Below are 72,089 nucleotides of genomic sequence, written 5' to 3'. Positions count from 1 at the left end.
AATTTCTCAAAAAATAGTAGAAATTGTCAATTTAAAAATTTTGCAGTGACGCGTTGTGCCAAAAACAGAAAAATATGTAAAACTCTCCCCCTTTTCCAAATCTAGGTAAAAAGCGTCAATTTGCACAAACTGCAGGGGCCTGAAATGCACAATCTTCAATTTTCAGAAAAACAGTCATTTTTCGAATTTGGGTGCAAACTGCAAAAAATTTGAAGTCTAAGAGACTATTTTCAAAAATTCTGCCATTGTGCTCAAATCATACGAAGATTCCCCAAAATATACGAAGTTCCAAAATTTTTTCGAATTTAGGTGAAAAGTGTCAAACATTCGAAACTTGTGTTAATGTTCAAAGTGTCAAAAATTCGAAGGTTCAGGGACCAAATTCGAAACTTTCCATTTTCTTTTAATTCATACGAAATGTTGAACATTTGAAGCATACGAAGCCTCAGTTATGAACAGTAACTTTCTTCGGATGAAATTACTTTTTCTTTCGAACATAATTAATCAACCCTTCGTATGATTTGTTGGGTCAAAATATGGTTTATACTTTACTTTTCTGGGCAATTATATTTTTGTGTAATATTTTATGAATTTATGGTCTAGTTTACGGCTGAGTTTACGGCTGTAAACACCTTACGACCGTAAACTCATTTACGGCCCATGTGTGTCCGGCCCATATCCAACATGTTCCCTAGTATAAATAGAGGTGTTAGGGTGAGGAGTAGATATTGATGAACAGTAAGGAGTTTACGGCCAGAGAGGAGAGAAACATGAGCTTTATGTGTGTGTGAATCTCTTGTATCCGGATTTTAATTCATATCATTAATACAATCGAGATTCATCTTTTTCTTCTTCTCATTCTCTTTTATTTTACCTGATATCATCCGTTTGATTGGGATTCCGCACCATCAAACGGATCTGACTGATACACAGGTAAATTAGGGACTTACATGATTCTTGTTAACCCTTCTATCATTCAATTCCAGTAGATGTTCATTTTCAAGAAAATCAACTTATCAAAACCAAAACCCATCTATTGCCCTTCGTATACATTCCGAAAAAAAATTCCCTTCAACTAATTTATTCCAAATCTTCATCTGTAAAGCAAATCCAGTCCTAATCGATTTCATAAATTTTTAAGTGACACATATCAAAATTGCCTTCTCACGATGAAATAGCAGTCGACAAATCAAAATCAATCGACTCTAATATGCGAACCCACCAAGTTCATTATCTACTATCAATCGACGACCATCGTTCCAGTCGAAACCAAAAACACTTTTCATCACCCATCGCCTTCAATAAATCCATTCCAGTTAAACCAAACCTTTGAAATTGATTACTATTGCAAACAATCGAAAACAATCAACATCAAATCTTCGATTTTACTTCTCCTCGCAAAACTGCATTCTGATTCCCCAAACAAAAATCAATTTTGACTTTTCTTTGACCATTAAAATCGAACTACCCACATCCATCAATCAGTGAACTTGACTCAACAATCATACTCATTTGATTCCAAACAGTCTAACATCAAAATCAATTTCACCGTTAGTTTGACTGTGTATTCATCAGTTCACGTTCGATTTCATGATGTCGACTCCAAAACACTATTCGAATCAATGACCATCAATAATTTGACCAATTGTAAAACCGAACTCAATCTAACATAGTCATTGTAAATGATTTGGTTTTGACTTCCAATATCAATCAATGTCAAGTAAAATCGATTATGAATCAAACTAAAATCGAACATGAAAATATTGATTTCAATACAAATCAATACCAAGTAGATACTAATGGAGAGAACAATATTATTGAATCAACATAATCAATGTGAATACTAAAGTAAAATACAACGTGAAGGAACGGATCTGTGAATGAAAAAAAAAACGAATCAAGATGCAAGATGCAAGAATGAATGATAGTATCCAGTTAATGAAAAGGAATAAAAGTTTGGACTCTAGTAAATGGATATGTAAACAGTAGATGATCATATAATTTGGGCTTAAAATTGTTATTATTCGTTTGGATCATTTTGTGGATTCAAGCAATACCATCAATGGGCTAAGATATGGGCTTGAACAGTAATCGATAACTTGATACAATATCAATATGAATTTTGGGCTTTTAATGGATCGAATATGATTTTGTTTAAAACCTTTTTGATCTAAAGAGCAAAAATGGATGAAGTAATGGGGTGAAAACGAATTTTGATCCATTGATACAAAATGATCAAACAATCAAGAACGTAACGCACGATTCAACATGATTAATAGAGATCATAGAGAGAGACTCACCAAAATTGTTCAAATTGCGACAAAAGTTGTCAAACCGAGCATCTTTCTTCAACAATCACCTTGATCTTGAAGACCCGCTCTGATACCAACTGAAGTGACAAAGAACATGGTTTGGCATGCGGGATTAAAGCTTGCACAACTGAACATGGTGACTTGGGTGATCAAGAGATGTACTGATTGTATATGGTGTTACAAAAAGGATCTAGATCTAGACTACATAAATAACACACACTTACACAATCAACTTTTACATCTCTCAAGCACACCTCTACAAGTGGACAAACCCACCTTATATAAAGGTGTTACACGTCTCTCTCACTCTCACTAACACATGTGTCAAAAGGCAAATACTCCACATGCAAGTGGGTTTTACAAAAGTCAAACATTTAAAAAGTCAATCATGAATCACTTTTCACCCCAATAGGCTCCCAGGTCAACTCAGATCCCTTACGGTATTGCCACCGTACCTTTACCAAAGGTATTTCATTGTTACGCAAAAACTTTATCTTCCTTTCCAGGATGGCCACCGGCTTCTCAATATAGTTCAGACGCTCATCAAACTGAATGTCATCCAAGGAAACCACTACATCCTCATCCAATATGCACTTTCATAACTGCGAAACATGGAAAGTGTTGTGAGTCTGACAAAGCTCCTCAAGAAGGTCCAATCCGTACGCAACCATGCCAACCCTAGAAATCACCAGAAAAGGCCCAATATACCGGGGACCTAATTTCCCCTTCTTCCTGAAGCGTATCACACCTTTCCAAGGTGAGACCTTCATTAATACCATGTCGCCGACCTGAAACTCCAACTTAGATTGGCACCAGTCAGCATATCTCTTCTGCCGATTTTGAGTAGTCTGCAATCTCTGCTTGATCTGCTGAATGAGCTCTGTCTTCTGAAGGGCCACTTCATTCTATCCCATAAACCTGTGACCAACCTCGCCCCAACAAGTCAGGGTACGACATATCCTCCTATATAAGAGCTTGAAACGCAGAGCACCAATGTTGGAGTGATAACTGTTGTTGTAGGAAAACTCAACAAGAGGAAGGTAGGAGTCCTCGCTCCCACCAAAATTGATAACACATTCCCGTAACATATCGTCAAAGGTCTATATCATTCGCTCACTTTGGCCGTTAGTCTGCGGATGATAAGCAGTGCTGAAGTGCAACCTCATGCCCAGTTCCTCATGGAAATTTTGCCAAAAACGGGAGGTGAACTGAACATCACGGTTTGAAACAATGTAGATCGGAACCCCATGGAAAGCAATGATCTCGCAAACATATACATCGGCCAACTTATCAGCTAAATAACTCTCTAGAATCATCATTATTTATACGAGTGTTCCTCCAATTCCTGGGGTCACTCAAACCAAGGCTAGATTCACATGAGTGTTCCTCCAATTCACTCAGACCAAGGCTCTGATACCAACTTGTAACACCCATAAAAATTATGTAAAAATTAAACTTTTAAAACTAATCCACAAATCATCATTGTTTACAATATAGTTTTCAAAAAATGTTTAATATCAGAGTTTTTCCAAAAATCATAAATTAAAACATGAAGAGGTGTACGATTACGCCTTTGCCTTCCCACGGTCATCTGAGGTACTTGAAACATAACCCAAATTTGTAAGACCAAAGCTTAGTGAGTTACCCTAAAGTACCAATACATAAATAAATAACATAGAAAACAACATGTTGGTTCCAATCAACCATCGGGTTAGAATACCCCAGGCCAAATCAACCTCCGGGTCAAATCATCCTTGGGATGGAATATGCCAGGTTGGAATGCTAATATATAATGGGTCCACTTAATCATCAAATGGGAATACCCCCAGGTAGTGCCTTAGTACGCTCATCGTACATACATGTATGCATGGTGTACTCTTCCTGCCTTAACTACAGTATTGCCACTTGGGCTTCAAAACACAATTTCATGGACTTAAGGACCAAAATGACTTGAAATAAAATTATAGGGATGATTTTAGAAGTACCTGAACATCAGGATATTACATCTATATTTATGTTTTTAATTATATGTGACTGATGAATACACAATAAGTATGCTTATGTAAATATTTTTAAATCACATGTGATTTATCAATTGTCAACAAGTATACTGATGTGATTATGATTGTAATCATATACAATTGATGAATGATCAACATGTATTGTAATGTGATTGTTATTATAATCATATGTGATTGATTATTTATCAACAAGCATGTTGATGTTATTATGTGTTATAATCACATGTGATCGATGATTGATTAATTCTCAACAACTATGCTGATGTAATTATTTTTCTAATCATATGTGATTTATTAATTGTTAACAAGCATCCTGATTTGATTTTTGTTTAATAATATGTGATTATATCATTATTTTAATTTATTTCTAAGTTCTAAATATGGTTAATTTTATTTTGGTTATGTCGTTATATATGGAACATGTATGCATTGGTTTTTGTTCCATTCACTATTATTGATCATCATAAATTATCTATTACTGTTGGAGTTGGGTTGTTAAGCACCGAGGATGTGGATTTGTACAAGTGGCTACTTGAACAATTTTTGAAGGCTCATTTAAATACACAACCATTACTTGTTTTAACGGATCAAGACCCAACATTAAAGCATGCTATTGATTTGGTTTTTAATCAGTCAAAGCATAAATTGTGCATGTGACATATCATGAAGAAACTACCAAAATAGGTACTTTTTTTTGTATATTTTTGCATAAATTATGCATGTGGCATATATGATTGAGTAAATTTGGATATATAAAATATTTATGATCACATATGATTTTAGTCATATATTCATTAAAGGTTAATACATTTAAGATTGTTATTAAATGTTATTTTTTATGGTAATAGATTCTAATAGCATATGATTAAAACACATTTTTTGTTGTTTTATGTTTGTAATAACATGTGATTGAATCATTTTAAGTTATGAGATGTTATTATTACCTTTATATTTGAATATTAATATGTGAATCACATGTGATTATTACAGCTATCTGTGGAATTTCTTTAAAGCACCGATTTCAAGAAAAGATTCAATAAGCTTTTTTGGAACATGTATATTGAGGGTGATGTTTTTGAGTGGAATTGGGAACTGTTGATGAAATAATTTAATCGTGAAGATGAGAGGTGGTTTAAAGATATTTTTGAAAATAAGGAAACAGGAGTACCTATATATTTAAGTGATTTTCCAATGTGTGGGTTGATGAGGACAACATCAAGGTTTGAGATTCTCAATTTCTTTTTCAATACATACTCACAAATGGAAAAATGAAAATTTCCTTCTAAATTTTATGAAGAATTATGACAATGCCATTAAAAAACAACGATATAAACAACGTGAACTGGATCATAAAACTAAGGGGCACATTATTCTTTGATGTCTCCATATATGATAGAAGAACATGCAGCAAACGTCTACACGAGTAAGTTGTTTTTTGAAGTTCAAAAAGAGATTTCTAAAGGATAATGGTATTGTGATGTTAAAGATTTAGGCGAGGGAGATGGATGAGAACCTTTTTTAAGTTAAGCACATGAACCATAAACATGAAGTAAAAGCAACGTATAAGGTATTTTATTTTTTAATCATAACTTATTTTTTATATTATCATAATGTTATAATCAGATGTGTTTTTAGGTACATATGATGAAAATCACATGTGATTATAAAGATAACGAGTTTTAGATATGATTATATAAAAATTTAATTTTTTAAATCACATGTGATTATAATCAAATTTGATTATAGGTACATGTGATTAAAATCACATGTGATCATAAGTGCCACTCCAGATGTGATTATACGTACATGTGATTAAAATCACATGTGATCATAAGTGCCACTCCGGATGTGATTATAGGTATATGTGATTAAAATCACATGTGATTATAAATACATGTATAATCAGATCGTTAATGTATAATCATATGTGATTTTGTATTGTTACAAGTGGAATTTAAATATGCTGAAAAGAAGTGAACTATAATTGTGTAAATTTTAATTGTTTCAGTATAGTGTGTAGACATGCTTTCAGAATAATTGATGAACAAATTTTTTGATGAAATTCCAGATAAATATATTAGTCGATGGAGAATGGATGTAATATCTTCAAATTATCAACTACTAAGAGATCGTTTTAATGAAGAGGATGCAGATGTTACTAAACTAGTTAATGAAGTATTTTTCAATATTGAGTCTCCTTTAGATATTGTGAGAGATAATAAGCATAAGATAACATCTTTAGGTGGAAAAACACAACTTTTGTTGAATGATGTGAAGAATAGTTCTTCAAATGAAGTGCCTATTACAAGTTCTAATGTCCTTAAGAGACTTTATAATGTTACTGTACCAGAAGAGGTTGAGATTTTTGTTCCAGATGTTCAGCATAATAAAGGATGTAGAAAGAAAAGGCTTATTGGTGAAGTTGAAAAATCAATTATGAAAGTTCAAAAGAATGCCAGAAACTGCTCAGTGTGTGGTAAAAAAGAACCGCACAATAGTTGTACTTGTCCAAGCAAATTTTTTGCTCAGAAATGATGTATAAACTACAATGTTCATAAGAAGTGATAGTCACATATCATTTTTACATCATCATCATATTTGATTTTTATGAGACTTATTTTTTGATTATTAGTTTTCTATTTTTTAAGCATTATATGTTCATAACAATTGATAATAATCATATTTGAGTTTGTTTTCAATTTTCATTACAAGTGATAATCATATGTGAGTGTCTTTGATTTAATCTGTTTGTCTATATTACATACGGTAATCATATGTGATTGCATATACAAACTATGTTTATGTTTATAATCATATGTGATTGATGTATAAATCATACATTGTTCATAATAGATGCAAATTAATTATATGTGATTCCTTCTGATTTAATATTCCCTATAAAGAATCTTTTAATTACACGTGTTTGTCGAATCATATGTTAATTATTTCTTAAATGATTATGAATATAATCACACATAATTTTGCTAATAATATATGATTACATTCATAATTACATGCCATTGTGTAAATAAATGATTATACAAGAGTTTGTATGTCTTCGTATAATTTTTCTAATCATATGTGTTTATATTCATGTTTATATGTTTAATCACATATTCAATTGATATATAAATTATCTTTAATTTATTGAATATAAATACATTATAAAAATGTTTGTAATCATATGGGATTTAATCTTTATTGTGCTAATGACATGTGATTGTCTAAATTATATGTGATTATATAAACAAGCACATGTGATTATCGATATCACATTGTATTGTACAAAGAACAAGACATTTTATAACTGTTAGAAATATCAAAATCATATATGATTTAAAATGAAACATTGTCTAAACATTAATTTATAGTTAAACAAAAAAATAGAGATTGTTTTGTAAAGTAATAAACTATTTATCCATATTAAGATTAACATATCCATGATATCATATATGTGTTCAAACATTTATCTAATTAAAACCTAAACATTATCTTAGTAAAGTAACAAGAATTCATCTAATTAAAAAGTAAACATTGTCTAAATAAACCAATAATCAAATTATCTATTGACAGACAGTCCTTCAAAGTTTATCATTTCAATCTTCACCTTAAGCATTCTCCATTTCCATCTTTACCTTCACATGCACCCCTTCAACTTCATCACCTCCATCTTTGTCTTCCCCTTTACCACCTTGTCTTTAATCATCCTTATTGGCAGTCCTTCAACCTTTTATGGATTTCTGGATAAGCTTTTCTTTGATCACTTTGTCTCTTCTTTTTATCTTGTTTATTGAACTCACGAGCAAGCTCTCCATGATATCATCCTTCAAGAAATTAATTTCAAAATTTATCAATGTGTGAGCATATCTGCGTCTCATCCAATCAAGCAATGCTGCTTGAACTCCTTCTTATGGGAATTCAGTTTTGTATTATGTTTAGCCCATATATGTTTCCATATATCTCATCACAAATACTCCACAATCTCTTTTGTTATTTTTAGTTTTACATATCATATGTGGTATTTGTGGTTTGATATTTGGGTCTTGAAGGGCATGACATCTTGGATGATTGATCTCATGCCGATATCTCAAGAATTATTTTTCTAAAAACTTATATATATATATATATATATATATATATATATATATATATATATATATATAAAGTTATTTGTATACAATTAAAAATATAAAAATGTTATTCATATTTATATAATCAGATTTGATTAAAAATATTTTACATAATCACATGTGATTACAAGCATGAAATAATGCTTTATGCTTGAATTCATATGTATAATCACGTGTAATTTACAAATGTTTATTCATATTTTTTTTATTAAATCACATGTGATTGTTTAATATAATCAAATTTGATTTTTTGTGTAATCACATTTTATCATAAATATTTTATTCAATTATATGTGATTGTTTTACATAATCACATGTAATTACTTACCGGGTGTTTGAGTACAGGCATGTACTTATCTTTGATTGGTGCTCCTGAGATGCTGTTGTCCAGTATCACAATGTTTGCATTTTTGATGATAGAAACAAATACAAACATGTGTTCTTCACGGCAAACAGGGAAAAATATCTTCCTTTAAATATGCATTGTCATATTTAGAAAGGATATACACTATAATAAGAATAATAAGATTTAAAAAAAATACTTACAAGACCAATATTTTTCATTTGTGTTTTTTCTTCGTCTCCATCTAACCAATCTATAAGGTATTTTCTGAATAGATTGTAGTTGTTATCGTTTTTTCTTCCTTTGCTTCCCGTTCCATTTTTTCCTTCATTTGTTTATCTATCTTTTTCTTCTTCTCATCTTTTGTTGGTTTTGGAATTGGATCATCCTCAATGTACTTTGTCTAAATGGTGAATCATGTGTGATTCAGTGTATAATGATATATGTATTTAAACAACTTTTATTAATTTAGCGTTAGAATCACATATGTTTAACTTACTGTGAGTTGGATGGAGAAGAATACTCTACATGGAGAAGTTTTTAAGTCTCTATCCTTCTTGTTGTAATTTAGTAATTCAGCCCATGAGTCTATAACATTGGAAAACAGATATTCTCTTTGATACAAGCTTTCAAACACATATCAGAAAACTTATCGTTTGTTTTCTGTAAACAATACTTGATTACTGTAAATATAAAAAATCACTTTGGTAGTTTATATTGTTATATTCATAAGTGTAATCACACGTGATCGATCCATGCTGAAAAAGTGTACTCAACAAAACTTTTTATTCATATGTGATTATGTTTGGTAGTCACATTCTATGAATCAATATGTTTAACAAGTATGTTTGATGTGATTATTATATTCATAATTTAATCACATGTGATTGATTAATGTTGAAAAATTATACGTAACATAAATTTGAATCATATGTGATTATGTTTAGTAATCACATGTGATTAATCCATGTTTAACAAGTATGTTTTAATGTGATTATTATATTCATAATTGTAATCACATGTGACTGATCACTATTGAAAAAGCATACTTAACTGAACTTTAATCATATGTGATTATGTTTGATAATCACATTTGAATAATAAATTTTGAACATGTGATTAATTAATGTGATTTTTTATAAGTGTTAATCATATATGAATAGCTTACTATTTTCTTCCATGTAAGTTGAAGATCCATTCACCGAGAATTTCTTCATCAGTTGGTAACTTTGTCTTCAAGGAAATGGCCTGTTCTTTATATGGGCACCTCCTTTTTTCAGCAGGGCTTGTTTTTCTCTTTTTGCGAGGCTTCTCCATGATATTTTCGTTCTTTCGAACTTCAGGGACAGATTGTTTTTTTGAAACAATTTTAATGTGGTTGGTTTTTTAGGTTAAATTTCTTCCACTATAGCTTCCTTACGATTAAGTTTTTCTAGTTGAGTATTTTTTTTGTTATTTATATGTGATTATTATCGTTAGAAATGTTATAATGATATGTGATTATATACAAAACATGAGACGGAATTAAATTAAAAAAATAGATAATTACTTGTAATCACATTTGATTTAACATTTAAGAAATACTGAAACCATGTGTTTACAGTTATAAACATATGACAATGTACAAAACAAAAAAAGCAAGCAATATTACCTCTGGTGGTGTCAGTTGGTTTATGTTCAGATCATATGATGGAATGAAACTTCTCTCTTTATTTTCTTTGCATTGCATCATTTTCTTTTCATAAATAGAATTGATCTCATCATCATTTAGCATCTGTGAGTCTTAGATTTGCTGTGTGTTGCCAAGAATACTTGTTACAACATTTTTCATTGTTTTGTCAACAATTTATGTATTTATATTTTCTATAAAAATCACACAAATGAAAAAAATTAGTATTCATAGGTTGTTACAATTATATGTGTTATAATATAGGTTGTTACAAATATATATGATTATAATCACATGTGATTATAACATAAGTTATTACAATTTTGTGTGATTATAATCATATGTGAGTGATTATAATGATATGTGATTATAACATATGTTGTTACAATTATATATGATTATAATCACATTTGAGTGATTATAATGACATGTGATTATAACATAGTTTGTTACAATTATATGTGATTATAATCACATGTGATTTATAACAAATATAATTACATATGATATAATATATGTAATCATATATAATCATATGTGAATATAACTACATGTGATTATAATAACATGTGATTTATAACAAATATAATCATATGTGATTATAACATATGTAATTATATATAATCATATGTGATTGAAGCTCTTTCGTGTATTTTTATGAATTATAATCACATATAATTAAAACAGGTTAAGGGTTGTTTATTTTTATAATCATAGGATATCATAATCATTTGATCATTTAAATAATTATATGTGATTATACAAAAACATATAATTATAATTATCAAATTACAGCAAAAAGACTTTTAAATTGTACAAATTACATATAACAACATACTTTGAAATATCTAATACATAAATTACGAATGTATTCATTAATTTATGAAGAGAATGGTTGACTTTAAGCTAATACCACCAAAACAAAAATTGTAGTACTCCTTAAAATAGGAATTTTGAGAAAAAGAATTTCAAAAACGGAGTCTATATGAGAGAATTATGATTTTAGCAAAATCATTTAATTTTATAAAAATATGGACAGAAAATAAAGTCAAAATCAGCCGATGGAGCCAAAATGAAAGTTATAGAGCTCGTCGATAGCTATGCGTAGATATAAGGAACGTTAAAAATGGAGTTTGTATGAATGAGTTATAAATTATAATAAAATATTTACGTATTAAAATAAAGTATAAATCTTATATCCGTATATATATATATATATATATATATATATATATATATATATATACACACACACACACACATACATATGTATATATCATTAGAAAGGTATCGACGATGCGGTCGTTATAAGACTAGTGTTGAGCACTTTCGGCATTAGTTTAGTACAAATATCGTTAAATCTATTTAAAATAGTATTATAAAGGGGAGTTTAGTCGTTTATATAACTATAAGGTCATTAAGTAACTCTAGATGGTAATTTTTGAAAATTCAATTGCTATAAATAAGAGCCTCTAGGCTCTCTTATTTCTTGCACCATTCTCCTGATTCAAGAGTGATTCTCTTCTTATCCCCCGAGCATTTTGGTCCCTCGTGATTCGACTTCTGGTTTTGTAGTTTTTATTATATTAAGGTGAACACTAAAGCGCTACAAAAATCATTCTTAGAAAGATTCAGCAACGAAGTTCTGTTCCTGCAGAGCCCGATTCTTTGCTAACCCCCTCTAAGTAAGTTATGCTTACCCTACTTTAAGTAAAGCTTGTGTTTAAGTTTATTATCATTATTATGAACTTATATATATATATATATATATATATATATATATATATATATATATACATACATACATATATATATACATATATATATATATACATATATATATATATGTGTGTGTGTGTGTGTGTGTGTGTATTGTTGGGATTTAAGCATTCTAACACTCCTATGGTGTACATGCAACCCTATGTGCTCTTTGGATCTACGTTTTCTCTTTTGTACATGCATACATTCAAAATTCCAAAGCATCATCCTAACTAGCATACAATGGAGTATCTATACTACAAAAGTCTAGTTAGATGACATACCTTTTGGTGAAACTTGAAGTCTTGAACCTTTAAAAGCTTAATGCCCTAAGTGTTGCACCTCAAATAGTTCACACAACACCACCAACAATTGGAATAACTTGAGAAGAAGAATACTTGCACCAAAAATCAACTAGCTCGCTTTGTGTATCCACTATTGCCAATTTCATGAACTAGAGGGGTCCTTATATAGTGTGGCTTAATTAGGGTTACATCATGTAAACCCTATTGTGCATGACCTTCCATATTCTTCATGCTCCATGGGTTAAAACCTCCATGGTGTCACAACTAGAAATTTTGTGTCTTGTAATCACTAAACTCAAGTAAAATGTTGAATCAAAAACTTAAAAGCATGTGTGATGCTTATTAAATGACATCAAAAACTTCAATCAAATACATCATGCAAGTGCTACAAATAGTCAACAACCAATTGGAAACCCTAGAAGTCCTCGTTTAAGTCCATTTTGGACTAGGACTTCCTTATTGGACCCAAATGGACCAATAAGCTTCCAATTTGACTATCATGGGCTTAGAACCCTTAAATGGGCTCTAATTGGACCCACATTTATTTATTTCAATATTTTGGGCTATGTTGGGCCTAGAATGAAATGAATTAAAAGCTTTGATCCATGATTAACCTAAACTAGCCCAACAAAGTATAAAAATCATATTATATCTCCTTTTAGGTTAAAACTCATCCAACTTAATTTACACATGGGCTTGTGGGCATTAAAGCCCAAATTTCTCTTCTTCCTTCCATATTTTCGGCCCAAAACAAGCCCAAGAGGAAGGGTTGACCTTGTGAGTGACACCTCACAATTAACAAAAGGATTTCCATGCAAAATGTTCCATGTTTCCATGCATATCACCTCAAGGGTCTATTTCTCTCTTCTCTCACTCACTCTCGGCCGAAACACACACACATACACACACAAATCTCTCACAAACTCTCTCTAGAATTCTCAAGGAACAATCCTCCCTCCTCCTTCAAAAATTTCGTGAATCAAGAGCTTCACAAGGAGAATCCATCACCAAAATCATTATCTAGGTAAGTTAATGCTTGGATCCATGCTTTGGACTCTTTCTTATCTTCAAAAATCTCTTTTTAACTTTCATGAAATCATAAACTTGTGTCTTAGAACTCCATAAACTCGAAATCTTCATCAAAGGGTGCTAGGGTCAAAAATCACCAAGCTTTCTTCCATCCTTTCTTCAAAAACCAAATCAACATCCAAAGGTGAGCTTCATACCCCCTTATTTTCGGTTTTTATAAGTTTTTGTGGGGGAGAATACAAGCAAAGGTGTAGATCTATCATTATGTGTATGCCTTGTATGATTTCTATGTTTATATGTGTGTTTTGTATGATTATTGTTGGATTAGTGTCTAAGTCCATAACTATTTTGGTATGTACTTGACCCGATGGTGCATGGTCCTTTTGGGTTGCCTTCACCAAAGCAACTTGATTGGAGAAATGAATAAAGAGAGAGAGGATAATATGATTTATTAATATGTTATAAGAATAATATATTAAAGGAGAAATCATATTTGTTTAATTAATATTGGTCAATAATTAATTAAGAATTAGTTTTGTGATCAAATGTAATTAATTAAACTAGAGGGGCTGATTTGTAATTATGTGATAGTTACAAAATAAGGTAAGGATTATCTTATTTATATGGTGGACGAATTTAAGGTTGGAAAGCCTTAGAATTCGAGTATGATAAGGATTCAAGGATTATCTTATTGGTTGCTTAATGGATAATCAACTAGATAAGGATAATGACTGAAACCCTATCTCTACACCTATATAAACACCCCTAGGGTCATGAATTCGTGTATCCCTTCCCAAGAGGTCCTAGATACGAGTTCTAACCTCTCACCTCTCTCTTTATACCTTCTCCATTTGCTTATGGTGTTTGTAAGCCATTAGAGGAGTGACACTTGTGACTCTAAGCATTCCAAAGTCAATCCAAGGTGGAGTTGTGATTGTTATTGCTATATAACAATCAAGGTATGTTCTTAAACCTAATTATATGTTAATGTTGATTTCCATATGTTAGAATTAGGGTTTATAGTCTTGGATTCAAAGCATGTACAATAGAGAAACCTAGATCCAAGCATTAGGGTTTGTATGAGCACATAGGATGTCTTATGACCAAGCAAAGGTGTAGATCTATCATTATGTGTATGCCTTGTATGATTTCTATGTTTATATGTGTGTTTTGTATGATTATGATGTTAGATCTAGTCATAAATCACTAAAAACCGAGATATACTTTATGTTAAATGATACTAACATAAAACATACTACTACATACAAGTATACCAAGAAAAATAGCTAAGTGGCTTAATAATACATACTTTGGGCTAAAAACTCATTTTTTTTAGACATAAATGTTAAAAATACAAAGTTGAAGGGCCCAAAATGAAATATTTCGAAATCTGATGGGTGAGATGAGTCAAAACAGTTTCCATAATGTATTTTCTGAAAATATACTCTTTTGGAGGATTAAAAACATAAATTTCAAGCTTTATGGGCTAAAAATGACAATTTCGGCCCAATAGGGCCCATTATGCGAAATTTTCTGTTTTGGAGGGCCAAAACTGTGTTTTTCTGTAAAACAGTGGACTAATAGTGTTACAAGTACTTTTCAAAGGTTTAAAATGCTTTTCAAATTTAAAAAGGACCAAAGTTGCAAAAATTTTCCAATTGGGGCCAAAATTGTAAAAACTGTGAAAAAGAAGGGTTATAACCGAGAAAACTGCAATTTCAGGGACTTAAACTGTTTTCAATGAAAAATATGCTGAAAAATATTAATTTCAATAATTTTTGGTGTTAAAATGTCAAGAAAAATGATTTAAGGACCAAACCGGAAAGTTATTTAATTAGAGGGTGCAAAAAGTAAATTTTACAAACAATGAGGGGCTGAAAACAGACAACGTTCAAGGCTAATTCAATACACACAACTTGATCAAATATTGGCACCGCGACTACCGACACAATACACAACAATACCAAAAATCGTTGTTAAACGAATTGATTCGGTCTCGAATCAATAACAAATCCAAAACTACTAACACTACAACGCTCAATACACATATGGAACTCTCGGAACTCTATACTCTCGTGGAATTACTCAATACGTCGACGTACATTCCTTAGGCCCAAAAGTTGCAAATCATGTTTGTTGAGCCTAGCTAGCCCGATGACATGATCTTTAGGCCCAAAGGATACTTGCTTACATGTAGTTGGGTCTAATAGGACTTAACCGCGTGTAAAAGGACTTTCAATGGCAAACGTGCTGCTGGTCCCCAAGGGTCCTTCGGTGCTGCTAGTAAAGTCGGGAACTCACGATTGCGGGTTGGGCTTCGGGCCCTTCGCAATTGCAATGGTCTTGAACGACGAAGGGAAATATCGAGGGTTTCGCACCTTCTCTTTTTCTCTTTGGTCGTGGGACTACACAAGTCCGGGACGGTTGAGTTATGTGAATAAGTGCGAGCGACGCCTAAGGGATCGCTAGTACGGTTGTCAACTGGACGTTTTCATTAACGTACGTTACAACAATTCACAACCCACTGTATACTCAATGCCTCCGGAGCTCAACGAACACCTCTAATGTAACGAAACAACAACACATAAACTAATTAAAGCAAAGTGATAGGAAAACGTCAGGTTTTCCTAGGGTTTTCAACCAGTACACTTACGAACTACATGCCGAATTTTACAACTCGTACGCTTACATCTATAGAAAACAAACAAGCATACTCACGGATCTTCACACTTTTTTTTACGCTATACTATTTTAAGAAAATATCGGATTTTCTGGTGGTTTTCCAAACAATACAAACATTGGATTTCAAACATTACTTATGAACTCACCAACATTTCATATGTTGACGTTTTTCAAAATACTTGTATTCTCAGGTAACAGATAAATCGAAGGGATAAGTGTACTTAGTGACGTTTTGCTGCTTGTTTAATTAGCACCGAACAATCTACTTTTTGGGCAAGTAATGTTAGGGAACAATGTACTAAATGTAAACGCTACCAGTTGTATTATTCCAATGCTTGGTGATGTATGATGTTATGTTTCATGTATATTCATTGTGATGGTATTCAATTGAGTCACAACAGCCCCCGGACGTTTCCGCCGTCTGGTTCGGGGGTGTGACACATGGAGCATCCATGGGCTACCACATGGGTTTAGCCCAACATAAAGAACTATGGATCATAATCCCACATATATAAGAATGAATTATTTACATAATCAATCTCTATATATTTAATAAGTCTCCTTTAATCACGAAATTAATTCCAAATTAATTCTTGATCAATACTAATTAAATAATATGATTTCATATTAATATATTAGAACTTATAATATATTAACAAATCATAAGTATCCTTTTTTCTCATTCACTACTAGAAAAATAGCCTTTTACGACGCGCAAATTACGACACTCATTAATATATGTTACGCAAACGAGAGTGACATTAAAAAAGTGTCATCTCTTCAGAAAATTTAAGGATTTAGGCCACGCATTATTGCGTGCCTTTAAATTAGTGTCAAAAGAAAAAAAATTAAAAACACGGAGGGCGCTGTACCTTAAATGCGCGCCCTCTATATGTGTCGCTTTATAATTTTAATGAACGCGCGTTCCTTAGTTACAAGCAGGAAAAGAAAAGCCAAAAAATTAGAAAACCCCGCTACCCTTCCTGCCCTAAGGATTTTCACGCATCTTTCATTCTCCTCACACTGTTGTGCAACTTCTCAATCAAAGATCGAAGGTTACGATTTCATCTCCATCTCTCGACTTCATCATCTCAATCAAGAAAAAGGGCTTCCGATTTCCATTCATCTACATCATCGTTGCTGTAATTTCACCTTCTTCATCTCTCTGCTGTTATTGAGAATACTCGCCAATAGTTTTCTTATTCCCCACTCGATGTTGAAATTTTCAGAAAAAGCCCTAATTAAGTATTATACTCTCAAGTCTCAATATTAGAATCCAAATATTGATTCTCGTTTGTTTCTTATTCCCCACAGATAAATCGAAAAAGGGGAATTAGAATGACGAAGGTAGCGGGAGTTTTGGTCCGGTGGTCGTGGTTCATCTATCGAGAAAGGAAGATGGGAACGCAAGCAGCCATGGTGGCTCGATGATGGAAATCAATCGAGAAAGGGGAAGCACCTCTGGTGCGGGATCGATTTAAAAAAAAGGAGAAGGGAGAAGCAGCGACGCTTCTCTTGTCTGCCACAGCTTGGGGGGGGGGGGGAGGTGCTCCGGCGGTCTCCTTGGCTGTTCTTCCTTGTCGCCAGCAGATTACATGTAGGGAGGGGACTCAACTAGTCCGATGGAGTAGGGCAAGTAACGAATGGTAGAGCAGGATGATCGATCTATTCATGAGGAGGAGGAGGAAATTATTGGTTCCCGGTGAGCCTTCCTTGGCTTCTTAGACTCCGTCATCGGTAGAAATCGGAGGACCTTTGGGGTTTGGACAGATCGAAGGAAGAAGAATGAAGAAGTGGTGGTCTTTGGTGATTGAAGGTAAACGGATGGGGTTTTCTTGAACCTCACAGGTCGTATTCTTTCTTAGATTTAATGCTTTCCATGAATCTTTTTGGGTGATTCCAACACACACATAAATCAACATTCTCTCAATTTTCTTTGAAAATCCAATTGTTTACTTGAACTTCCTTCTAATTAAAGCCATTGGTAGAAGCCTTTCATCAGCTCGAATCTTAGTATCTTTCCATCCATAGTCTGTAATACTAATACAAACGCGAACAAAACACTCCTTTCTGTTTTCCAATTTCCACAATGGTTTCTTCTCAATTAACTGCTTTAATTGAAAACAAGCCATTCAAATCCTCCAAGAACTATTTCCAATTCCCAAAAAACCCTCCCAATGAAACATCAGATACTCTTGAATTGGACTTTTCTGATACATTTGGTCCTCTCCCACTGCCAGCTTGCAATTCTGAAATTCCAAGCGATGGCCTTGTGGTCATTTACAGCCGTTCACATTCTTTAGTGGGTCCCACGCCATGTGTAAGCCACTTGCTGAATCTAAGGAAGTTAACCATATGCGAAACGGATGAATCATTGGAGGATTTCAGTGATGTGATAGATAAAGAGATTGAAGAAGAAGATTCTGAAAATGGTTGTAAGGTGAAAACCATAGGGCTTGAAGATTTTGAAATCATGAAAGTTGTGGGGCAAGGGGATTTTGGTAAAGTGTATCAAGTGAGAAAGAGAGATAGTTTGGAAATATATGCAATGAAAGTTGTGAGAAAAGATAAGATTGTGGAGAAAAATCATGCTGAGTATATGAAAGCAGAGAGAGATATCTTGACAAAGATTGATCATCCCTTTATTGTCCAGCTTCGTTACTCTTTCCAGGTACTTTTTTTTTCTAAATTCCAAAACTACCCTTTTTGTATCCGTCTATGCTCACTCTTTTAATCTTCAGACAAAATATCGACTTTACCTCGTTTTGGACTTTGTGAATGGTGGACATCTTTTTTTCCAACTATATCATCATGGACTGTTTCGGTGAGTTTTATTTATTTATTTATTTATTTGTTTTTGTTACTTTAAAAATAAAATAAACTGATTAAGAATTTATGATTATGATTGTTTCAGAGAGGATTTGGCACGTATTTATGCCACAGAGATTGTTTCAGCTGTTTCTCACCTTCATGCAAATAGGATAATGCATAGGGATCTTAAGCCTGAAAATATACTACTTGATGTGGAAGGACATGTACTTTTTTTTTGTTTTCTCTCTCACAAACACACACAGTTCTTTTATTAAACATGTGAGTTTATTTATTTAGTCATTGCTTACGGATTTTGGGCTAGCAAAAGAGTTTGATGAAAATGCAAGATCAAATTCTTTATGTGGAACAATAGAATACATGTCACCTGAAATTATTCTTGGTAAAGGCCATGACAAGGCTGATGATTGGTGGAGTGTTGGAATCTTGTTGTTTTGATCATGAATTGATAAACTAATAAAAGGATTCAAAGATGGCTGAGAATTTGGCAGGGGGCGATTTTCGTCAGGTCTGCATAAAACAAATTGAATCAGATTCTTTATCAATTATAATATAAAATCATTAAACTGAGTTTGAGCTTGTGTTTATATATATATACTTGCTCTTTTTGTAGAATCTACCAAGGTTCCTACCTGAGAATCTTGAGAATAATAAAATGTTGTACGAACGAGTTAGTGCGATTGCAGTAAAGAAAGGGTGCACTCCATCACAACTAGCATTGGCGTGGGTTCACCACCAGGGGAAAGATGTTGTGCCCATACCAGGAACCACTAAAATTGAAAACCTTCAGCAAAACATTGGAGCTTTATCTGTGAAACTAACACCAAAAGACATGGCTGAACTTGAATCTCCACTGGGTAATTTCTTGTCCTTCCCAACTCCCAAGTATTAGTTATGAACATGCTTATGGATGTTTGTTTGGACAAACATAACTTGGTCATTGATCCAATGTTCAAGGTCTTGAAACAACTGCAACATTTGATCCCCAAACGGACGAGTTTGTCCTTCACAGTCCTACTTTAACTTCAAGCAAAGCAAGTAACATGAAATGGATTGTTCTTATATAAAGATCCCCCCTTTTCTCTTTGTTTTTCCACTTTTTGATATTTTTTCGTATTTTCTAATTCAACTTTGTTTCCACTCTCTTAATCTTTTCTTTCGTGGTAGCCTGATGGATTGGGGAAAGTGTCAAGATCTCATCTACAACACCACTAATAATATTCAAAGGCTGACTATCCAATAATATTTTGGCCCTGGTGATAAGTTGCTTGTTCCATCTTTAGCTGCAGCAAGGGTAGGGAAATCAAAGGTAATCTGAAATTTGATTATATAAGTTTTTAATGAGTCTCTATTTAATTGAAACTGATTTTAATTTTTACATTCTTTGGTTGATTTTTGGATTACCAGTTTATTATAAGGGATGGAACAAACATGTATGATTTCACATATGTTGAGAATGTTGCACATGCTCATGTATGTGCTGAAAGAGCTCTAGCTTCAGATGGATCTGCCTCAAAGAGAGCTGCAGGAGAGGTAATTTAAATAAACATTTTCAATTTTACTTGAGACAATATAATATATGGAGTTTTTATTATTTTTTAAATTTCCAGGCTTATTTTATAACAAATATGGAACCAATAAAATTTTGGGAGTTCATGTCACTTATTCTTATTGGGCTTGGGTTTGAATGGTATATTCTTGATTTTTGGTTTGTTTTCAAGGTAAGATTAAAGCTCCACTTTGTCTTTATTTCTGATTTTATGTAGTTTGCAGGCCAAGAATCAAGATTCCTGCATCTATTACAATAATCTTTATTTATTTTTATTTTTTAATGTGTTTGGAATTGGATTAATTATGATGCTTTGACCTAACTCTAACTTATATATTGTTTTGTTAAGCTCTAGATTCCAAAAATGAAAGTTGTCAGTGACACTAAAGACCTTAAAGAAGACCTTAATTATCAATAAATGTAGGATGATATGACAATCAATTTATGTGTTATAATTCATATGGATAGCGATTTTACTTTTCATGTCATTGTTATTTATTTCTTTTTTTGTTTGCAGTTTCTTGCAAAAACTTTGGATGTTGTTCAAGACATTGATTGGGTCATTTCTCTTGGAAATGCTTTTGCAAAGCAGTATGAGCTTTATACATATGATGATGAGCATTCTGCACTACTTCACAGGTATGAACTCATTATCATTATCATTACATTTTTTTAATTAAATTAGCTTATTGAGAGTATTCTTCTCCTACAGATGTCTTGGTATACTTCTTCAGAAAGTTGATAACATGACTTATGTTCGTGATAAAATCGTCTGGATGTACAAACAAGCAAATAATCTAGATTTCAAGTATTCCAGCACCTTGATAATTATTACATTGGTATGTTTCACATTTAACCCTGTTTTCTAATATTGTTTTGGTTGAACATGTTATTCCTCAAATTTTAACAGATTCTTGAATTGTGACGCACCCCTGCAGCTTTCTGAATGCAAGCTTATTTTGGTGCTGGATTAAGTGGAGTTCTGGCTTGGTGTCTGCGAGTGGGAAGGAACCAACCCAATGCCCCCGGAGTTCTGGCACCTTCCATCTTTACTTCCTATGTATCCAGGTTAATCTAATCGTATTAATTCATGTCTCAAAGTGTGTATTCCAATATCAGGTATCATGATTTGTGTATTTATAAAATTTTGAAATAGGGTCTTGTTCAATGCTTTAGCTGTGTTTGCTCTAAGGGAGATCAACTTATCAAAAGTAAGTTACTTTTTCACCCTTTTATTTAATATTTTTGTGATTGAATGAAAGTCTTAATGAAAGTAATTGACAACCCTTTCTTTGTAAATGATGTTGTGATTGTGGGAGAGGTGTTGTGTTTTTCTCTGTTGCTAGGTAACCTTCTCAACAACAACATTCTACTTAAGCAGGTGAGTAATCAAGATTAAGGGAGACTTGTAATCATGTTTGACATTCCTTTCCAGTAACAAAAACAGAGTTGTATGATTATTTGTTATTTTTATAGGAATGTATAACCCATGTTAGCAATGTATTATTTTTGTTTAACATTTGAATGATTCTTTGTATGACATTATAATTTGTGCAATTTATTTTATTTTTTGAGTATGAAATTTTATTTTATATTATGCAATGGATTGTATTTTTTGTATATGGTATTTTATTTCTATTATGAGAAATTAAATGCAAATTTAATTTAAAAATTAATAAATATATAAATTTATTTTTTTTAAACATTTAAATTTACGATACGCAAAAATGTGTGTCGTCTTCATTTATGACATGGCCTTTCTTGACATGGGCTTTCTTGATACGCATTGCGTGTCATTAACACACGTGTCGTCTTCCTTTATGATAGGGCCTTCCTTGATACGCATTGCGTGTCGTAAACGCGCGTCGTAATTGCACATCGTAAATGAGCGTCGTAAATGTGCATCGTCTCTCTTTATGACAGGGCCTTCCTTGACACGCATTTGCGCGTCTTCTGAGCCTTTTACGACGCACAATGAGCGTCGTAAAAGGCTATTTTTCTAGTAGTGATTTGTCTATCCAATTGTTCTGATGCCATGCAACCCAAATGAACCATGCTACTCTTGGGTCAAATACATACCAATTATAGTTATGGTCTTAAACATCTAATCCAACAGTATCCCACTTGGATAAGTCTAATAACTATTATTGCAAGTATGACTCTGCAACCCGACTAGCAATCGTAACTCTTAAAGCCACTGTCGAAATCTAACCCAGTCGATGACGTGTCCATTAGATAAGGGATCATATATATTCCTCCATTCTAGATATTATATAGACTGAGGCATGGATTATAATTATTCTCTCTGTCTATCTATTCTTTCCCGATTTCCGATTTATGACGACCGACTAATTGAATAAATCAAATTAGTCTAGGCTTGGCCAATCACTTAGGGTTGTCATCATTAAATCATAGAGGGGCCCATAAATATCGCTTTTAACCACATGGGGGTAAAACGAACGCATAATCTTCGACCCAAATGCTCACTTGTACTTACTCATCAAATTACACAGAACGATATGTTTTATAACAACCAAGTTACTGGTGCGTTTTAGAGGTGGCAAAAATTGACACGACACGAAATAAATAAGTTTGGGTAAGATATTTCAACCCGTTTAAATAAACGTGTTGATACGACACGACACGAAAACTAAATGGGTAAGGTTAGGGTTGAGAATTTCAACTCGAATATGACTTGAAAATGATCCGTTTATTTATATGCAAGTTTTTTGAATTATTTAAATAATCTAGAAAGATACAAAACCAAAACCATAAGTAAAAGAAAACCTTCGAATTGACTTGTTTTGTAATCTTGAAATAACTTAGCCGTTTAGATCAAGACTTCATTTTGGTTTTTCCATTCTCTCCGAAACTACCCAGTCTCTTTCACCACTCTCACATCCACATGACTTTATCATCCGCCTCCCCAACTCCCACTCTTTTAGTTTTGTTATCTGAACTTACTATGACTTCATCTATTCTGCCTCCAAACTTTTAGTTTTTCCTTTCCGCCTTCCCAACTCCTACTCTTTCAACATGCTCAATTTTTTAACCTCACATGACACAACATATTTCAAGGTATAGCCCTAACTAGAGGTGGCAAAAATTGACACAACATGAAATCCGACATGAACCCGTCACGAAATAAACAGGTTTGGGTAAGATATTTCAACCCGTTTAAATAAACGTGTTGATACGACACAACACGAAAACTTAATGGGTAAGGTTAGGGTTGAGAATTTCAACTCGAATATGACTTGAAAATGATCCGTTTATTTATATGCAAGTTTTTTGAATTATTTAAATAATCAAGAAAGATACAAAACCAAAACCATAAGTAAAAGAAAACCTTCGAATTAACTTGTTTTGTAATCTTGAAATGACTTAGCCGTCTAGATCAAGACTTCATTTCGGTTTTTCCATTCTCTCCCAAACTACCCAGTCTCGTTCACCACTCTCACATCCTCATGACTTTATCATCCACCTCCCTAACTCCCACTATTTTAATTTTGTCATCTGAACTTGCTATGACTTCATCTATTCTTTCTCTAAACTTTTAGTTTATCCTTTCCGCCTACCCAACTCCTACTCTTTCAACATGCTCAATCTTTTAATCTCACATGACACGACATATTTCAAGGTATAGCCCTAACCCGAAACCCGACACGAAATCGACACGAAAATAAATGGGTTGACATGACACGACACGTTAATTAAATGGGTCGAGTTAGGGTCAAGCACTTTCAACCCGTTTAGTGTTTCGACACGACTCGAACCCGACACGACACGAAATGATTACCACCTCTAGTGCGTTTACATATGCCAATGTGCAACCAACTCGCAACTACAACTCACACGTCTCCGTTTGGAGAATATAAGATATTATCATCTCATGATCACTCATGATAAAATCCATGAAGTGATTCAAATGAGTGTGGGTTGAATCCTATACTCGAATCTTATTCTTGGAGCAGTCATGAACACTGTAGCCACTTTGTCCTATACAAACTATAGACCCGTTCATGACAGTCTTGCTTCAATACCTACCTCCAAAGTATGATTGGCCGAGGATGGTTTGAATAACCTAGTTACTCGAGAAGTCAAAACATACAAAGTGAAACACAAGAATAATACTAATCCTATTTGGAACCAAAACCTTTGAGCCATATTGATTGCTCATCATTCATTGTATAATGTTTCAAATAATCAACTTAATACTTGAATTAAAAGAACAGTTATGCCATTCTCCAAGCATGCACACTATGTTTGTTTAAACAATAGTTATGCCAGGCTCTAAACATGCATATTATGTTTTTCTATGGTCCTTACTTTTTGAAATAGATCAATTGAAAAACATTTGAATGATGCTCATTTCACAATTCCAATGTCTTATTGTAAATGTAAGAATTCCAAATTCTTGTTATTTACTGAAATCTGTTAGATTCTAAACTTATATGAATTGATCCTTGTGTAATGACTTTGCACAAAAGTCACAGAGACTTAGCAACAAACATTACAAAGTATTCCAATGGAGAGAAATTCTATGGAAACGAAGACTCACATTCAAAGTACATTCCTTTGAACATCCTTCTTGCATTAAGTTTTCTAATCTTGACACAGACTTAAAGAATAACTTCCACCTTATGCAAACATTTCCATATTCCCATTTTGACTATCACTTCTGAACAAGAGTTGCCTCTTTTCAGAACATGTCAATATGATCCCGTTCCAATATTTACACCATACTTCCAACTGTTCATGAGCAACCAATCTTTGGTAAATCTCATATTGTCCTCGATAGTTGTTTAATCATTTTAGTCATATCCAGTTCTAGTCCCTTTTCCCTTTAAATGCCCTAGGCATTTGGAAAATTTAGAATGGATAAATATTATAACACATGTAATCGATCTTATACCCGAAGCATATAGGACACGATTCATTATGTCTTACACAAAGACATGATACTTGACTAGCCTTTTGCTACAATAGTTTTTTATTTTCCATGTTCTCACAATTCAAACTATAAAGAGGGATGTTGTAATCATAATTGAATTTTAAGAACGCAATATATATATATATATATATATATATATATATATATATATATATATATATATATATATATATATATATATATATATATATATATATATATATATATATATATATATATAGAATTTCATTATGTTGAACCATTCCAACATAACATTCATGTATATATTTTACTAAAATTGATTAAAATCTCAATTTAAGCTTTTCAAAATTGAAATGAAGTATGAATTCCTCTCCCTTAATCATAACAAGCAAATTTTCAACCCCTGTAACTTTTTGAATTGAAACTTTTGTTTTGTATAGCTAACATTGCTAATTTGCAATACTTAACATAATAATCATGCTCCCACTGACATGATGGTTATATCCTTATAAGCATAACACTTATGCTCCCACTAGCTTTGACATGTACTCAGAAATCAAATGGGCTTCTAGAAATCAATACTTTATTGACTTTCTTACCAAAATTCAGATTTCTGATACGAGATGCTTTGATAAGACTTTATCAAAATCATACACCTTTCCTTACATAGATCACATTTGTGTCTAAACAATTATGAATAGGGGTACCATAATCATTATGTTTAGACCTTTTTCCATTCTCACTAGTCCATGTTAGTGTGCCAGTTAACCACACACGCTCCACTAACGACTTTAAGAATGCAAACATCACAACTACTATCTACTTAAAATCTACTTAGTGAAAGTGTTTCCTCACCATCATTTTCATGAATCAGAGAGAAACCTTATGACACTTAGATTTTTTATGGTGTATGTGTTCCTATCCATTTGAATTTGCCAAACCATAATCATAAGACAAGGTTAGTGACAAATCCGAGCTCATATGGATTGAACTTGTTTAATCTTAATTTCTTGCCACTTGGCGGCACTATGCCTACCATTGCTTTCGAGTTGTTATGCATACAATTTAGAACTCATATGCACAGTCAACTTGACTGGAATGGGCACAAAAATAAGAATATATCAACACGATAGGTTACAAACCTTAAGTTGTGTGTTAGTGATCAACAACAAGTTTTATTCTTGATTATCTTGAAACTTTTCAAGATTTTTAAGACTCCCACTGTCATCTTGACATATAAGATTCTCTTGTCAAGAACTATTCCTTGACAAACAAATATTCAAGAGTTAGTGCGGATTCTTAGCAAGACAAACACTTCACATAATTGGTCTTAGTTGGTATTTGTCTTTTCCATGACATCACTACTTACCAATTTCAAATGTACAAAAGTAGAAAATTATTTTACTCTACATTTGATAAGTATTATAAGCCTTCTTAATATTATGTCACTCAAGGCACAGTCTTGGAGTATGACTCTAAGATTTGATTTTGGAACGAAGTATGACTCATCTTCTTGACTTAACCATTTTACCCATCCATAATTCCTTTTCTTAGCCATACAAATACACTAAAATATCATTAGATGATCAATTGTGACATGGTTTTTCATAATCATTAACATGATCATAAAACACGATACTAAAGTACTCTCTCATCTTTTCAGAATGGAGTAACTTTTATCTTTCTGTCTAATTTGATTCTTCTCATTCGTCCTGCCATACATTGAAACTTTTCCAATGTTTCAGAATTATACGTATACTTGTAAGCATAACCATATTTACTAAACTTTAGTAAATCATGAAAAATGGTCTTATTGTTCTTTGTGGTGGACCTGACCATCGCACATCAAAGTGTACCCAATCCAATTTTCCTTCACTTGAATTACATATACAACAAGGAATTAGTCGTAATTTCCCAAAGATGAAAATTCTCATTCATCACATAATACTAGTTGCATGATTCCAAGATACTATCCAACTCAAACTTGGGTGTTGAGAATCTTTCCTTATTTGGTAAATTTTGAAACTACCACAAACGAAAGAATCAAACTCATATTGCTAACATGGAAACATACAAACATCAATTTCATAAATGAACTTATTAATACTATTTATCAGTAATACCAGTTGTTATACTGATCGATCTATGTATGAGAATAATCTCTAGGCTAGATTTGTGAGAGATTTAAAGTGAGCTTTCCAAACAGTGTATCTCTATATACCAAACGGGTCCTCCTTCTGATATAATCTTACCTTGTTGTTCTTTATTAGATATAAGTCAATATTCTTTTGGGATTATTAATAAATCTAAAAAAAGATTATAATGATTAAACTTTATAAATACAGACGAATATTAAGGCTTAGTGATATTTGTATTTAGGTCACTTAAAAGGAAAAACCAAAGTGCCAGTCAAGGATCTGACTTTTCTGCAAGTGTTCCACCTATATCAGGTGAGTGCACAGTTACTTTTATGAACATGATTTTAATACAAGTATTAACTAAAAGTATTAAATATATGTTTAAAGTTTAGGTGTGAATTAAATGATTACTGTCTGGAATATGTGTTAAATGTATATTTGATGACATACATTATGCGAACCAGATTTGGTTATATATATGTGTTGACGTGTATATTTGATATTATTACATGATAATATTAATAGAAGTATAATTAATTAAAAGATTAATATTAAATACCTGATACTTTGTGTTAATATATATATATATATATATATATATATATATACACACACTAAATTAGGATAATGTTATCTACATAGAGTTGGTATTAAAAGTTGATTACATGGATCGTAATCTAGTATAGTTTCTAAACTGAGACGTATAAAGGATGCTTAGTTCAAATTAAGTTGAATAAATAGGTAGTAAACAGACAAGGGATGTATGTGAGAATGGAATGGAGAGTAGAGCTTTATTTTATGTCATTATCATGTTCTAGGGTATGGGTTACATACTAGAGTTCACATAATAATTTTGATATTAGGTAGTTATGTTTCAGGGTGTGAGTGAGATCGAAACAGAGATGAGATTTTTGTTCCTGTGTCACTATCACGGGCCTGGTGCGGGTTCTGTATAAGTCATCTACCGGAGTAAGGTGACGAGGACCACCGACCATTCTCGCCATTTTGGTGGAATACTAGCAGACTCATTACCTGTAGGTATTAACGAATTATACTATCCGAGAATAAAGATTGTGTGTTCATTCTAGTACTCCATTATCATTTTGGTTTCCTTTTATGACATACATCAGCCAAGGAATCCCTTAGGTGTGTAGTCAAATCATGGTTGTAGAACTCGCTACTCGGCACCTGTTCGACCGACTACCGAGTAGCGAGTACTCGGGAGTACTCGGGGAGTACTCGGATTCGGTAATTCATGTAGAAATATTTTTAAGGAAATTATATATGTCAAAATTATAAGTTAAAAACAATATTTTATTGAAATATATAACAAAATTAGATACATGTGAGTTCACAAAAACTGAGAAACACAAAATGGTCTTACTTCATGAATAATTACTGAAAATTTTAGATATATATGTAGTAATAGTCACAAGAGTGTGTGTTAAATAACAAATCATTAAGTATATTACACATATTAATCACCGAGTTGGACGAGTTTTACAACACTGCTCGCTTGAATAAGCGGTCGATCGGGGAGTACTCGGATTCTGTAACTCGACTCGGTAAGGGGACGAGTACCGAGTACTCGGGCGAGTAATCGGCAAACTCGGTGAGTTTTACAACACTGAGTCAAATAGATGCTTTAAATGATTTTCAAATAAGGTGATTCTTCCACATGATCGTTGATTAGGATTCGTGAGGATTGACTGGGCGAGGTATACATGGGTACATTGTTTTATATATAACCTCATTGGATTATAGTGTTTGGAAATTGTTTCTTTTGCAGGTTTATTGATTATGGATTATTTTCATAATAACGTTGTAAGAATTAAAACCATATGTATCTCACAAAGTTTCCTAACCCAACCCACTCAATTTAATTTATATACATCACAAGTAACGGTGTTAAGACTGTTAGAGACCTGAATAGGATGCTGTGTGATTAAAAAGAAGATCCACAATAGAATTCAGAACCTCCAGGTCTTCATGTTGTAATATATGTATTGTATTGATTATAACATCTTTAGGTTTTGTGTATTTAAACAACATCTTTACTCAAGATATTTTAATAAAACGAGATAGTTTATGTAAAACTTTTTATTATACTGGGCTTTTCAGCAAACAAAGATATTATGGTTTTTAAAGCATAAAGATTTTTTTTGGTTATGAAAAATAGGGGATGTCACATTGGTGGCGGTGGTTACGGTGGTTGGTAACGGAGGTGGTGGTGGTGGTGGCGGAAGTGGAAATGATGGTTGGTGGCGGTGTTTGTGGTGGTTGGTGGTGGATTCATATATGAATATACTTACATTTATATTCATATATGAATACCACCCATCTTTCGTTGTGTAGATACGATCGAGTGTAGATACGATCGAGCCTGTTGCGGTAAAAATAAATGATTGATTGACAATGACTCCTTCATTCTCAATTTTTTTTCTCAACTGAACTTACCTCCCCCTCCTCTCTATCTATCTCTCTCTCTCTCTCTCTCTCTCTCTCTCTATATATATATATATATATATATATATATATATATATATATATATATATATATATATATATAACACTACGTAAAAAAGGAGAATTAGCGATTAGCGGTGACATGTCGCCGATAATACCCTCTATCGCCGCTAATGCTCTTGTCGCTGGTAAAATCATTTTTTTTTAATCAACGATTTTGGGTTCAAAAAACTGATACACAAAGACATTAAATGCAAAAAAAAAATTAAATAATAATATCCGATTAGGTACCAAATAGTGTTATAATTAATTTCATACACAAATAAACAACCAAAGTTTTGTAATTCTAACAAGTAGCAAAGTGTCACGACAAGTCTAAAATACAAAACACAAACGAATTATCCGACGAACCATGACCTCTGTTCCCTTTGTTTCCTCTTGGATCTTTCCCAGTTGAAAAAATTCATAAAGCTAATTCCTACACGTCTAGTCATTGAGCATTGATAGAAGATCTTCCAACTACAAAATAAATAACGACATATATAAACGTATACGTTAAATTATCAAACATAAACAAAAACTAAAAATCAACATACATTTATTGATGCCGAAGTACATTGCTATTTTTAAACTAGGGACGAAAAACTAAAGTATATTGCTATTTCTTGCACTTAAAACATAAACATAATTACCAAATCAAGATGCATTTATTGATCATTATATAGATACATAAGACTTTAAAATCAAATAATCTTCTTTTTTGTGCTAAAGAACCTTAAATACAAGAAATACCAACGTACATTGCTATTTCATGCACTTAGATACAAGAAATACCACAAGTACATTGCTATTTCTCGCACTTAGAATAGAAACATAACTAGTAAATCAGCATGCGTTTATTAATGCCTAAGCACATTGTTATTTTTAATCTAGGGACAAAAAAAGTACATTGCTATTTATTGCACTTATAAACACAATTACAAAATCAACATGCATTTATTAATCATTATATAGATACATCTTTTATTGCACTTAAATACAAGAAATATCAAAAGTACATTGATATTTCTTGCACTTGGGACAAAAACGCAATTACCAAATCAACATGCATTTATTGATGCTAAATTGCTGTTTTTAAACTAGGGATAAAAAAAGTACGTTGCTATTTCTTGCACTTAAAATATAAACACAATTACCAAATCAACATGCATTTATTGATCATTATATGGATACATGAGACTTTAAATGTAAATAATCTACTTTTTTGTGCTAAAGAATCTTATATACAAGAAATATCAAAGTACATTGCTATTTCTTGCATTTAAATACAAGAAATATCAAAAGTACATTGCTATTTCTTGCACTTGGGATAAAAACACAATTACCAAATCAACACGCATTTATTAATTCCAAAGTACATTGCTTTTTTTAAACTAAAACAAAAAAAATAAAGTACATTGGTATTTCTTGCACTTGGGACAAAAACCAATTACCAAAGTTTTTAGAAAATAATCACCACATAACAAAATTACCAAATCGATATGCATTTATTAAAATTAAATAATTTATTGTACCTGTGATGGTTGTGATGTTGTTGTGGTCGTTGCGATGTCTGTGCAATTGGTGGGACATTAGAAGGTTTTTGGCTGACGCCTCTGATATGGACACGTCGTTCACCTAATACTCTCTTGAAAGTAGCTCTTTCTTGAGCAGGTATTAACTCTCTTTCACCTTCTGGCCATTGTGTTTGTTCTAAGAGCTCTTCCACTAACCGATTATTTATTTTCCAAAAGTGATTAACAATTAAGTATAAATAAACACTTAATTATAATATAAAATAATAATTAAATACTTATGTATTGTTGTTCCGCCTCGACACTAACAAATACACCATTCCTATCGCTATGAGCATTGCAAAACATTTTCACTCTTTTTAGGTTCTGTTTAACATTAAAAATTAGATTATATTTTAAATAAATAATTATATATATATATATATATATATATATATATATATATATATATATATATCATACGTTACCTTCTTATAACTAGTACTGCTATACGAGCTCAACCCCACACGATTCACGGTCGTTTGCATTCCACAGACTTGTTTGTTCCTTTATGAGCAACTACTTGTTAATCTGTTTGGAAATACTCAACTTTTTCCTCCAATTATCAACCTCCATATCATATGGGGGGGGGGGGTAGCTAATTCTCTTGGGATATCCTTATACGCTCGACTTTCAAAAAATATTCTTTTACATCAACTTTACGCTCTCGACAATCTTTTAACAAAGCCACTTCAAAACTCTCTAACAACAAGCTGTGTGTGGATCCATGGACATCCGATCCAAATCAAACTTTGTCTACAAAAATAAAAAGTAAAGTTAGCTAAGTAAAAACCAATGATACTTAACCATATAAAATATTCATATATAAATAATTTACCACTAAATGTTGTTTTACTGTATCCTTTATCACAGGGAAGCTTTTTTCCATGTCCATTTATCAAAAGTAACCATCCGCCACATTATTTTCCCAACTTCGCCTGCAAACATGTCATTCGGCTCTCCTACAAGATCATATGTCATATCCGTATCATAGTCCATGTCAATTGGTTTGCCTTTATTTTGAAAGATTTTCCTCAAATTCTGCTATCTGGCGCTACTACAAATATAATTAAAATTTTAAGAAATGGTATTTTTATAATAATTGAATAAAAATAGTATCTAAAAAAATTCATAATAAGACTTACCATCCTGCTCAAGATGACCAACACCTCTACCACCTGGGAAAGGTGTGTCCTCGGCTCCATCACCCCCATGTCCACCCATAGCAACAACCATGGTCTACAAACACAAGAGCCATATCAACACGGTTTCCTGAAAAATTATAAGATATACATATATAATTTTTATTATAAATACATATTACATACGAATAAACATTTCTATTTGAACTAGGAATCCAAATAAAGTTTATGTTACAAATACGCATTACTTAAGAACTATTTTAACCACATCTTCCTTATATCCTTCAGAATCAGATAGAGTATTCACAAGGATAGGATTCTAAATCCATTTTTTGAATATCTTATCTCATATGTAAATATGCATTACATGATTGTATATTTAAGAAAAAATTGTCCACATTTCCTCTTAGCTCCCAAGTATACAAACACACACACACACACCCCCAAAGAGAAACGAGAAAATGAAAACTGAATCCGTCTTAATCAAACAATCATGTAATACATGTTCACATCCTAGATGATATAAAGTATTCAAAAAACAGTCCCAAAACGGGGACAACTTGAAATTAATTTCTAAGTCAATTTCAGGCAGGTATTTATAATCTTATGATGATTAAAATGAGGATAACCTTAAATTAATTTCTAAATCAATTGTAACATATTTCTGTTATTTATAGCATCTTAATTTTCCATATTTTTATTTTCTATAACATATTACTTTTGTTTTAACTTTTATACTATAACATTGTACTTTAAATATTATATAAATTTTCTATTTTTGTTATTTATAGCATCATACTTTTTCTATTATGATATTTTACATTTTCATTTTTTTTCATCTTACTTATGTTGTAATTGAAAAAAAAAGATATTATAACTCATAATGACATTTTAAGTACAATGTTATAATTAAAAAAGACAGGATGCTATATACATCATTCTACTTTTGTTTAATTATAACATTGTACTTTAAATGATATTTTGAATTATAGCATCTTATTTATTTATTTATTTTCAGTTAAACATTATACTTTATATGACGAAATGAATTATAGCATCTTACTTTTTATTTTTTCATTATAACATTAAATGACATTACGATTTATAGTATCCTATTTTTTTGTATTTAATTATAGCATTATAGCTTAGAGGCTTCCTTAATTAATTCATAAAAAAATAAGTCATCCTACATACATAAATTCTTATTGCATACAAATACACATGCATCCATCACACACATATATAATATATACAAATACACATATGCATACATTATACACACATACATTTTTGATTGCATATAAATACACATATACACAATACACATACATCCATCATACATATATACATATATACAATACATACAAATACACATATTCATATATTTATACACACATACATGATTGCATACCAAATACACATAAACATAAAATTAATGCACTGATAAACATAATAACTGTTAGGTGAACCAGCTTCCTTTGGTCGCCTCTCCCATTTAGGGATTAAACAAAATTGCATACCAAGTACCAAATATAATATGTTTTCATACCATTAAAATTTTGCAATAATCGTTAGATTTCTTATCATAACCTTGAATATGATCAAAATAATTCTATAATTTGAATGATAAACTAATATCATAAAAGTTTTAGGTCAAATACCATCTGTTTACATATGAAACACTATCTATTTGCATACCAAAGAGAATCACTAACCTGAAATTGAAAGCGGAAGCAATCATGGTGGTGTTTTTGCCGGAAAAAGTTGCAATGGTGGTGGCCTAGCCGAAGCAACAACAACAATGGTTGTTTGTGGATTTCCTGATCACAAAAGATTATCTTAGAGTGGCACACTTTAGAGAATAAAAATCGACAGGAGGGACGAGAAATTACTTACCGTCGGCAGTTTTGTGGTCGAAGGGTCGCCAAAAACACACCTAATCATCGATAAACGCCTAAAAATCGCCGGTATAAACACCTTGGTGGTGTTCCTATCGGTCGGAGGTGGTAATTGGCCGGTGAATGGCCTTAAGCTTTCCAATGGGTCAGAGTGGAGTGGTAATCATTAGAGAAAAGATGTGGGACTGAAAAGTGTGTTAGAGAGAAAGCAGAATGTTGACATTGATGAAATTGACTTAAGCTATTACCGGTGACGATAATAACGGTGACAAAGAGCAACATCTGCGACAATCGATGGTAAATGGAGAGAACCTTTTTGTGGTCAACCTTTTTAGGGTAGTAGCGGTGACAAAGTCGCTGCTATTGATGTCGTCGGTAATAACCTTGTACGATGCACATCATTTAACCGTTGGATTAGAATTAAGATCGATGGGTGGGATGTAGCCTGGACATTTGACACGGATCAATGTTTTCTATCATTACCGACAAGAGTATTAGCGGCCACAAATACATTACTGACGACATATCAAATATATCGTCGGTAATGTTGTCGCCGCTAATAACGTTGTCGGTGTATATATATATATATATATATATATATATATATATATATATATATATATATATATATATATATATATATATATATATGAGCTCAAGCGACAAACATAAGGCGACGACTGCCGGGTTCTAAAGCGACGACTTTGCACCCTATAGCTACGATCTTCATTGTCTCCATAAGTCTTTAATTTTGTAGTGATTCTGATCACCGAAGCATTTTTCAAAATTTTCTGGCGTAGATGTATGTTTCTCAAAGCAAATAAAATCAAAGTATTTATTTGTTTTAGGTTTGGGTTCTGGTTTAGGTCTTGGTGTACATTCTGGTATTTTTTGTAGGATTTTTCGTTTATACTTTTATTTTTAATTGGTTCTGTTTCATACTGTTCCTCCGAATAGTTCCAACTTCCAACCCTATGCGCATTCCAAGTTCTTTTCTCACCTACTTGCATATAATGATATATGCCACAACACCTTGTATTTGTATCAAATTCAAGTAATTAATCAAATAATTTAATGATATGAAGAAATAATAAAACCAGTCCTTTTATAATAACCAAAGATCTATGCAACTTTTGTGATAAACTACCAACCATTGATGTATGCTTTGTTTCTAAAAGTAGGCCTCCACCACTAGTGAATAAACAAATCATACTCTTTTGTTGGAAGAAAGCCTTGAGGAAGGCAAAAAGCACCAAACACAAAATCAAATGCCTCACTTGTATTCATTAATGACTCATCCCATCATTGCAATCAACTACTACTTAATTGCTTTCTTAAACCAATCTTTGATGATTGTTGACCACAAAAGCATTAGAATTTAATACTTAAAAGAATCCATTACTCTATACTTAATTTTCTGGCACTTCATCATAAAGCAAATGCATCATCGAACCTTTCAAACTTATATGTATCATAGTGGTAGCCTGGTCCCATCAAACATCCATTTCATTCATATAAAATTGCAATCATATATACAAAACCATAATTATATATTCAATCTAGAAAGTTAAAACACATAATGTATACACACGCGTTATTAGATAAAATTCACAAAACTTTTCAATGTCTTTCAAAATTACAAGGAAAGAATATGTAGAACTTTTATTATATATTGTTATCGAATTATTTAAAAAAAAAGAGGCCAACATTGTAAGAAAAGAATTTTAAACCCAAAACATCTAAAACAAACCTCCTAAGTGGAGGAATTTGGGCTATAGTAACTCCTCATGCATTTAAATTACGCCGAAAACATCAGTTCAATGTACTTGAATTAGGACACATGGAATCAAGTGCATCAACTGTCACAAGCACAAAATCAAAGAGGTAGTGGGATTGAAGGTTAGGTGTTCTTTCAGTCTTTCTATTCTAAGATCAACCTCTTTTCCTTTTGATGCAAGTTCTAACCCTACAAATTTCAGAAATTGGTACAGGATTTGATTCATATGAAGGGTGGGTGGGGGTCCAATCATTCAAGTTGGTCATGCTTTTCCTAAAAGTGCTCTCGATCACTCATCACTATGTGCATGCTTGGTTGGTCTTAATTAGTGTTCACCCAACATTTTTTCACTTTTATGCTGCCCAAAAAGTCATAAACATGGCTGTACTTTTATTCCATTGAACAACATATGACTTTCAATGCATATGATTTAATTATAAGTCTCACACGGTTATTCTTGCATCAACTCCTAAGCTAGTGTCTATACTTAAATCAGGTATATAATTAATGGCCCTTTAGAGCTCAGTGCCCACAAACAACACAATCCACATTGAAATCGACATTCCCACACCGCTAAAACCACATGGTGATAAACCGTATGCTGACGCTTAAATTTGAATCCTTGATCATTCATAAAGGAGGCAAGGAAGAAATGCTAAAAGTGCATATTAATTATGAAGCTGGATATGAAACCGGATTATGAAAATAACTTCAAATTTAAGCATGAATGGTATATGTGAAAAGTGAAACTAGAAGACATATGCATAGTAATAAACTTTTCACCATCATAAAGGATCAATCAGTCACTCATGGTTGGCTACCTTCCACAAATCACAAACATATATGGACCCCTTAACCTCCCCCTCATGTCCAACGTACAATTATTCTTCTTCATTGTCGTCTTTTCTTTACACGTAATTTGTTTTTCATCGTTCTTTAGAATTTCTTATCGTTCTTGATTATGAAGTCGCGTAGGCCCTTTTTTCCATTCTTTCTTTAATTTAGACCTCTGGTGTACTCCTTCATTTAGCTAAGTATCTATATATAGCGAGTTCTCTAGCCTCTACGTAGCACCCCCTACACTACTCTCTCATTTCACATTTTGGTTTAAAATGAGGACGATGATAGATTTGGGAAGGGAAAGAGGACCTATAGGAGTGCATATAATTACATCAGCCACCGCCGTTGACTGCAGCAGCAGGGAGGTTGGACTACGGCGATCTTTAAGATCCCTGCTCGACTGCATAGTCCCCGCTTGTTGTGCTGCTGGTTTTGAACCTCATTCTGAGTCTGCCAACTTTTCTCCAGATGCTACTTCTTCTTCTTCACCTTTCTCAAGCGATACTGATTCTCCATCATCATCATCATCGTCGTCATTAACCGTTGTAAGAAATTACAATTGTTGCCATCGTTTGACACCCTAAATCTTTTGGTAGCGTGATAATGTAAATTAATTGCTCTTTGTGTAATTTTTGTAGACTCGCTCATTGTCATCATCCTCGACCATTGTTAAAGGTACATTCTTTGGGCAGCGAAATGGGCGCGTTAGCTTTTGTATCCAGGACGACAACCACCACCACCACCGGCGGACCCCGTCAAGGAGAATGTCGACAACCGCCACCACCACCGCCATGTCATCATTCTCACAACCTCTTCTCCTTTTGGAATTCGCTATTCCCACGTCTTATTTAGCAAAAGAGATGCAGCATGGTCTCCTCCGCATTGCTCTGGTGGAGGAAGAAAATAGTCACCGCCAACAACCGCCAATAATATTTGACGTGCCGGTCTGGTCTATGTACTGTAATGGTCGGAAAGTTGGTTATGCCACCAGACGTAAGATGACAGCTGCAGATATGGCTATTCTTACAAGTATGCAATCTGTGTCGGCAGGAGCAGGGGTTTTGCCGCCGGAAAACGACCATGGGAGTGACGGGTTCATGTACCTCCGAGCCAGCTTTCGAAGAATCATTGGATCACCAAACTCAGAGTCGTTTCACATGAAAAACCCTGAACATGATGAACGTTCATTCTCTAATAGCCAAAGTGGTGGACAAGAGCTCAGTATTTTTCTTCTCAGATCATCTTCTTGACCAAAATATATTTTCTATATCGAGTGAGTGTTTATGTTATATGTATATGTGTGTATGTGTGTGTATACATATGCATCGAGTTAGATTATCTGCTTATGGCGCCGTTAAGATATTCTGTAAAGACTTTTCCTATGTTAAGCATTTTCTAGTTTCTACTCCTATGATTTTTGATATGTATGAAGATAACAAAGCCAATGGGAGAAAATATAATACATATGAAACCCTATTATGACTATGAGTCAAAAAGAAAAGTTCAATTGTAGACAGATAAATCTATCAGAAATACCATAGACCTTGTGAGCTAGAGTTAGGAATGGAGCCAGCCACACGTTTAATCTGGTTCCTACTTTGCCCCAAGGTAGAGTCTCATTCAATCAAATCAGTTCCCCATAACACAGGGAATAAAGGAACATTTAGCTACACGAGTGAGTGCTGTCAATTCACCTTTTCATTTTTCATTCATAAATCTTACAAATAACTTTTTATTAGGAATTTTTGTTGTGGAGTACTACAAATTCGGCATGGAGTACTCGTTTTGTTGCATGCTTGGATTATTCCTAAGGATTTATGAGGTAGATATGAAAGGGACATGCACATGCAGATGTCAATTTGTGGGTATTCATGTAAGCTAGTAGAGTCAACAGTATAGCACAAAGAGATCTCCACTCATATAGCTTCTATCTGTGATTATAAGGAGCCACAGTCAGCTTGAAGCGTTGTTGAATGTTTGGATACCCGGATGACAAGGTTGGAAGAAAATGGATTATGTATCTATATAGTTAAGACAAAATATTTATGGTGCAATTTCACAGAAGCAAAATAATTAAAGAGTAGAAGTATGTATCGTTGATCAAGTTCTACACACAAAGAAGTTTAAATTACTTGGGTTCTACCATCCGTAATGAAGGAGGTGTTGAAGATGATGTTACCTACCACACAGAAAAACGAGATGGTTAAAGTGGAGGCCATGTTGTGACTCCTCACAAGGGCCGGATTGGCCATGATTAGGATCCCAATGTTAGATCACAAGGCCAGAAAGTCTGACTAGAAAAACAAGTGTAAGAGGTTTAGATGCTTTATACCTTAGTGCAATTTCGATGTAGTAGTGTTGAAATCCACATAGACATAACAAACAAAAGAGCTCATCCGCAATAGTATCTACAGGTAAACCAAAATAGCTCATCCCCAATAGTATCCATAAGCGAGTAAAGTCACCATCAATGATAAAGTTTAGCTCCTATTGGGGTGAACACAACTAGGGTTTCGATCTAATTAGAGAACAAATTCTATCAAAATCTTAGATATGTCAAAGTATATCATCCAACCTTAAACAAGCTAAATGGTACATTTTATATAAATGAGGATGCTAGGATCTCAATGGGATTTGGCCCTCCTCCTTGGGTCGTGCCTTGGGAGTGGCACCATTCCTAGCCATGTGTAACATCCGGTTTTATAAAGTTTCTTATTTCAGATTGACAGACTTTAATTTAGTCAAGAGCAGCTATCCAGATTCAAAATGATAAAGTTTTGACCTTATTAGATGTTGATAATATTTGTTGAAATGATTTAAGCCACTGGATTTTGTATTGGAGCCACAAAGGGCTAACATGGGAAAATTGTTATTTTGGAATTTTTTTTATGTATTAATAAACTAAGTTCAGTATGCTTTATTTCAAAAGTAATTTGATAGAAATATGGGGCTTGTCAATACATTTGCTCGCATATAAAGATTACTAAAATCGGGTTTAGAACGAAAAAGTTATGCTTGTTTGAAACTAAAGCTGAAAAATGAAAATTTTGAAATTTGTATGAGAAGCGAGACACACCCTTTAATGAGTGTAGGGCACCTCTAGCCTAGTTGTCTCATTTACTTTAAGGTTTTTTTTTTTGGAGTATTTAAAGGTTATTAACCCTATAGTAGGTCATTTTCTGCTTCCACCTCCTCTAGAACACATCTAATGAAACACTAGCCTCTATTAAAGTGTTTGGAGTTAATCATCTCCCCAAAATCATTTCCATGCTCCTTTTTGTTCGTATGGTGTTCTCGGGGGATAATGCATGAAAGCTTCGGCAAGGAAGCATGACTCTTGAAGATTTCAATCTTCTTAACACCTATGGACCATGCTAAACTCTAAAGTTTCAAGATTTATTATGTTTCCTCTATAGATCTAAGATTTTGTTGGGTTTTTGGTCCATTTTAGTAAGTTTTGGCCCCTTTTTTGTTTATTCCATCGAGTTGGAAGATCTTTTGAGCTTTTAACTGATGTTTGGGATTTTGTATGGTCATTTGGTGGAGTAAAGAGTGGATGCAAGAGTTCTCTTAACTCAATGCATAAAGAAAGATGGATTTTTGGCATTTCTCAACTTAGGGTTCAAGATCTCGGAATTTTGTTGATTTATAATGGATAAAGTTGGAAATGTTTTCCATTTAAACATCATGTTGATTCAGATCTAAAAGTAGAAGGCTTGGACTTATTAGATTAAGTCGAGAAAGATGCATTCTTGGAATTTTTGAGACTTAAAATTTAGATCTTGCTTGATCCGAGTGTCTTAATGGGTAAAGTTATAAACTTCATCCATTAAGACATTTTTGAGGACCAGATCTAGAAGTTTGGGGTTTTAACTTAATGGATTAAGTCTTTTCAATTTTTGACAAAGATCTGAACGCGGTGTGCCCTTCCCTATTGCGATACGATTTTTGGGGTTGAGCCAGGTATGTTTAAGCCGAGATACCTTATTATTTTGTCTTATAGTGGGAGGGGGCACCTTTATAGAGCGTGGTGCACCTAGTTGACCAATGGTTGACTTTTTTTTGACCAGTTTGACTTTTGGTCAAACTTGGATAGGATTGAGTATAAAACTAAGGACCGGTCGCGGTTTAGCATTAGGTATCTGATGTTAATTAGTTGTTATATTGTTGAAATTGCCAATGAGCTTCTAATGTTTAACTCAGGTGAGTTTAACCACACCAACTCAAAAAATGGGGGAAAAACCAAAACAACTCGTCGAGTTGACCATCCAACTCGTCGAGTTCACCCGAGACCAAACATCTTAATCCATTGAGATGATATAATCGAAACTAACAGCTTCCCCACTTAGATCTTCGCTGAAATAGAGTCTAGAAGGGTAAAGTTTCCAACTTTACCCCTAGGAACCAACCAAGTGGGCTCAAAACCCAAATCATAGGCTTAAAAGGCTAAGCGCTTAATCAATAATCACTTAACCACCAAGAAAAAGCCCCAAAGATAGATATGGTCCTTAAAGGTTGCATGGTCACACAAAGCTTCCAACTTTACACCCATGCATGGATAGGAGGGGCTCAAAAGCTCATAAGAGACTAAAAGAAGAACTTAATAGATGCATGAAGCCCTTAAGACCATAAAGATGGCACCTTTATGCCAAAAGAACTCATGAAGATCATCGATCTGAAAGAGTAAGCACGTAGGACTTCTACTTCCCCAATAATCATCCATCTGTGGCCAAAAGCATGAAATTTTACCAAATAAGAGATCTAAGCAAGTATTAACCAAGGTTAGAACTTTATACCCAAACTGTGATGGAAATGGAGTAGAGAATCAAGATCTGTGAGCTCCTTCTTGAACCACCACCTTGCACCAAGATTCTCCTCCTTGAAGGAGCTTCAAACACACAAAAACACACACACAATGGACTCACAACAATCTTAGAGACTCTAGCATGTCGAGATTAGGGTTAGGGGCTATAGAGGCTGGAAATAAGGCCAACACCTGGGACTTAAGGTGTTTAAATAAGGTGCAAAATCTTGAAACTAGGGTTTCTCAAACAGCATCCAACTCATCGAGCTCCCTTCACCAACTCGATGAGTTGGTCCTTAAAAACACGCGCCCACAAAGCTTCCAACATGTCGAGTTTATGCCATAAATTCGACGAGTTGGCCCTTGAAAAAAAGGAATTTATTTCCATAATTGAGCTTCTAGATTCCGGATGTTATAACTCTCCCCCACTTAAATTTTATTTTGTCCTTGAAATCACTTGTTACTGCCACTCATAACAAAACAATCCACCTGAGGTACACAATCGAAATTATGAGCACAAGACAATCTTCCAAAGACAACCAGAACCCAAACTAAAACTTCTATCCCGACGAAAACAATCAAACCTTCAGCCCCTGCAAACCAGTTCTACCTTTTTGGGACTTGAAATCTATAATCATCTAACTCCCTGACAGACCGCTCATGCTGAAAGAACTCCATGCCCACCTCTCGACGAATAACCGACCAAACATAACACTTCCAATTCTAAACATACCACAACCTATCCAAATTTACTGAAACCACCCTTAGAATAGTTCTTTAAGCCCGATGAAGAATGAAACCTCAATATCTCAAATAAAACCAATCCTATCTCACCTGAAATATGAAACCTAAGTCTCAATGGTTTGACTCCCTTTCAGATCTCCCATACCGAACCACCACCACGCCAACCTCATAGAGTTTCATACCAAACAAATTATTTCCAGCACCCGATCACATTGCTGCTTCAAAGGGAAACAAAGTCACTGACCATAAACAGCTACAAAACACTTATACTTGGCAAAAGGCTCATATAATCCTTCGAGTAGAAGATTCATTCCTGCAACGGTTAGACTCATACGAGAGTTGCGCAGCAGGGTCAAATCAATTACTCTGAGATTATTTAACCTTGATGTGAGTCACTTATCATTTCCCAAACTCCTAGATACTCCACACATATGTGGAATCCCACATCACTAATACGGCCTAAAACACTGATACTGCCCAAAACACTGATACTGCCCGAAACACTGATGCTGGGAACTTGAAACCTCCTTACTAGCATAACCCTCACAATGGTAGAACCATCCATTTAAATATACCCCCAATCCCTAACTGGGGCATTCCAGAACCATGAAGGATGATCCTCGAAACACACTAACCGAAAACTTATCTCAAAACCAAACCATATGAAGAACCTAAAATCTTAATATCCTTGACTATATGCTATGCCATTACCGACCAATGCTTTGACGAGCAACTACGATCCAACCATGAACTTTTGTGATACATCTACTCCCACCATAGCACCCACTTGATACAATCACCAAGAATTTTATGACTTACGACTGCAAAAGGAATTCCAACCTGAGAATCACAACTCTAACAACTGCTTGCGAGCAAGTAGAATTATTGTATACAACCTGGTGAGACAATCTGATACCTGCCTGATACTCCACCCAACCCTTATTGATCCCTTTACTTAACCAACAGATTTTTGGCTTGTCTGATTCCCATCAACATGTCAACTCTGAAAACACTACTAGAAGAAGAAATGAACAATTATGTTCACTAAGCCCACAACCTATGACTAAAATGCTTCGAATAACACACAGACCTTAACAAAAATCTCACAGTGCCACTGATCACCACATAGTTGCTACCCAAGAAATCCTTATGAAAACAAAGTCACACACAATCCACATAAATGATAACAATTGCACTCTTGATCCAAATCGGAAGTTGAAACCTAAGAGAACCATGTAAATAACTCGAACCAAGAGCCCCAAATCCATCTTGCCCAACTCACACAGAACACCCCCATACCCATACTTAAGAAACCCAAAATCTCATCCAAAGAGAAAAGAAAAACCAGAGAAAATAGACATGCTACCTTAATCAAAACAACAAACATCTTCATGATCGGTCAAAACAATACCCCATACTAGACTGAACGGATTCCATCACTACCCCACTAGCTTGAGAAACCTTCAAGATGATCCTAAAGGATACCAAAACTTGAATCTGCTATGAACCAACCTCCCATTCTACCATTGAGGGTAAGCACACCTGAAGACTGAAAGGACTTGCTGACACATTCTTTGACCTTTAACTAGCACCACTTAAACCCTTCAAAGAATTCCCATTGAATAACGAACTCAACGACCAATGGTCTCGAATACCTTGACACCGAAACCAGAGAAATCACAACGCACCTGCAGCTGAACATACGTGCTTCTGAAAAGGGTCCACCAACCAACATCTGCCCAACAAATCTGAAAGTAGCAAACTAACTAGCTAACTGACAGAACCCTCGGTGAATGACGTTCAACCTGGGAATCCCAATTCTCCCCCACTTAGAACTCAAACCACCTCCCACTGGTGATTAACCAAAAAATAACCCAATCAGCCCAACCAGGTACAACCATAACTAACCATGAAACGAATATCACCTCAAAATGGTCCTCCAGGTACAGATCAAACAAACCCCATGAGGAACATAAAATATAGCTGAAGACCTTGGATCTTCCCATAATAACCACTTACAAAGCATAGGCAACTGTCGGTTTATGATCAAAACATACACCCCTGCATGCAACCCACACGAAAATCTGACACCTGGACTTCCCATATCCCAAGTATATCGCCCTTGATCACATCGCTAAGATACTCATGCCACATCAACCACTTGCGCCTACCAGCGTTGACATGTTGTTTCCAACCACCTTGACCAACAGACATCAAGCTGAGAATATAACCTAACTCGAGAGGTCAAAATTCTTCCCAGTCCCTTTAGCTTGGAAAAACTGAAGGCAAAATCCTTGCCACAGATAACGACAACCCAAACCGACAATCCGCCCCTTAAATCCCCGATGCAATTCTAACCGATCATGAAAACCGCTTCATCCTTATGTCTCGAGGCTCGAGGCACGACCTCTAACAAAACCCTCGAGACTTCTAATCAAAATACTTATCCGGTTCTGAACCCTTTAACCCACATCTATATCACAACAGGGTCTTGAACAACACAAAACTATCATCGCCTGAGTAGGCCAAGCCAAAAGATCAGCAAATGCTGAACAACTACCTCGAACCATGGTATCCAACCATGTATCTTCCCTGACCAGCCCTTGGATTCTTTGAAATCTTCCTTGAGTCGAGTATGGATCATGTGATTTTAGTAGTACGAGCCTAATACTACCTTCTAGAGATGCATAAAACCCAAATCCGATCTGATCTGGATCAGAATTTGATCCAGTTTCGGTTATGTCATCAAAAATTTGATCTGGTCAAAATCTGATCCGGTTCCAACCAAAATCCGAATCCGATTTAAAACCGGTTTTAACCAATTTTAGTGGGTTTTAAGTGGATTTTAGAGCAGATTTGGATCTGGTTTTTAATGAATCCAGTTATGATCCGGTATCAAATCCGATTTGGAATATAGGATTAAGATTCGATTGAAAATCTTGTTTTCAATCCGATCCGATCGGGTTTGGTCAAAATCGGTTTTGACCCAATCTAGTTTCGGTTTGAATCCGGTTTTGAATAGTGAAACCAGTTTTTGTGTGCACCTCTACTACCTTCCACACCTATCCTAGGGTTTCACACTTCTCTGCCATCAGCTGCTGAAGAACTCCTCACAATGTCAATTAGCTATTTCATGAATACAATCACATGCAAAAAAGCTCAAATAATCCTTCGAGTAACAAACTAATCCCTACAATGGTTGGACTCAAATAGGAGCTGTATAGTAGAGTCAAATCCGTCACTCTGAGATTATCCAACCTTTTTCACATGTGACTTGACATATTCACCCAATAGCTCACTCACATTACTCATGAATCCCATAAAGAACAAAGCAAGCAACATTTGTGAAGAGGAGCCGATTGAAACTAAAAAGCTATAAAATTGGACAGATCCTCATACGAAATCCTTGATCTTCAACTCCTAGCACCATAGGTACACCTTTGCCCTTCCCTCACTCTCTCATGAGTAGCTAATCATTCCTCGTGATGGCCCGCTAAACACTGCACCCACTCATGAAACTTCCACCAAGACTACAACACTCGTGTATGCTAGCCATATATAACATTGGATCCTATAGACAGTCAAAAACCTGATCCTACCCTAATCCCTTCATCAAACAAGAACATGAAATAAGGCCAAAAAACATTCTTAAGCTATAGAATCTTAGTTATGTACAACTATGATGCATACACTAAGCAACTACAATAATGATGCCAATTTCATATGAAGAAGAATCCTAGGCTATCAAGCATCATATAATCAGGCAATTCCTGAAGATCCCTAGCCTATCACTAGCATACTATTCTAACATATCACAATATCAAATAACAATATGGTATTTTGGGATCTACTTACTAGCTCCGACAAATTGTACACATCACATCCTACTTAAGAATTTTGAAAACCATTTATTTTGAAAATCTTTTACATTAGTTTAAGAGTGGATTCACATGAGCGTTCATTTAATTCACTCAAACCAAGGCTTTGATACCAACTTCTAATATCCTCAAAATTTCATAAAATTTAAACTTTTTTAAACAACCCTTTTGCCTATAGAAGTTTTCAAAAACGTTGTTCCCAAAACATTATTTAAAAATCAGAATCTCTTTCAACATAGTTTTCAAAACATTCACATTATCAGAGTTTACCAAAAATCATAAGTCCAAAATTCAAGGATGTGTACGGTCACGCCTTCACCTTGCAATGGTCCACTGAAGTACCTGAAACCATAAACCAAAATTGTAAGCACGAAGCTTAGTGAGTTCCCACAAAGTACCGACACCGAAACCAATAACATATACAAATAACAACATGAATATAGGGAATTCAGCATGAGTGGGATGCCCCACTGTCCTACAGTCCATCTGGTACACCATAGAGCCTTCATTCTGAGTGGAACGCCCCACTGCCCTACAGTCTATATGGTAAGCTCACAGAACCTTCAGCATGACTGGTACACCTCACCGGGCCTTCAGCCTATCTGGACCGTTGTCCTAGCCTTCGGCCTGACTAGTATGCCCCACTCGCCTTCAGTCTATCCGGGACGCCCTGGGTCTGTTGGCCTTCAACACAAAACAGGCTCGCCTCAACCCAACCGCACATAACATGTCGACATATACATATATATAACCAATCAATAGGCAAACATACATATCTTATTGATCACTAAGCGTAGCATCATACTATCTACTAGGATACAAATCTAACATATCATAACAACATAACAACATCCTATCTATCAGGATACCGATCTAACAGATCACCAAAGCATTACAACATCCTATCTACCAGGATATTGATCTAACATATCACTACAGCATACAAGCATATGATAAACCAAGATAACAATCCAAAAGGGCCGGAATTGGCGCCTTTGACTCATAAGCATAGTGAGGAAGACTCACCTCAAATGTAGAAGCTCCCCGAAAGAAAGTCCTTAGTTGCTTCCCTGTCGGCTTTCAAGCTATCAAAACCAACAACACACCACTTAGGAATTAGATTCCACGCTATAATCCATAACCCATACTTAGGGTAAAATGACCATTTTACCCCTAACCCAACATGACCCAAAATTGAGGCTCAAAACCAAAAATATCCATAAAGTCCCACTAATGGTCCAATTTTCCGAATTGGGCCCAACCCCATATGGGTCTTATCTTAAGCCCATGTTTTCCTTAAATCCAAATCAGGTTATCAAAAACACCCATTGGGACAAAATTGGTCAGATACATAAATTGAAAGTCGAAGTCAATGGTCCAAGTTGATCCAACTCACCGAGTTTATCCTTCAACTCGCTGAGTTCCTCTGACAACCGCAAAGTCAGGAGGAAACTGATCCAACTCCCCGAGTTGTTTAATCAACTCACCAAGTTGACCCACACCAACTCAGAAAACAAGGAAAACCCAAAACAACTCATCGAGTTGACCATCCAACTCGTCAAGTTCACCCGAGGCCAAACATCTTAATCCATTGAGATGATATAATCGAAACTAACAGCTTCCCCACTCAGATATTCACTAAAATAGCGTCTAGAATGGTAAAGTTTCCAACTTTACCCCTAGTAACCAACCAAGTGGGCTCACAACCAAAATCCTTAAAAGGCTAAGGGCTTAATCAATAAACACTTAGCCACCAAAACAAAACCCTAAAATAGAGATCAGGCCCTTAAAGTTGCATGGTCATGTAAAGCTTCCAACTTTACACCCATGCATGATTAGGAGGGGCTCACAAGCTCATAAGAGACTAAAAGAAGAACTTAATAGATACATGAAGCCCTTAAGACCATAAAGTTGGCCTTTATGCCAAAAGAACTCATAAGATCATAGATCTGAAAGAGTAAGCACTTGGTACTTCTACTACCCCAATAATCATCCATCCATGGCTAAAAGCATGAAATTTAACCAAATAATAGATCTAAGCAAGTATTAAGCAAGGTTAGAACGTTATACCCAAAATGTGTTGGAAATGGAGCAGAGAATCAAGATCTATGAGCTCCTTCTTGAACCACCACCTTGCACCAAGCTTCTCCTCCTTGAATGAGCTTCAAACACACACCAAAACAAACACAATGGACTCACAACACTCTTGGAGGCTCTAGGGTTTCGAGATTAGGGTTAGGGGCTATGGAGGCTGGAAATGAGGCCAACACCTGGGACATAAGGTGTTTAAATAGGGTGCAAAATCTCGAAACCATGGTTTCTGAAACAGCGTCCGACACGTCGAGTTCCGTTCACAAGCTCAACGAATTGGTCCTTAAAAAAAGGCGCCCCAAAAGCTTCTAACATGTCGAGTTTATGGCATAAACTTGACGATTTAGCCCCTAAAAAAGAAATTTATTTCCATAATTGTATGTAACAACCAGTCAATTTCAAATCAATAAGAGTCTAAACCACATTGCAATCCTTGTTGCGTTGTATCCTCTAATGCCTTAAGGGCATGTTTATAGGTTAATAACTAAGTAAAGTTTGAAACTTAAGTTAACTTATGTTAGTATAACTTAACATAAGTTAAAAGAATAAGGGTTAAACCATAAAATAAACCACCATTTAAGAGATTTCGGTCCAAAAATTTAAGAACCAAGTAGTTTTCAGCCAAGAATTAAAGGCAAAATAAGTTTGCGGTCCAGGAAATTAATTCCATTAGGTTTTCGGTCATGGGATATAGTTAAAAGGTGGTTTTCGGTTGCATGATTCGAGGAACATGGTGTTTACGGTTTGCTATGGCCAAAATCAACTCGTAAATGGCCGAAAACACAAGACTAGGTCCATTAAGGACCGAAAACCCAAAGCCAAAAGCCCTTTAAGGACGAAAACCCTTCTTATTTATAAGTGTTTTGCCGCAAACCCAATTCATTTCTCAATTTCACAACCATGAACACTTCCCATTTTGCTCTCAAGTATCATCCGTAAACAACATAAATTCATAAGATTCTTTCCCAGATCTTCTTATTTCACCAAGAACATCAAGAACATTCATCAATATCTTCAAATCTTCAAGCTTCCACCGAAGAACACACCGAAAACTCCCCAAGCCCACTAAAAACCCCTTTTGCACAACGAAAACAACACCTTGCGACACTTTGAATAATTCCAAATAATTATGTAAGTATTCCTTACATAATTAAAGTGTTGTCTAACACTTTAACTATTATTCAAATAATTATTTAAATTAATATATTATTAATTTAAATACGAGTCGGATATAATTATTTTTAGGATAACACTATTCTCACGTACACTAGCCCGAGGATCGTCTCTACAGTTTTGCTATCCGAACGTGAACACACGCTAGAGGTGAGTTCATACCCCTACGTTTTCATTACTTTTCAATGTTTTTAGGGGGGGGGGGGGTACAAGTAAAACACAAGGACTCTTTAATATTTAAATGATTTCAAATTGTTTAAAACCATTTGCAATTGATTCAATCCGAGTTATCGCTACATTTTATAAAATATATTTATATATTTTTAACCATTTTGTAACATGTCGAGCAAAAGGGTATTTTTCACGATTCTCTTACTACCAGTTTATACACACAGTTAAATTGAAAAGGTTTTCAGTGCATTACAAAACATACATTTAAACTATAACTGGTATAGTTTCTGAACCACTACGCTATTTTACTAAGTTCAATACACAAACAAAAATGTATATTTAAACTATAATAGGTATAATTTGGGAAACACTACACTAATTTACAAGTTCAAGAACACTATACAGAAACAAGAATATAAACTATAATAGGTATAGTTTAAGGGACACTACTTTATTTCACTCTTTCAAGGATACACTACTAAATAACTATTTAAGTATCATAATGTTACATTACAAAGTACACAACTACGAGGTGATACATACAGTTTCAAGTACAAGAGAACACTATAACACTACATGTAAACTAGTTAATATGAGGTTGTGAGGCATTACTTCAATTGTACCCATCAGGGTACAAGTCAAATTCCTATAAATTATAACTAGAATCTCCTGGAGGGAGATTGTGAATTTGTGTATAGATCTATATGGGACTGACAATCCTGGACCTAAACGGTTAGCTATAGTTAGGCCGGGAGGCTTGGGGTGACAAATGTCAAAACATTTCGATGCCTAAAGAACGTCATAGAGGCCGCTAGTCAGTTTAGCATGGTTATATGAAACTCACAATAGTATTAACTAAAACATTGTTTACAGGAATGACACTATTTCAATGGTTTTATTTTTAAAAAATAACTACATTACAATACACTAGTTTACAGTACATCTAGTGGATTCCAGGCACTCTCTTACACAAAAAGGTTTTCATACAGATACAGTAAGGAACACTATTCTTTGTAATACAGTACAACATACAATTCAAAGAAACATTCATGATATAGTTTTATTTATTAGTAAGACTACAGTACACTATTAGAAAGTATAGTAATAAACCTACATTATGGTCATAAGGATTAAGACTACATCTCATTTACTAAGAAAATATTGGATTTTCTGGAGGAACATACTAACGTTTTCAAAGAACAAAGACAAGCTTTCCATCACAAAAACTGTGACATCCCCATTTTCACGGCAAGAAAAGACCAATTTGTTTATGCTTTGTTTTATAAAATCAGAGTAATCTTTTAAAGAAAACAGTTGCGGAATTTGTTCCCAAAACAAAATATGATAAAAATTATCAAAGCATTTCTCGAAGAGAATGTATTTTCATTTAATAATAAAACCTCGGGATGTCATGTTCCGATACAGACATGTAAGCATAAACAGAACTTACATTTAATTACACAATTGATTTATATCTCCTTTAAATCTCTTTGTGAAATATATCTTCGTATTAATACCTGTCATACAAAGAAAACTGAGTGGGTCAGGCTTGGGAGCCTGGTGAGCATATAGGGTTTTCAACCCATAATATTATAATTATTATATTCAACCATCAAACAATCAACTCAATTATCCATCCCTATTATCTTCTTTATTTCTTAGGATTTTACCCTAGGAATTCAACTACCCATCATTCATTCATTTCTAAGGATTGACCTAAGGAATTAGCACAAACTTTCATTGCTACATAAGGCACAACTGCCAACATTATCCTTTAAGCGCCTCTGCTAGGATTACGACATTCACTATTAGGCACATCTGCCAATATTATCCTTAAGCGCATCTGCTAGTATTATAGCATTCTCTATTTGGTGCATCTACCAATATTATTCCTAAGCGCATCTGCTAGCATTATGACATGCTCTTTTAGGTTCATCTACCAATACTATACTTAAGTGCATCTACTAGTATTATGTCATTCTTTCTTTGGTGCATCTACCAATACTATGCTTGAGCGCATCTGCTAGCATTATGACATTCTCTAATTGGTGCATCTGCCAATATCATTCTTAATCATCTTTCATACCTCATCTATTTATCACATACCAACTATCTCATCTACCCATGTTCTACCCAACATAATTGTAGATATAAAATACATATACAGTTTAACTCATTTAAAAACTATATAAAACATCCATCCCACACTCATCTCAAATAAACAACAATATATAAACACAAAGCACGTATTTTATAACAAATACTTCATATTTATGTGTTAAAAGAAGGTAACTACACACTCACCCAAACATATACTTAATACAGTCAAACAATACTTGTATTATACCTGTGTTTATGAAAGGGACTATACACCCACACATATAAACAACTTTATATTATACACATAACACGTATTTTATACTAAGTACTTAATAATTATACGTTAGAAGAAGGTAACCATACACTCACTTGATTAGAAGATGATCGGACAACACTACGACTTGTAGAACTAGTATTCTTCGGTAGATCTGGAAGATCTTCACAAAAACCGGGCTCCTCGCGGGCAGAGCTTCGGCTCGGGAATCGCACTTCTCGGGATCTTCGGGGCTTCGGATCTTGCTTCGGGGCTCGGAAATATTATCGGGGCTTCGGAGTATAAATGGCATGTAAAACGAGGCAAACACTAGAGAGAAGAAAGAGTTTGAACAAGAGAAAATGGCTGATTTCGAGTTCTATTTATAGGCTGAGGGTCTAGGATTACGCGGGGTGTAATCTCAAATTACGCGGGGCGTACTCAGTACGCTGGGCGTACTCGAGTTATGCTGGGCGTACTTTGACGTCATTGCATGTGTCGACTGGTGGCACTCGAGTATTGGTTAGACAAGTTGCATCCGACTGAGTACGTTGGGCGTACTCAAATTACGCTAGGCGTAATTGACTCGTCGAACTTCTAAATTGCGTAACTTTCGCATACGAGCTCCGTTTTCGACGTTCTTTATATCCACGCGAAGGTGAGACTACACTCTACAACTTTTATTTAGACTCTACTGGCTAATTTTGATTTGTATTTTTATTATTTAATTTTAGAAGGCAGGGACAGAAAAACTTCGTTATAAATTCATAACTTCTTCGTCCGACGTCTGTTTTCGCCTATCTTTTTATCGTTTTACTACAATTAATGAGATCTTTGATTCTCATTTAGATTGTTTCGGCTAAAAACCGCTCGGTCTCAAATCGAGTATTCGGGCTCCATATCGCTAAGTCGAAACTTAGAAAAATCATAACTTCCTCATACGAAGTCAGATTTTGATGTTCTTTTTATGCCCACTCATGGTTTAACAAAATCTACGACTTTCGTTTAGATTGCTAAGGCTAAATATCGCTCTAACATAAATTCACTATTTACGTCGCGCTGCGTCGTGCCGGTTCTGTCGCAAAACTTCGACAGGTCATAACTTCTTCGTTATAACTCGGATTTCGGCGTTCTTTATATGCACAGAAACCTTGTAACATATTCTATAACTTAGTTAAGATTATTCCTTCAAAATAATATTCCATCAAAAGTCATTTTTGACGCTTAACGTCTCTAATTGACTAGCCCAGATCTACGGGCGTTACAATTATCTCCCCTTTAGGATGATTACATCCCGGAATCATCAATGAAATAGGACTTGCATAATGATTCCATATGTTATTTATTCATCCTAGGTAATAACCGTAACTTCAATGTTTCCTCGAAAGAGTATTTAACTCTATGACATTCTTGATCGTAGAAGATGCCCAATCTTGCATCTGCTTATCGTACTATGTTGTACTTTCAATTGTAACCTTCAAGTTACCAGATAAGTCCTTATTGTGGACTCCTTCTTCTTCTCAAGATAATTACTTTCATTTATTTATTGTAATAAATCGATGGGTCGTGTTCTATTGACCTCTCATCGCACGTTGCGACGCTTAGACTCGGTCTTTAATGAAGTTAAATTCCAGGATGGAATATACCTTTCTTCATATTCTAATGTGATATAATCCTATTTTAGCATGTAGCATTTCTACCTGCAAACTTCTTTTAACAATGAGCGCGACACTATCAATCACATTAACTTCAACTTTTTGACTTAAGTCAGATGTTACATCTAACTTGGTCCTCTAGACCACATAACATACTCCTCGTAGTCGAACTCAAATTTAAATATGACCACTAGGGTCGGAACAAGAACCATATTACTAGTCGTTACCGAAACAATGGTAATGACATACCAGAATAAAGTGGAATCAATTACTAGCTTCTTGGTAACCTTGTGACTTTCCCTGATCCAAGTGCGAGTCATGTGCTTCCGGTAGTATATGCATCTACTATATTTCACACCTACTCATACTCGTCCCAAGTATTGTCCCGCAGTCGACCAAGTCACCATACAAGAAAATCAGACAATCATTCAACACATCAGTTAGCAAAACTAGGGTTTATATTAATTCCTTGAAACGATTACACAAAAGTTCAAGTTCACCCTATACTATGCCTCTAATAGGCTACATACATGATACTTTTCATATCGCTACTTTATAACTTGATCTTTAGATATAAGATCCTTATTCCTGATTCCTCGCATTGCCATCTGCTTCATCAAGGATCATTTGAAATGCTCTTGCCTTTAGCTTTGGCGGCGCCTCTAGCCTTGCTGCTTGATTTTTCCTTGGGCATTCTTGCTTGAAGTGCCCCTCTTCGTTACATTCTTAACACACCTTTTTGTTGAAAATACATTCATCGGTGTAGTGCCCATGCTTTCCACACTTGAAACATGTCACCTCCGCACCACATTTTCCTGAGTGCTTCTTTTTGCACTTATCGCACCACCTTGCCTCATCCCTTCCTCATCCTCCAGACTTCGAGAATTTTCTTTTCTCATTAGAACCTGAAGTTCCTTCTAACTTTCTCTTCTCGCCAACTTCAACCTTACTGTCAGTCCTCCCCTTGATCATATTCTCAACAGACTTGGCAGCCCAAATAGCTGCTTCTAGAGTAGGTGTCTCACGCACTGGCACCGCATACTCCCAAGGGAGTCCCTTTGCATACCGGTCGACTTTTGTCAGTTCGTCTGGGACGATGCACAAAGCAAACTCCATCTTGTCTGTGAAGGCATTAGTGTATTCATCCACTGACATGCTGCCTTTCTTCAATATCATAAATTTGTTCTCCAACTCTAGCAGGTTTTGGGCCGAGCAGAACTTGGGCTTGAAATGCACCAAGAACTCTGCCCAAGATAGTTGCAGTGGCTCGTTAGGGATTAGGATCTTCCCTAGAGTGTTCCACCATCAAACGGCTCCACCTCGGAACTGACACACTGCATAGATAGTCTGCAACCTGCCTCTGCAGCCACAAGTCATGAAGGCTAGCTCCATTTCCGATATCCAATCCATAACTCCGATCGGATCTTCCTTTCCAGTGAAGGTCGATGGTTTGCAAGTCAGAAAATCCTTATACTTGCATCCCATTCCATCATTCCTCCCATTCTGGTTGTTTTGCCTAACTATCGGTGGGTTGGCTTGACCAACAGATCCAGTAAAGTTTCCACCTTCCGAGTACCCTTCATTCACTTCACGCTCTTCCACTTGAATTAACATTTCTTCATGATTCTGTTTAAGCAGATGTCTCGTTTCATCCATCTGACGATCCAACATCGTCTGAATCATCAATTGTACACCGGCCATTGTTATCGGCTCGGGTGCTGCTGCTATGACAGGTATTTGCTCAATCACTAGTGGTTGATTCCTGTTTTCATTAGCATTTCCAACTCCACTTCTTGTTCTCACCATTTTTTTTATCTGTACACCGAATAAGGTGAAATGAGATCCTTATTCACGATAGATATTCAAATCATCCTTATCACTCTGAAACGTCTACATGCTAGTTCTAATATCGTAGACATACGCTTAGAATCCTAAACACATAAGGTTTCCAGATCTGGTCGGCAACAGACCATAGATCCGAACAAATAATAGCACCAATACAGCTATCACACAAAACATTTAGCACATAAAAGCATTTTAGGCATCATTCCTAAAATAAACTAGTGCTTGTGTCAATTTAGTTGTACTACCTATCATATTTTAGACACACTGCTCACAATCATTACTTAGCATTCTAAGTTTAAGTCTAGAAATTTCCTACAATTTCCTAGTTCGCTTAAACTAATGCTCTGATTCCAACTGTGATATCCCCAATTTCACGACCAGAAAAGACCGATTTGTTTATGCTTTGTTTTATAAAATCAGAGTAATCTTTTAAAGAAAACAGTTGCGGAATTTGTTCCCAAAACAAAATATGATAAAAATTATCAAAGCATTTCTCGAAGAGAATGTATTTTCATTTAATAATAAAACCTCGGGATGTCATGTTCCGATACAGACATATAAGCATAAACAGAACTTACATTTAATTACACAATTGATTTATATCTCCTTTAAATCTCTCTGTGAAATATATCTTCGTATTAATACTTGTGATACAAAGAAAACTGAGTGGGTCAGGCTTGGGAGCCTGGTGAGCATATAGGGTTTTCAACCCACAATAATATAATTATTATATTCAACCATCAAACAATCAACTCAATTACCCATCCCTATTATCTTCTTTATTTCTTAGGATTTTACCCTAGGAATTCAACTACCCATCATTCATTCATTCCTAAGGATTGACCTAAGGAATTAGCACAAACTTCCATTGCTACATAAGGTGCATCTGCCAACATTATCCTTTAAGCGCCTCTGCCAGGATTACGACATTCACTATTAGGCACATCTGCCAATATTATCCTTAAGCGCATCTGCTAGTATTATAACATTCTCTATTTGGTGCATCTACCAATATTATTCCTAAGCGCATCTGCTAGCATTATGACATGCTCTTTTAGGTTCATCTACCAATACTATACTTAAGTGCATCTACTAGTATTATGTCATTCTTTCTTTGGTGCATCTACCAATACTATGCTTGAGCGCATCTGCTAGCATTATGACATTCTCTAATTGGTGCATCTGCCAATATCATTCTTAATCATCTTTCATACCTCATCTATTTATCACATACCAACTATCTCATCTACCCATGTTCTACCCAACATAATTGTAGATATAAAATACATATACAGTTTAACTCATTTAAAAACTATATAAAACATCCATCCCACACTCATCTCAAATAAACAACAATATATAAACACATAGCATGTATTTTATAACAAATACTTCATATTTATGTGTTAAAAGAAGGTAACTACACACTCACCCAAACATATACTTAATACAGTCAAACAATACTTGTATTATACTTGTGTTTATGAAAGGGACTATACACCCACACATATAAACAACCTTATATTATACACATAACACGTATTTTATACTAAATACTTAATAATTATGCGTTAGAAGAAGGTAGCGACACACTCACTTGATTAGAAGATGATCGGAAAACACTACGACTTTTAGAACTAGTATTCTTCGGTAGATCTGGAAGATCTTCACAAAAACCGGGCTCCTCGCGGGCAGAGCTTCGGCTCGGGAATCGCACTTCTTGGGATCTTCGGGGCTTCGGATCTTGCTTCGGGGCTCAGAAATATTACCGGGGATTCGGTGTATAAATGGCACACAAAACGAGGCAAAAACTAGAGAGAAGAAAGAGTTTGAAAAAGAGAAAATGGCTGATTTCGAGTTTTATTTATAGGTTGAGGGTCTAGGATTACGCGGGGCGTAATCTCAAATTACGTGGGGCGTACTCAGTACGCTGGGCGTACTCGAGTTACGCTGGGCGTACTTTGACATCATTCTATGCGTCGACTGGTGGCACTCGAGTATTGGTCAGACAAGTTGCATCCGACTGAGTACGTTGGGCGTACTCAAATTACGCTAGGCGTAATTGACTCGTCGAACTTCTAAATTGCGTAACTTTCGCATACGAGCTCCGTTTTCGACATTATTTATATCCACGCGAAGGTGAGACTACGCTCTACAACTTTCATTTAGACTCCGCTGGCTAATTTTGACTTCTATTTTTATTATTTAATTTTAGAAGGCCGGGACAGAAAAACTTCGTTATAAATTCATAACTTCTTCGTCCGACGTCCGTTTTCGCCTATCTTTTTATCGTTTTACTACAATTAATGAGATCTTTGATTTTCATTTAGATTGTTTCGGCTAAAAACCGCTCGGTCTCAAATCGAGTATTCGGGCTGCATACCGCTAAGTCGAAACTTAGAAAAATCATAACTTCCTCATACGAAGTCAGATTTGGACGTTCTCTTTATGCCCACTCATGGTTTAACGAAATCTACGACTTTTGTTTACATTGCTAAGGCTAAATATCGCTCTAACGTAAATTCACTATTTACGTTGCGGTGCGTCGTGCCAGTTCTATCGCGAAACTTCGACAGGTCATAACTTCTTCGTTATAACTCGGATTTCGGCGTTCTTTATATGCACAAAAACCTTGTAACATATTCTATAACTTAGTTAAGATTATTCCCTCAAAATAATCTTCCATCAAAAATTCATTTTTGACGCTTAACGTCTCTAATTGACTAGCCCGGATCTACGGGCGTTACAAAAACATACTTATGAACTCACCAACTTAAATGTTGATACACTTTCAAAATCACTTGTATTCTCAAGGAACTTATAGGTAGGTACACTATAGGTTTTTGAGAAGACGGAGCATTCATTGTGTCTCGTCTATAGTTTTTGCTATACATTTTGATGTTATACAAAAATTATTGCAAACACAATGTAAACACTATGTTATCAATGCAATGGTTGTTGTTACTTTGATTAATATTATGCAGTTGTTGTGATACTATACATGACGTCCTCCGCCCCCAAACGTTTTCACCATTCCGGTTTGGGGGTGTGACAGATTGGTATCAGAGCATTGTTTATAGTGAACTAAGTATATCAAACCTTGTAAGATATACAACTATAAATATAATGAGGCCGAGGTGCTCTGACTAAAAGTATACTTTTATAATATAAGTATTTTATAAGAAGTATATGAACATGCATACCTACCAGAAACAGTATCACAGTAAGAAACTACATAAAAGTATTTGGATGAGTTGGAAACTACGGTTAAACCTGAATAGTTATGTAATCATATTTGGGATAAATATAGCCTGATCAACTATATTTATTTGAGATACAACTAACATGTGTTTCGGAGTGATTTGGGTGTTGCAACAAGTCTAAAACTTACCAACTCTATACAAAGGAACACTAGAACCAAACATAAAGTTAAAATACTATAGGATTATTTTAACACTATAATACTAGAATCAACCACGTGAAAACAAAGAACCCGAAAAAAAAAAGAACCCTTGCTGATAGATCTATAATTGCTAAGTGTATACATATAAATTATATATAAGTAAGATTTTATAGTACGTGATTTAGCTTTACTTCATGTTCCTTGTTTGGTTGTGGACTTAGAGTAGGATCACTTATTCAAAGGCCTATTTAGTCTTAACTATATATAATTTGTATACACTATGTGATTATAGGGGGATCAGGCACGAATCACACTATACAAATTCATTTTAAGTATTGCTATAAATTTCAGGAAATGATTTGTAATTTTTTACTTATATTAGTAGACTTCCACTATAAATCGCTTAATAGAACACTATAACTATCAGGATAAGATATACCTTGTTCAATATCACCTGACTCATGACCACTATAGAGGACTTATCATCATTTTCTATTAAATCATTATAGAGAAAGATGCCACCAAAGAAGTCCAACAGGAAGAAAAACAACCCACTGACGAATCCACCACTACCTCTACCTCCTCAGTATGACCTTGCTGTGTTCCAAGCAACAGTAATCACCGTTGTAGCAGCAGCCATGACGCAGATCAATGCAAGTGGCACCAGTGGGGCGGGTAGTGGTTCCAACCCTTCTAACCACGGTGATGGTCATGGACACCCGAGAGAGTGTTCGTATAAAGACTTCATGAATGTGAAACCTAGATCCTTCAATGGCACTGGAGATGTCATTGCTTTAACACATTAGTTTGAGAAGACCGGATCAATAGTTGAAATCTATGTGTGCCCCAAAACTAGCAAAGTAAAATTTGCAGCATGCATTTTCACAGATAGAGCCCTCTCTTGGTGGAACAGCCAAGTCAATTCATTGACTCTCCTAATAGCCAATGCCATGAGCTGGGATGACTTGAAGGAACTAATGCTAGCAAATTACTGTCCGAGGGGGAGGTACAAAAGCTAGAGCAGGAGCTCTGGGATTTGACGATGAAGGACTCCAATATTGGTGCATACACCGCCAGATTTAGTGACCTGACTACTTTGTGTCGCGGGATGGTCACCCCGGAGAGAAAGAAAGTAGAAAGATACATTTGGGGACTCTCTCCTCAAATCCAAGGGAATGTAATAGTTGTAAACCCGCTTACTTTAGACAACACAAAGCATCTGGCACATACCCTCGTAGATCATGGGTTTCGTAAAGGATTCATGAAAGCCACCCGCGAGCAACCCAAAGAAAGTGGTGGTAAGAAGAAATTGTGGAACAAAAGAAAGGGGTAGTCATCTCAAGAGCCCTCAAAGAAATAGAAAAATGTGGAAGTTCATGCAGCTATTGTTCCTGCCATTATTCTTACTACTCAAGCACCTCCCAGTTGATATGTTTGGAACCTCCTGAGGTGCAACAAATGCAATTTCCACCACCACAGACCTTTCTATGAGATGTAGTGCAGCAACTGAAATAGGAAGGGGAACACAACCCATTTCTGGAAAGCACCGGTACAATCAAACACCCAGACCCCCCGAACTGGAGTAAGCCAAGCCAGCTATGGGTGTGGAGAAACTGGGCACTATAAGAGGGATTGCCCGAAGACAAAAGAACGCTGCTAGTGCTGAGAAGAGTACTAGCTATGGGACAGGAGGAAGCAATAGCGGATCCTACAGTGGTCACGTGTACGTTTCTCCTTGATCACTCTTATGCATGCATACTATATGATAGTAGTGCGAAGAGAAGTTTCGTGAGCCACAAATTTAAGCATCTTCTCAAACAAAAACCAAAATATCTAAACAAAACATTCACCCTCGAGATGGTCAACGGGAAAACCAAGAGCACTAACGACATATACATGGGTTGCACACTCACCCTAAACAATAACTCTTTCCCAATCGACCTTATGTCGGTCTCAATAAAACGTTTCGACGTCATCATCGGCATGGATTGGTTAAGTCCTCACCGTGCTGATATTCTATGCTACGAGAAGGCCATTCGCCTTAATTCGCCAAGCGGCGAAACCATTGTCATCTACGGTGACAAACCCAGTATGAGCCTTTGCATCATCTCTTGGGTCAAAGCCAAAAAATACTTACGCAAGGAGCACCACATGTTCTTAGACCACGTCGTGGATGAAAAAAAAGAAGTAAAAGACCTCGAGAGTGTTCCCAAACTCCAGAATTTTCCTGACGTTTTTCCCGAGGATCTCCCAGGAGTTCCTTCTAAACGCCAAGTCGAGTTCCAAATCCACTTAATTCCTAGAGCTACCCCTGTAGCCAAATCCCCGCATCGTCTAGCACCAGTAGAGATGCAGAAATTATCTAGCCAGCTAAACGAACTACTCAGTAAGGGATTTCTCAGACTGAGCTTCTCACCCTGGGGAGTACCGGTAATGTTTATGAAGAAGAAGGATGGATATTATTGAATGTGAATAGACTACCGCAAACTAAACAAGCTTACCATTAAGAACTAGTACCCTCTATCGTAGATAGATGATCTATTCGACCAACTACAAGGAGCGAGACACTTTTTGAAGATCGACCTGAGATCAGGGTACAACCAATTACGAGTCCAGGAGAGTGATGTTCCTAAGACAACATTATGATCTCGTTATGGTCACTATGAGTTTCTACTGATGCCCTTCAGTCTGACAAATGCACCGACCGTATTCATGGACTTAATGAATTGGATGTGCCATCCTTTCCTAGACAAATTCGTGATAAGATGCATAGATGATATACTTATCTATTCACTAAGCAAGGAAGAACATAGTCAACACTTGAGATAAGTTCTACAAACATTAAGGGCGGAGAAGCTATATTCAGAATTCTTATATATATATATATATATATATATATATATATATATATATATATATATATATATATATATATGTTAATAGGATCATTGTGCGTGTTCAAGTCTTCACTTAACACCTAGCACTTTATCCGACACTTCCATCCAATCCACTCACTACAGGTGAGTTCATACCACTTAATTAACCTTTTAAATATTTTTAAATGCTTTTATGGGGGGAATACAAGTTGAATCATACTAGTTATTATATCAATCACATGTAATTAATAACTAGTACACAAATGGATTTACTACGCTTTTAACTGTTTTACCAAGTATACTACTTCTAAATGACTTTCTCAAATGTTTTTACATGTTAAACTCTTTATCAAACTGTCTTACATATTGTATCTTTCCTTTCAAACTCTGTTGTAACTGTGGTTCAAACAAAGGTTTTCATGTATTTCAAACTGTGTTTCAAACAAAGGTTTTCATGTATTTCAAACTGTGTGTCAGACAAAAGATTTCGTATACTTTATACTGTTGATATCAAACAAACTGCTTTTAAACCGTTTTATAAATTGACATCAAGTCATGAATTCTTATTATTAAACTCTTCAAATGTTTTACAAAACCTCTTTTAAAACTTTTATATTGTCAAATGCATGCCTATAATTGTATAGTTATATAAGTAATGTTTAAAGGACTTAGGACTGCTAGCTCGCCTTAATTCCTTTTCCTTGTTTGGATGTGGCTGTCGGGTATCGGTTATTTGTCCAAATGTCGTCTAAATATTAGTCATATATTATGTATACATATATAGACATAAAATTTCTATCAGTCAATTTAGTACCTTTGGGTAGCAAAGGCATACTTTCGGTTATACACGTACATTACTAGTAACCATAATAGGTATAGTTATGAGATACTATTTACTATTCCTAGTACAAGGAATCACACTTAGAGTCAATTCATACATAAGTCAATACATACTATAAACAATACGTACACTACACCAATACATACACTACACTAATACATACACCACTCTAATACACACTAAATGCAGAGACACTAATACACATTAAATGAAGAGACACTAATACATACTATATGAATAGAAACTAATACACACTATATGAAGATATACTATTACATACTATAATGAAGAGACACTATTACATACTATATGAAAAGATACTATTACATACTATATGAAAGGACACTACTACATACTATATGAAGAAAATACTACACACTCATGGACTGACCATCCTACACCTGGCTGCTCGCTACAGCAGGTGTGTTCATCTACGGATGTTCTCGGTTGTATTGTTCGGTGATTTATCGCACCGTGTTTATCGTAGATAAATGGATACATTTTAAGGATTATTCAGTTTTCCTTATTACCTTTACCTTGTGACACATTCACATAAACAATGAGGTAGAATATATTTTGATACTAGTTCCAATGAATATATTGATTTCCTTATTACCTTTACTTTGTGACACGTTCAAATAAACGATGAGGTAGACTATTTTTTTATAATAATAGTTATACATGGGAAAAACCGTCATTCTTACAAAGAAGCATACTTTCAAAACAGTCGGGTCTTGGTAGAAGACAACATTTACTACTAATAGGAAATATAGAATTTTCTAGGGTTTTCATACTTATACACACTTTTCATCAAACATTTACAAGTCTGTTCTTTATAGTTTTACAAATCAATGACATTAAAATACTTATGAACTCACCAGCTTTATGTTGATAAACTCTTTCAAAATAACTTGTATTCTCAGGTCACCAGTAGACAAGTACAATGACCAGGTTATGAAAAGACGGAGCAGTCAAGACTCGTCTTTTATTTTGATTATTTATTATGGTGTTTTATTTTATGAAAGAACACACTTGTACTAAAGTTATACTATTAATGCAATGGATGATGTTGTTGCTTGTTTACTACTTTACACTGTTGTGATACTTTACATGACATCCTCCGCCCCAGAACATTTCTGCCGTTCTTGGTTTTGAGGTGTGACATACAAAAACAATAAATACAACATTACAAATATTACAAATCCAACTTAAAACTGAAGACATAAAGCAATTTAATAGAACTACAAAATTTGTGAAGCAATAAAACAAATAAGCTAAAAATTTATGCTTTTAACTTAGGTCTCTAATTAAGAAACAAATTGAGTTTGGATCATAACAATCTATGAAAAAGCCAACACCATTTTCACAATGTTTTTGCACCATTTTACTCCAAACCAACACCATTTTCACCATTTAATCCATGTAATCATGTGTAAACATCATTAGTGTAACATAAACATATTTAATAATTAATGATTTGTTTAATATGATTTGTTTAATCACCAAATTATTCAAAAAATAAATTTTATCTCAGCAAACCATATGCACTTGGAAGTAGAAATAGCTTCCTAATCAAACAAGTTATAAATTATATTTTTATATTATTTTTCCTTGACGCCTTGTGTAGATAATCAAATTAGTTGCAAGAATCTACAAGAAGCAAAAGTGTAATTGAATATAAGACAAAAAATCTGATTCAAACCTCATAAACATCAATATGTAAAGAATATGCTTCTTTTACCATTATCAAAAGTTTAATTACTCATCTATGTACTCATTTACAACTACTATTTGTGCCGTTGTAGGATGGAGGAGTAAAAATTGTCAACAAAAAAACACACTCAAAACCCCCCAAAAATGTTGTTATCTTCTAAGATCCGCACACAACCTAGAACAAATTACAATACAATAAAATAAAATAAAAAATAAATAGTCTTAATATCAACAAAAACCATAATATGAAATTATCAATATATCTAACCAAAAATCGGAAGTCTAAATTGATTATTAAAAAAATATGTCAACTAGAAATTAGAAGTCTAGATTACCGAAGGTGGAGTTGTAGATCAGAAATTAGGTTGTTGGTAGGAGTACGAAGACCATCAGACTGAAGCAAGGGGTAGAGGTTGAAGGTGAGAGGCACGATGGTCGACAATTCCAGACTTCAGTGGTTCGTTGAATAGCTAGAGAGAGGCATGCTGGCTGACAATTGCTAAGTTGGTGTGATTGTGAAGACGAAGAAGCAAAGTCGCAAGTCGGAAGCATGAAGAACTGATGAGCGTTACTTATGAAGACGAAGTCTCTCTCATTCTCTATGTGTCGGTGCCCCAAAGGAAAAGGAAAGAAACAAAACCTAAAATCCGATTATATGTCAGCATATATTTACATATTAAATATATAATTTGTTATACATACAAACACGGCCCCTGCGGGAGTACAGAAAAGAAATACTCACTCCCGATCCCGATCCCGAAACTAAAACGGTGTTTAATTTCACTCTCACCCCCTCTCCTAAATTTATTAAAAATTAATCTCGTATGGAATCGGGGTCCCACAGGAGCAGGGTCTCACGAAAGTTTTTGACATCCCTAATCCCAAAATCATAAGACAATAGAAATCCAGGAAGATGTGCACACCTTAGCCTTGCCTCCGTCCTCTAATGTACCTGAAACCATAACAATCAAACTGCATGCCACAGCTTAGCGTGTTCCCCAAAAATAATCCACACAACAAAACATATGCAAGCATGAAAAATGGGTCTACACTCATCGGACCGGATTACCCCCAACCCAAATTCATCGGACTGGATTGCCCCGGCCCACAGTCATCGGACTGGATTGCCCCGGGTCTATTGGCTTACAACACAAAGTTGTGAAACCTCAACCTAACCACACTATGTCAACATATGCAATAGATAAACAATAACCAGCAAGTACATGTAATCATACAAATCTACCAATCTAACATAGAACTACAACATATCAACGTCTTATATATTAGGATATATAACACAACCTAGTGGGATGACATTCGCTCCTTTGACCCACAAGTACAGTGAGGATAACTCACCTCAACATCTGAAAGATAGTTGAACTAAACGATACTCCAAATACTGGCTCTATAGGTCACATATACAAAACAAACAGGGACAGAGCCTCAATCTATTGCTCAAATCACTCAATTTAACCTACAGTCAAACTTGATCAAAGTCAATGGTTAATGATCAATGGTCAAAAATTCAAAGGTCAACATCAGATTGAGTATGACCTGGACACTCCAACTCTACGAATAGCATAAAGTCTCATCACAGAATACAGGGATCAAACAGGTTATGCACTACGTACCCTTAGATATGCCCTGCATACTCATGTAGAAACTAGACTTTCTATTAAGCACTTATTTCCTTAAGACCTTTCATCCAATATACAAATCTAACCCTAAAGAGTATACTAAATCATAATTTTTCCAACTTTATATCTTTGCACGGATAGAAAGTGAAAAACCCTAACTTATTACACAACCCAAAGCTCGACATCTCATGCATGGATAGAAAGAAAATATCAAGATTACATTTTTATGATTTCATGCACAAAAAAATGCCTAAAAATGCTAATCATAAGGTTTAGAGCAGCTCATACACAATGAGACCAAGAATATGGGACAAAAAGGGACATCAACCCAAAAGCTAACAAGATCTACCAAGATATTCAACAAGCTCTGAACTTTATACCTCTTGGATAATTCTTAAGAGATGTAAATCCCATATTCACAAGGCTTGAAGCTTTCCAAGCAACACCACCACCTTCTTCTTCCTTCAAAAGCACCCAAAACACACATTTTTAAGCTCACAATGCACTGGATGAGAATGAAAAGGGGTGATGAAGGTTAAGGTGCTCAAAACCCTGCATTTAGGGTTTGGACCTGGCTAAGTACATCCTGTGTACTCCTATCTACGCCCCGTGTAGTTCATTAAAGGCCCGCCACTTTTTCCTTTTTACGCAGCGTGTAAAATCCATCTGCACGCTTCGTATATCGAAACCCAACACTCATACTTAATAACTATATAAAGGAATTACCTGCATGGTATGGGTGATACAATTCTCCCCTAGTTGAATCAGACTTCTTCCTCGAAGTCCGGTGTTGCGAATAACTATGGGTAGTGCTCTTACATCTCATCCTTGGGTTCCCAAGTCTATTTGGTACCCCTTCCGATGCTGCCACTAGACCTTGACTAAAGGTACCATCGACTTCTCCACATAATTCAACCGCTCATCAACCTGAATGTCATCCATGGGGATCACAACAAAATCATCAACTATACACTTCCAAAGTTGAGAAATGTGGAAGGTGCTGTGAATCTAGCTAAGCTCCTCAGGCAGAGCCAATCATTAGGCTACTCTTACTACCCTAGCCACTACTCAGAATGATCCAATAAATCAGGGCCCCAACTTGCCCCTCTTACTGAAGCGTATAGGTGATACCTTCAGTAACCATATCCCCTACCTGGAATACTATCTCGGATCATCGTCTGTCGACATAACTGTTTTGTTAGGTCTAGGTTGTCTGTAATATCTGTCTGATCAACTGAATAAGCTCCATAGTCTAAAGGACCACCTTAGCCCTTCCTATAAGTCTATCATCGACCTTTCCCCAAAAAATGGTGTACGACACTACCTTTCACAGAGAAGCTTAAAAGGTGGTTCATCTATACTAGAATGATAACTTTTGTTATAAGTAAGCTTAGTTAGAGGAAGGTAGGATTCCTAACTCCCACCAAAATCAATAATACAAGCCATCAACATATCCTCGAGCATTTGAATAGTCTTCTCACTTCTATCCATCAATATGAGGGTGATAAGCATGCTAAAATGCAACCTCGTACCCAAATCCTCATGAAACTTTTGCCAAAATCGAGAAGTAAACCATATATATTGGTAATAGACGATAGAAATCAAATGTCTTCTTTAGTGTATAGATCAACATGGTAAGAACTTTAAGCAGAGTATATAATGGGAATCTACTACCTAAGCCCCGTGTACTCAAGGATGCACCTGGAGCGGTGTCAGTAGTTGAACCTATTATGATAGCAGGAGTCCAAGCAATGATTTAGGATATGATGGTCAAACAAAGGGAAGAGATGAGACAAATGTTACATGATAATATGGAAGAAACCAGTGCACTTGTTGTACAACCTATTTTAAACATAGAACAACCAGAGGAAGGAAACCACAGTCAAACTGTCAGTCAAGTTGAGCCACGTGTGGTTATAAGAGATCAACCCGATGGAGGAAACGATGGAAGTGGATGAAAGTACAAAGATTTGATGGCATCTAAGTCACTGAGTCTTTTTAGAAGCCTAACAACAGTGGAAGTCATGGACTGGATCTCCAATATGGAGATGGTGTTTGAAAGTTGTGACTGTAGTAACAAGCAAAAGACCATTCTCGCAGTCAGATAGTTGAAGACTGGAGTGTTAAGCTGGTGGAAGTTACTGGCTGATACTATGCCCAAGGGAGAAGTTATCAAGATGTGTTGGGAAGATTTTTTTGTGCAACTGAAAATGCAGTACTTCTCTGAGCAAGATCTTCTATAGATTAACAACGAATTTCATAACCTAAAGAAGGGCAAGATGAGTGTTAGCAAGTATGCTGCAAGTTTTATCAAAAAGATGAAGCTAGTTCCTTATTTGGTCGCAACTGAACTCTCCAAGGTCAACAAGTTTGCTAATGGATTGCCAGTGGACTTTTTTCCAATGTTCAAACAAGCAACAACTTTGAAGGCCGCCAACTGGGCAGCCAAGAACATGGAGGCCAAATTAAGGGAAAAGGTTCCAGAGAGAGGAGGGGGCAAGAGAAAAGAGGAAGTTTGAGGGATTTTCAAGATCCAAAAAGAAAATAATATTCTCAAATTCTGGTTCCAAGAAGTTTGGAGGAGGGGAGGTGAAGGAAAATGGTGTGAGAAATGCAAAAAGAAGAACTCTATAAAATATGGTGGGGAGGTGACCTATTACAAGTATGGAAGGATGAGTCACTATGCCAATGAGTGTACATAAAACAAAAGGGTGAGCTATAGTTATGGGGTGGAAGAGCATTGATGTGTGTGAAATGCACTAGTTTTAATCCTACTATTTTAAACACAAATTAAACACATGAAAGGTAGCGTACCTATCGATTAGCAATATAGTTCAAGCAAGTAGGTTATCAAACACATGGAACGATAACAATTAAACTAACTACTAGAATTATCTAAATAAAAACAAGTAATAAAAAAAGGTTTTCTCTAGTTTTGCAAGACTAGAAACTTAAGCAATTAACTAACAGTCAAACCAAAACAATTAACAACTTAAGAAACAGAAAGTAACTAAATTTAATAATAAAAAAGACTTCTGTTAAGGTTCGACTCACTTATTCCTATGGTTGATTTTATGGAAAGTGCAACGGATTAATTTATCATTGGCTACCGATTTCTAATGTGATTAGATTCATGTTCACTATTACTAATACTTAGCAAACTAATTTATTCAAACAGTGGCCAATTGATTAAACTAACAAGTTTTCGAGGATTTAACTCGGGTCAAGTAAGACTTGTAATATTAGCTAATTAAATTTATCAATTCAATCAACTCTTGTATGGTTGTTCTTCACACAAGCTCACACATTAACTTAATTATTTTATAGTTAATCCTAGGTTCATATTCACTAATACTAGGCATATAATATTGTTTTCACAAAAATCATATGAAACAAGAAATTAAGAAGATGTTCATGTAACTTAATGGACTTGATAATTAACAGAAAATAATTATTATCAACACATAAGGGTCTTTAACAAGATTAAAAAAAAATTCACCAAATCCAATTAATCCAAACCATAAAATCAAACCATAGTCCTAAGTTTATCTAATCTAAACAGAAGTAATGAGTTTTTAGCTCATATATACAACAATTAACATCTCAAAAACGAAATATAATGATAAAAACATAGTGTATGCAAAAGATTAAGAAAAAGGAATACGTGTTGCCTTTCGATCTCTTCCAAATTGATCTCTAGGGTGAGATCTCGAATTCCAGAGCTCGAAGAATACTTCTATTCACCAATTCTTCGCCAAAAAGATCCAGAAAAACTTAGGGTTTCGAGCAATAATGTCCTTTATATAGTTTTTTGAAAATAGGGGCAATTCGTCGAGTCCCTTTGACCGACTCGACGAGTCCATCACTTAAAACCTGTGTATGGCTTGTACGATAAGCACCTGATGGTTTTCGAATCTTCTCATCAACTCGTCAAGTTGAGGATCAACTCGTCGAGTTCTTCACCTTTTTAGCTCAATTTCTTCTAACTTTAATTCCCGAGCTTCCGATTACTAGTCCCGCTTCCTTTTTAACTCCAGCATATCTTTTAGGCTGAAAATATAATTTTAACATAGTTAAGTACATTTTGTTCAATAATTGAGACAAAATAGCCAAAAAGTATTAAGATATTTGACAAAATATATGACTAAATATGCACATATCAAAATACCCCACACTTGACTTTTGCTTGCCCCCAAGGAAAACTGAATTTTAGCACACTAATACCACATAAGACAATCCTAATCAAACCCAACCATTATGCCAAGACCACAACTCATGCATTTGTATCTAAATTTTTTCCTACCCCCTAATCCTAAATACTTACAATCCTCATAAACACCCACCCACTTCTTTTGAACAACACTCATTTTATTCATCCCTCTGAATCCATCCGCAAAAAACTTTCTTAACCTCAAGTCATGTTTGGTTAAACCCCCAAGCACACTTTCGATAAGATAACCTAGAAAATAAAATATTACAACATAAATACGTGATACTTTGTATCTTCAATAATTTGTAGCTTATATTTCTTCTTTGTCTTTAAAGCTTTGTAGATTCTTCCTTTCAAACATTTTATCACTATTTTTTTTTATTTTTTTATTTTTTTCCTTTTTTTTCTTTTTCCCACTTTTTTCTCACTCAAACTAAAAACCTAGAGAAAAAAACATATACTTACGCAAGGGGATTTAACTTCATCCTGTGTTGGTTAAAGGTATTAGTCTTAGTGTGCAATGACTACTTAAGCTTTCCTGGATACATTTCTGGTACACAATGCTAAACATGTTGCGGCCCTCAAACTAAGCGAGGTTGTGTTTTTGTACCATGATTTCATTAGAATAAAGGGGGCTACAAATTCACTAGAATGTGTTATGGCTCAACTAAACATTTGGGTCCACATATAATCATCAAACACAATACTATCACGGAATACTTATTGCTTTTACCAAAATTTTCTAAATTAAGTCCTAGCAATTTTTAATGCAAAATTTTTTAAAAATTGAATAAAATTCTAAATTAACTAATATAACCAACCCCCTACCACACACTTAATTTATGCAATGTCTGTAACATCCTAAAATTAGAGACCAAAGATTACGTTTTAATTAAGTTATTACATAAAATGGTTCATCAAAACGTTACCAAAATCATGTCAATACATAAAACCATAATATCATGTCTCAAAACCAAATCATCTGAAATAACAAAACATCAGAGTACAATCCCAGAAATTCTCAGCATAAATCATAAGTGTGTGTGTGTGATGCCCTGCTACACCGCTGATTCCTTCCCCTTAGACGAAGAGGTACCTGAAACCAAAATTGAAACTGTAAGCACGAAGCTTAATGAGTTTCCCCCATCATACCACATATTATACTATCACATAGCATACATACTATCGGGAAATTTTGGGGCACCCGTCCAACCCATGTCAAGCCATTCTGGGGTGCTGACGTACCAATGTTAAGCCATTTTGGGGTGCCGACCTACCC

The 72,089-nt window shown here is 34.8% G+C and overlaps 3 protein-coding genes across 3 annotated transcripts; all 3 read left to right on the top strand.

Moving 5' to 3' along the window:
• Positions 1-18,317: 18,317 nt before the first annotated feature.
• On the top strand, positions 18,318-19,516 carry LOC145012543 (serine/threonine-protein kinase AtPK2/AtPK19-like). Its single transcript, XM_078971339.1, has 4 exons — positions 18,318-18,920; positions 18,991-19,073; positions 19,164-19,284; positions 19,358-19,516. The coding sequence occupies exons 1-4, from the start codon at positions 18,339-18,341 to the stop codon at positions 19,514-19,516; spliced, it is 945 nt and encodes a 314-aa protein (XP_078827465.1). The 5' UTR covers positions 18,318-18,338.
• Positions 19,517-37,554: 18,038 nt separating this feature from the next.
• On the top strand, positions 37,555-38,825 carry LOC145012659 (protein MIZU-KUSSEI 1-like). The gene is made up of 2 exons (XM_078971454.1): positions 37,555-37,961; positions 38,055-38,825. Exons 1-2 carry the CDS (start codon positions 37,689-37,691, stop codon positions 38,664-38,666), a joined length of 885 nt encoding a protein of 294 aa, XP_078827580.1. The 5' UTR covers positions 37,555-37,688; the 3' UTR covers positions 38,667-38,825.
• A 22,388-nt stretch (positions 38,826-61,213) lies between these two features.
• Positions 61,214-61,999, top strand: LOC145009492 (uncharacterized). The gene has a single exon (XM_078968182.1). The coding sequence runs from the start codon at positions 61,214-61,216 to the stop codon at positions 61,997-61,999; it is 786 nt and encodes a 261-aa protein (XP_078824308.1).
• Positions 62,000-72,089: the final 10,090 nt, after the last annotated feature.

The sequence above is a fragment of the Lactuca saligna genome, chromosome 8 (assembly GCF_052625555.1).
Source record: "Lactuca saligna cultivar CGN05327 chromosome 8, ASM5262555v1, whole genome shotgun sequence".
In the NCBI taxonomy this organism is placed as follows: domain Eukaryota; kingdom Viridiplantae; phylum Streptophyta; class Magnoliopsida; order Asterales; family Asteraceae; genus Lactuca; species Lactuca saligna.
The sequence above is the reverse complement of the archived record's forward strand: the minus strand, read 5'-3'. Positions and strand labels throughout refer to the sequence as shown.

Coding starts and splice junctions, on each gene's coding strand:
- LOC145012543 (XM_078971339.1), top strand. CDS start 18,339: ATGGTTTCTTCTCAATTAACTGCTTTAATTGAAAACAAGCCATTCAAA. Junction 18,921..18,990: donor AGCTTCGTTACTCTTTCCAG/GTACTTTTTTTT, acceptor TTTAATCTTCAG/ACAAAATATCGACTTTACCT. Junction 19,285..19,357: donor TACTTGATGTGGAAGGACAT/GTACTTTTTTTT, acceptor TTATTTATTTAG/TCATTGCTTACGGATTTTGG.
- LOC145012659 (XM_078971454.1), top strand. CDS start 37,689: ATGAGGACGATGATAGATTTGGGAAGGGAAAGAGGACCTATAGGAGTG. Junction 37,962..38,054: donor CATCGTCGTCATTAACCGTT/GTAAGAAATTAC, acceptor TAATTTTTGTAG/ACTCGCTCATTGTCATCATC.
- LOC145009492 (XM_078968182.1), top strand. CDS start 61,214: ATGGGACAGGAGGAAGCAATAGCGGATCCTACAGTGGTCACGTGTACG.